Source organism: Setaria viridis, chromosome 3 (genome assembly GCF_005286985.2).
Source record: "Setaria viridis chromosome 3, Setaria_viridis_v4.0, whole genome shotgun sequence".
NCBI classification, from domain to species: domain Eukaryota; kingdom Viridiplantae; phylum Streptophyta; class Magnoliopsida; order Poales; family Poaceae; genus Setaria; species Setaria viridis.
In genome coordinates this window covers 19,208,097-19,279,797 of record NC_048265.2, presented here as the reverse complement: position 1 = coordinate 19,279,797, position 71,701 = coordinate 19,208,097, and the positions used below count along the sequence as shown (strand labels likewise).

At 47.4% G+C, this 71,701-nt stretch overlaps 2 protein-coding genes across 6 annotated transcripts; both read right to left on the bottom strand.

The window, feature by feature from the left end:
* Positions 1–10,802: 10,802 nt before the first annotated feature.
* On the bottom strand, positions 10,803–15,456 carry LOC117850599 (MLO-like protein 1). Of its 2 annotated transcripts, none has more exons than XM_034732459.2 (14): positions 15,089–15,455; positions 14,912–14,969; positions 14,261–14,496; positions 13,424–13,540; positions 13,282–13,336; positions 12,865–12,956; positions 12,633–12,707; positions 12,465–12,553; positions 12,313–12,362; positions 12,098–12,138; positions 11,574–11,783; positions 11,414–11,481; positions 11,219–11,279; positions 10,803–11,125 (listed from the first exon to the last, which is right to left on the bottom strand). In XM_034732459.2, the coding sequence occupies exons 1-14, from the start codon at positions 15,209–15,211 to the stop codon at positions 10,916–10,918; spliced, it is 1,485 nt and encodes a 494-aa protein (XP_034588350.1). In that variant the 5' UTR covers positions 15,212–15,455; the 3' UTR covers positions 10,803–10,915. The 2 variants fall into 2 exon arrangements, with proteins under 2 accessions (XP_034588350.1, XP_072148876.1); XM_072292775.1 differs by having other exon boundaries at positions 10,962–11,125; positions 11,386–11,481; positions 15,089–15,456.
* Positions 15,457–41,501: 26,045 nt separating this feature from the next.
* Positions 41,502–69,686, bottom strand: LOC117850450 (pentatricopeptide repeat-containing protein At4g14050, mitochondrial). 4 transcript variants are annotated; one of them, XR_011897798.1, is made up of 5 exons: positions 67,751–69,686; positions 66,981–67,058; positions 66,440–66,528; positions 61,307–61,656; positions 41,502–41,750 (listed from the first exon to the last, which is right to left on the bottom strand). XR_011897798.1 is itself a non-coding variant. In XM_034732275.2 (2 exons), exon 1 carries the CDS (start codon positions 69,613–69,615, stop codon positions 67,789–67,791), a length of 1,827 nt encoding a protein of 608 aa, XP_034588166.1. In that variant the 5' UTR covers positions 69,616–69,686; the 3' UTR covers positions 66,233–67,072; positions 67,751–67,788. The 4 variants fall into 4 exon arrangements, 1 of the variants encoding a protein (XP_034588166.1); XR_004639269.2 differs by lacking the exons at positions 41,502–41,750; positions 61,307–61,656 and having other exon boundaries at positions 66,233–66,528; positions 66,981–67,072; XR_004639268.2 differs by lacking the exons at positions 41,502–41,750; positions 61,307–61,656 and having other exon boundaries at positions 66,233–66,528.
* Positions 69,687–71,701: the final 2,015 nt, after the last annotated feature.

The following is a 71,701-nucleotide window of genomic DNA, read 5'->3' as shown; positions in this document are numbered from 1 at the left end:
GAAATAACATTCCTATGCTTGAGTCCGTAAAGACTTCACTGAAAAATAGTTTTTCGATGAAGGACTTAGGGGAAGCGGCATATATTCTGGGCATTAAGATCTATAGAGATAGATCGAGAAGGCTTATAGGTTTAAGCCAAGATACTTACATTGACAAAGTGTTGAAGCAGTTCAGCATGGAAGAGGCAAAGAAAGGGTTCTTGCCTATGACACATGGCATACATCTCAGCAAGACTCAGTGTCCTTCGACTGCTGATGAGTGGGATCGCATGAGTAGAGTGCCATATGCCTCGGCTATTGGATCTATCATGTATGCAATGATAAGTACTCGCCCAGATGTTTCATATGCGCTAAGTATGACAAGCAGATACCAGTCTGATCTAGGTGAGAGTCACTGGACAGCGGTGAAAAACATTCTTAAGTACTTGAGAAGGACTAAAGATATGTTCCTCGTCTATGGAGGTGAGGAGGAGCTCGTTGTAATAGGTTACACCGATGCTAGTTTCCAAACCGACAGAGATGATTCAAAATCACAATTAGGATTTGTGTTCACACTAAATGGTGGTGCTGTTAGTTGGAAGAGTTCCAAGCAAGAGACGGTGGTCGATTCTACGATAGAAGCCGAGTACATCGCGGCTTCGGAAGCCGCGAAGGAGGGTGTTTGGATAAGGAATTTCCTCATTGAGCTTGGTATGTTCCCGAATGCGTCTAGCCCATTGAATCTCTACTGTGATAACAATGGGGCAATTGCGCAAGCAAAGGAGCCAAGGAACCACCAGAAGAACAAACACGTAATGCGGCGATTTCATCTCATTCGAGACTTCGTTAACCGGGGTGAGATCAAGATATGCAAAATACACACGGATCTGAACATTTCTGATCCGTTGACAAAACCACTCCCGCAGGCTAAGCATGATGCGCATGTAAGAGCTATGGGTATTAGGTACCTTCTAGATTGACTCTAGTGCATGTGGGAGACTGTTGGAGGTATGCCCTAGAGGCAATCATAGAGATGAGGATATTCCATTTGTATCCATGATTTATATTGTGTTCCTTGAATATCCATTAAAGGCTACTTGAATTGATTTGCAATTATGTGAATTGTGTGTGAAACTCTTTACTTGTATGGTTATTCTAAAGTTGTCCCTAGTCGGAGTTCATGTGAGGACACACATGAATATTAGACTAGCACATGTATTAGTTGATGACTATGTTTCACAAGTCATGGACATGGAGATGTTGAACTAATAATGTGGGCACATGTGGAGACATGTGCTAGGACTGACCTAACACGAGAAGTAGTTCTCTCTTTAAACAACATATACGCTTTGTCCTTAGACCTGAGATTGTCGCATGTATTCAAGATGTGGATCGACCTACTTAGGGGCTATCAAACGCTACGCCGTAACAGGGTAGTTATAAAGGTAGCTTTCGGGTTTGTCAAGAAGCATGCTATGAGACATGGTCAATCAAGATGGGATTTGCCCCTCTCTAATTGAGAGTGATATCTTTGGGCCCCTCGAGTGATCGGATCCGAAAATGCATGGCCATGCTATGTACGGTTAAGAGTTAACCTACAAAGGGATTCCGAATCATAGGATCGAGAAAGAGCGGTCGGCTTGAAGCTAGACCAAATATCGTGAGGCAAAGGGAATAGCATGTATATAATGTTGTGATGGTTCGTCTGATGTGATCTTCGTGTGCGTATAGGAGTTGGCACGTCTTGCTAGAGGCCGCTACCGACTATTGGGCCGAGTAGGAGTACTCGGGCCATGCCTATACGTATCCGAACCCATAGGGTCGCACACTTAAGGGGCTAGAAGCCCAATTCGGATGTGATCCGAGTTGGATTAGGTTTAGAAGTACTAATGGGCCTTGAACCCAGAGGCCCGTTAGGAACCTCTATAAATAGAGGGGTGGGGGCGCCCTAGGGTTTAGACCTTTTTGGCGAAACACATCTGCCGCACCTCCCACGCCCTCACCTGTTGCAACTCACGGATCTAGCAGTCCGACTTGCGACGCTTCCTCCCTGCACGTGTGGATACCTTGGAGGTGTTGCGCCTGCAGCACTTGGATGAGCCGCCGACGAGCCACGACGAGCCGACGACGAGCCACGACGAGCCGCTGCACGAGGGTGATCTTGCTGCACGTGGACGAGCTGCTGAGGAGCTGCTGGAACGTCGACGTGATCGACTACGTACGACTACATTGATCGACTTCGCTGCATCGACGCGAATCTACATCTTCTGCACCAGTAGTGCGTCGAGTGGTAATCCCGTGATCCTTATATGGCAGTTTTTCTGGTTTACGTGGTAGAAAATTTTGTTTTGTGCTAGTGTAGCCTACCTCGTATCCCAACACATTGGCAATCAAGCATCATTTTCCCCAATTGGATTTTCTAACTACTCAATCATGTGCACATTGGAGATCAAACATCCCTCCCTCCGATTAAATGGCTCCCTTGGATTAAGTAGCTTTGGACATAGTTTTGGGTTACATTGAAGATTACAAACAAAAACACTATAGAGGTAGTTTCGGGTTCCTTGTATCGATAGCATCACTCATTACATGATGGCGAGGTCGGAGAAGTCTCCTTTTTGAGTGGCGGAAGACTAGACCCTGCCACGCTTGTATTCCCGCATGTATCCATAATCTTAATCCATTCCATCAACTCAAACACCTGGCAATCCGAGTCTTCAACACCCCTAGAGCAGTTAGATGATCTAGCTTCATCCGCAACTTGAAGACGACATGCCAGCATATCCGCTTGGTCATTCTGCACCCCATTGGTACCAGACCATTTATAAGACTCATCCGACTCCGGTACAAACTCCACCAGATCACATGAGCACAAAGCCTAGACAAAAATTATTACAAGGCTTAATGAAATAGTTGGTTCACACATGACAATGAAACATTCATTGTTCAAATCGAATACAACAATCAATGGCAACAAAAGAATTGTTTAGCATTCTACCTTTTTGTCATCAGGGTTCGAAGAAGCTGCCGATGTAGCAGGATTAGTTGACAGAAGAGGGTCATCAAGAGCTAGAGATACTTGATTACTTAGAGGAGGAGCAACAGCAGAGCCTTCCGATGTAGTTGGAGTAGGAGATGGTGCAGTAAAGCCTTCCGACGTAGTTCGAGCAGGACCAGGTGCAATAGAGCCTTCTGACGTAGTTCGACTAGGAGCAAGTGCAGAAGAACCTTCCGACGTAGAGAGACCAGGAGCAAGTGCAGGAGAGCCTTCCGACGTAGTGAGACAAGGAGCAGGAGCCACCGCAGCATCTTGAGCTTGCAAAGTAGTGAGATCAGGATCATCCTTAGCTTTCAAAGTTGTGAGACCAGGATCATCTGGAGTAGCAGTGGTAGACACTTCACGATCATCTGGATCTATAGCTGTTCCCACCACAGGATCTTCCTTTTGCTATTGCGGGGTAGCAATATCAGATAGAACCATGAGTATTGATGCATTTGCTTCCTCACCTTCACCACCCTTCTTTGTGGGAACAAGTGTGGAATCCTTTTCTGCTAGGGTCGTTGTTGATGTCAACAATTGTGGATTTCCAGCTGAACTATGATGCGGCACAGAGACTTCAGAGGATTTACCTAGTTGAGTTGGAGGCATGATTAGCAAGGGGGTCTAACCAGCATGTGGGAGTTGAATTTGTGGTGCTGGTAACCCGACCTGCTAGTACACTTGTTTGGGTGCAGCAAAGAAGTTGGTGATCACATTGTTGATGTTCTGCTCTACCCTCTGTGCCACCTACTCTAGCTACGCGAATTGTCTCTCCTCATGACGAGCCAGTCTCTCGTCCAACCATTTCTGTAGATCGGCCAAGCGGAGATTACTTTTTGCTTGTTTTGCATGATCATCAACTAGTCCCTGAAGAATTAAGGCAAGCTCGGTCAGCTGACTGGCTATTGCTGGAGTGACCGGTACTGTTTCTATAGCAAATTATGATGCACCTGCCTCCTGGTCATGAGTGACTTGGAGACAATGTACGTACGTATTTTCCTCCTCATAGCCTTCGCTGTCTAAGCAATAGTTCTCATTTCTGTGCTCATCAGGAGATGGCTCATTCCTAGCCCTTAGGCCATGACTTTTGTCACCTGGTCTCGCTAGCTTGTATACCTTGAATTGTGTTTTGGCATTGCTGTACACATGTCGCCAATTTTTGGGTCCGGTTTGCACCTCTCTAACGTTCTCATCTTTTTTTAGTAAGATGACTCAGGATGACGGAGATCCAATGAGCATACGGCATTTGTCGGACCACGGTCAACCAATCATGGATAACATATTGAATCTCACAAAGAATAAAGTCCACGATGTCGAACTCCCGGCCAGTCATGACGTGAAGAAGAAGCCACTGCTGAGGACTAGTGATGAACTCTTCATTGCCGATCCGTGCTAACAATGTCTTCCTTAGTGCCCTGTGAACCACATTGGCCTCAGGGGTAAGCATGCCAGGCGTGCGATATGCTCGGCTAGAAGGGAACGGCTCCACAAAAAGTTCGGCCATATCCTTGTCTGAACAGAATGATCCACCAAGCAAACTACAGCGAGGTGGTCTACTATCCCCGTAGACAATGTGGTGTAGGGAAATGTTACACGTATTGACTCCAAGACTATCAGCAATTTGGTGTCACCAAATTCTATGTTGAGCTCCCTGAAACATGACCTGAATGTATGCTTTGCTCTCAGAAATGTACACCGTAGGATAGAAAATTCGAACCCAATCCTCAATATACTGATGATGCCTTGAGACCAAATCAGTCAATCCGGGTAGTTGATCGAAGTATCCCTTAATATTTTCTCCTCCTACTGCCATGTTCATATGATTCCATTTTATAATCTTGTGCTCAAATAGTTTGGTGGACAGCTTTTTGTAGTTATAGTAGAAAGTTTGTTGAATGACATTCCTAAATTTTGGTTCGACCCATCTGTCATGGGATTTTTCAAACCTCACATCCTCAGACACAAATCTAAGCCTTTAAATCATTTGGTAGCTATACATGCTCAGGTCAATCATTCTTAGCGGCTCTTCTGGTGGAGGGTAAAGAGGTACCTCGTTCTACTCCCTAGGGTCGAGCGCTAGAACCTCAACAGGGCGGGGCGGCCGACGCCGCGTAGATTGCTGTCGCTCGGAAGGTGCCAAGGTTGACCCACCTCGTGTGCGGTAGGAAGGCACCGAGGTTGACCCACCCCATGTATGGCAGGAATGGGTAGGGAAAGACTCCCGTGTAATGGACCTGCTCATTTGCCATGTCTGAGCACCAGACATGCCTGCATAATTCGCTTGGGACTTCCTCTGTCGCTTTGCCGGAGGCGGGTCAAGCACCTTTCCATTTCTCTTACCACCAACTCAGCCCATCTTCAAGATCTTTCTCGAATCAGCTAACGCAATGATCTTAAAAATTTAACGAATCCCCCCTTTCAACAACAAATACCTGTGGAATTGGGGCAAGCGGCGGCAGATTGCGGTAGCGACAAAGCGCGGCCGTGGTGGCAGGCGGATGTAGTAGGTGGCGATAGCGGCGGCAATGACTATACCCTACCAAGGGCTAGCACCGCAAGTGACCTTGCAGTAAATGGTGAACGGTGGGTCAACAGGAGTGACACGACATTGGATAAAGTCATAAAGGTATAGCGCGCACGCAGATAAGAAGATGGGTACGATTTTCCTACCCAGCCTTGTTCTAGCATAAGGATGTTCCGTTGTTTGAGAATACACCGAACCGGATAAACAGCCAGCCAAATAGGCATTTGAAGATTTTGAAAGTAGGATGTTCCGGTGTTTGAGAATACAACGAACCGGATATATAGCCAGCCAAATGGGCGTTTGAAGATTTTGAAAGTAGGATGTTCTGGTGTTTAACAATACACTGAACTGGATAAACAGCCAGGCAAATGAGCGTTCGAAGATTTTGGAAGGCGTCACAGGATGTTTTGGTGTATTATAATACACTGAACCGGATCAATAGCCAGCTAAGTGTGCTTTCGAACATATTGAGATGTGTAAAAAGGATTTTCCCACAACTACTATGATAAAAGGTCTACATGCACATATCTTATACAACAAATGAGTTCAGATTGAATCGACTAAAACATCAATTGATTTCACATCCTAGTCCTCATCACTATCAGGTGCAGGATTTTCATCTTCATCATGGTATTTCTAGATAGTCTCGTCCTCCTCCTCATCGTCAGAATTGAATCTGTCCACATCAGATAGAACATGTTAATGAATGGAAGTAACCTGAGCCGCTGGAACGATAGTCCACTCCTCCTCATCATCAGTAATAGGCACTGGAGCCTCCGAACCATCACCAATACCATCATTCAAGGTTCCTTCAATTAGATCATCTTGATATGCAAGTATTATGCCACTAGGCGTTGTGTCCTGCTCATTTTCATTAAAGTTCCACAAATACCTATGCTCAAATTTTTGCACCACTCTCCATGGGTCTTGTAGCAGGGTGTCTAACAAGTAAAACACCTTCGTTGCTAGGGATCACTTTTGTACCAATACCTTCTAGTATTGATGCTTGTGAAGTACCCATCCTTTCTAATCCTTGGTTCCCTCTTGGTCCCTCCTAGATCATACCAATCACAGTGGAATAATACAACAGTTCAATTTATGTCATGCCCTGATGAGTTATACCGCAGCTCAATAATTTTTTCTAGACAACCATAAAACTCAAATGTCTCACTGTTATGAAAGCCTGCAGCCATAATCCTACTGTTTTGTGTCTTCCGATTTTCCTCTCGGGCATATGTGTGGTACAGGACACTGCCAACAAGACTTGCTGAATATTTTCTTCCTCGCTTGTCTGGTAAAGGTGATAATGCATATAGGTCCTTGGAGACCTCTCCTTCAGGCATCTTTTCAACCTGTACAACAAAACCATAGTTTTATATATATTTTTATATATAGGTCCTCGCTAGCTAATATAAGTTTGTTCTGAAAAAGCAGAAAACTTACATGCGATTTAAACTGTCGGGCAAACTCTTTCTGAATTATACGGTCAATAACGTGGTCCGACACACCTTACACTTCTAACTGATCCCTGTATATCCTGCAAAAACACATCGATCTGAAAATTAGACCAAAATAATTACAGTACAATCATTGCATGACGGATTACGTACCCGATATATGGTTCAACCTCTTCGCAATTGTTTAGCACATACCAAACCAGCTTGTCATAATCCGAATCATGGAATGAAGTTTTCGCTGCTCCAATATCAACATTTTGCTGGAAACAAGATAAATCTCCTTCTCGTAACAAATTAGCATTCTCTCTGTTCCTGCCCTCCTGATTGAAACATCATCATCCGCAAAGTACCTTGAGCAAACTGTCAAGGCCTCATTAGCAACATATGCTTTTGTAATGGATCCTTCAAGCCTAGCCATGTTTCTCACAGAACGCTTCAATGTGCATAGCCTTCTTTCAATGGGATACATCCATTCATATTGTATTGGGCCTCTTAGGATTGTTTCCTCAAGCAAATGGACAACCCAGTGCACCATAACATCAAAGAAGGCACGAGGAAAAATTTTCTCAAGCTTGCACAAAATTATTGGGATATCTATTTTCAATTTATTCAAAACATCCAACTTCAGAGTTTTGCAACATAGTTGATGAAAGAAGTTTCCTAATTCCGAAACAGCTAAGTATGTCTCTTTATCCATTAAACCTCAAAGGGAAGTAGGCAAAATCCTTTGGAGTAGGATATGACAATCATGAGTTTCTAGTCTTTGGAGTTTGCATCCATCAGCGGCAATACATCTTGATAAGTTAGAAGCATATCCATCTAGGAACTTCACATGACATATAAAATCACAGAACACCTTTTGTTTCTTTTTACCTATTGTATATGGAGCTTCTGGCATTTTGCATGACTCTTCATCCGTGGTATTCAGCATGTGTAGATGTGGTCTAATGTCCATCTCTTCCAAATCAACAGCATTGATTGTGTCCTTTATATTCCCAGCAATTTTAAGCAATGTTCCAATAAGGTTTTCGCATATATTTTTCTCAATGTGCATGACATCAAGATTATGTGATAGCTTCAGAGTTGTCCAATATGACAAGTCAAACAAACAAACCCTTCGGCTCCAACACTGTTTGGGTTCCCGCTTCCTTTCTGACCTTGAGGAGGCTTTCCTGGTTTAACGTCTTTAACCTTCTCCAGTTGCTGCTGAAGCTCCTCAGTAGTAAATTACTCTGGACTCTCTCGATTTTCAGTATTACCATCAAATTCTATTTTCTTTCTTCTCCATGGATGGTCAGTTGGAAGGAAATGACGATGGCCAATATAACATATCTTGTTCTTCAATCTCCTTGAGCAAGGATCCTTGTCACAACGCACATAGGCATAATAACCTTTCATGACCCGCCCCGCCAATGTGCTCAGTGCTGGATAATCATGTATGCACCAAATAACCACAGCATGCAGTTTAAAGGATTGTTGACTACAAGGTATGAATCAACACCCTTCCAAAAGTACAACAACTCATCTACGAAAGATTGCAAGAAGACATCAAAATCCTTTGATGGAGAACAACCCAGGGATCAATAATGCCATCATGAAGTTTGATTCTTTCATGCATACTCATGGTGGCATCTTATACTGCACAACAAATATTGGGCATATACTATATGAGTTGATCATGTTGCCAAATGGATTGAAACCATCGGTTGCAAGGTCAAGTCTAATGTTCCTTACATCTTTTGCAAATTCCAGCCAATTTTTATCGAAGTTTTTCCATGTCTCACCATCAGCTGGATGGCTAAGCTCATTGTCAACCGGTTGTCACTTCAACTTGTACCATTGTGCATCCCTTGCGGTTTTTGATGAAAGAAAACATCCTCTTCAGCCTTGAAACCAGCGGAAAATGCTTCAATACCTTCTGAGAAACGCGCTTCTTGTTGTCTGCATCTTTCCATCTTGAATCCGCTTCACAACACACTAGGCACACATCATGTTCGACTAGCGGCTTCCGAAACGATACACAATTATTCTTGCAAACATGAATAGATTCATAGCAAGCAAGGGATACCACCTTCAGAATCGCATTGAATGCGACATTGCTGATCCGATAGAAAAAATTGATATGAAGTAACTTCACAACAAATGTAAATTGTGTATATTTAGATCCCGACGACACCTTACGATTTATATGTTCCTTTATAAATTCAAACATTTTCCCTCCAAGCTCTTTAGCGTGGCACGTGTCGGCTATCATTTCAGGAAGTTCATCTTCAGTGCCTTCATCCTCCTCCATACTCGATGTGTTCGTTTCCCAGAACCATTTCCTAATCATCATCATCCTGTAGAATTGCATTATCCACAACCCCATTATCTGGCAGAATTGCAATTTCCTCAACCCCATCATTCTGCAGAATTGCATTTTTCTGAACCCCATTATCCTGCAGATTTGCATTTTCCTAAACCCTATCCTCAAATGTTTCTCCATGATGGATCCACCTAGTGTAGGCGCTTGTCATCCCATTCAAAAGTAAGTGCAGGTTCACCTCACCTATAGTACATCTAGACTGATTTGGGCATCCATGATACGGGCATAGTATTTGTTCATCATTAGAGTATCTACTCTTAACAAATTCCATGAAATCATTGACCTCTTTCTCATGCTCGGGGGTAAATAGTCGACAACCGTGTATCCAACGTCTATCCATATGGGAAATTTTGGTGAATTCAACTCAAAATTACTGACCAGATTGACGCGCCGCAGCAGGAAGCATCAGATTTATGCTGTCGTAGGACTGAGCTGCCGCGGGGAGGCGCAGATCTCTGCCGGAGTGCTCCGCCCTGGCCGCCTTCTCTATGTTCTTCTTTTTTCCCTATCGCGGAAGCGCGACAGCGAGTAAACTATTTTTTGGCTGCAGCATGGGCTTTTCTGCCGCCAAATACCACACTCACCTGAAACTTACCTTACATGTGGGACCCGTTCGCGGTAAAAACTTTCCATTCGATCAATAACAGGCTTGACCCACGCACGTTTTTCATTTTATTTTACCGCCCTATTTATCAGCTTAAACTTACACGTGGGACCCTCGTTGGTTTATGACGTTTTCGCGGAACTTATATCTTCACAAAACCACCATGTAACAGCGAATGACGATTTCTTTTTAGCTACAGTAGCAACGTTTATGATGTTCCGTAACTTTATCACTAAATTTGTTCGGATGTGAAACTTTATGATGTTTTCAGTTAGAAACGTCATAGATCTATGATAAGAAACAAATGTGTCATAAAATTTTCATCATAGATCAACACATTTCTTGTAATGCTAGTCATTTGTTGTTAGCTTTTTAATCCACGTCAGTTACTAGTCACTGAACACAACGTCGGTTACTAGTTATCAACTCGTGATTAAAAACTGCAAAACCAAGCCTAGGCCAGCCCACACATCACGTCCGGCCGGTTGCGGCACGGCTCGGCGAGCGAACGTCAGCCCACACATCACGTCCGGCCGGTCGCGATACGGCTCAGCGAGCGAACACGTGTGGCATCCTGCTATTCCTCTTTCAATTTTCAAGGTGATTTTATTCCAAATGTAACTGCCATGTGCATGAACCTTGGAATTTAATTGATTAAATGATTAATAGGCCACCGAGTTCCATTTAACCTAACAGCATCCAACTTTACCAGAGGCCTCTGACACTGCAAGCCGCCTTGTCGCCATTGCCGATGGCATCAGCGCCTACCTCTTCTCGCCTTGTCACCTGTGAGGCTCCACTCGAACAACTGCGCAGACCACAAAGCCAAGATATTACGGCAAAATAAATGCACTACTTCACGGCCTGCTGTGACAAACAACTCTCTGCAAAAATTGTGGCATATGAGCATGCTACATCATTACAACACGGACACCCTACTGCTCGATCACTCTGTGTTTCCAACGGCCTCCACGTCCGCCCCAGCTTTCGCCATTTCAATCGTAGCAGAAGGCCCTGCTGAATCGGCGTTGCTAGTCGATTCGGCCTTGTTTGCAGCCCCCTTCAATCCCTTCCTCATCTTGACCTTCTGCGCCCAGCCCAAGACGCCCTGCTGCACATGCTCGTTGAAGATCTCCTTCTTATAGCAGCTCCCCATCTTTGGCGCACAAGGAAGCAAAACGTTGAATCATTGGAATGAGATTTGAGGATAACAATTATATCAACAAACCATATCGGAACGCTGACCCACCTGTGTTACAATTGCGTACAGAGGCAGGGTGCTGTAACTGCAGAGAAGCTGAATAAGAACCCTGCAAGTACAAGGACGGATGGAGGAGTCAGAACAGATTGAAGTTTGCCTATTCCCTATGGGACAAATGGACAATAAACTGGAGGCATTTGAAATATCTGAAATACCAGCCTCAAAATTAAATATCTGAAATACCCGATAACAAGCCTCGGCACAATAAAACGAACTTGCCCCATGATGCATGAGTCGAATCCATAAGTGCTCTAGAGAAGGAAAAGGGAGGGTACACAACGTTGTTTTAGGGTTAGTTATCACATCTCAGTGCAGTTTAGGAATGATGTACCACAATACTTACCAGTATCCAGAAGAAGAACGCAATCTCAAATGCATTCTGAAACAGGATGAAGTGGATTAGAAAAAGGATAACCCTTGGCTTGCCGAACCAGAAGTGGTCATCTGATGGTTTTACAACCACTTCACCCTCAATCGCCGTGTGCTTCTCAGCTACATCATGGGCTAGCTGAGCTATGACGTGCTCCAGCTTAGTGCCAATAGCTAACAGAAGCTGCAAGAAGTAAAGAGTTATCCAGTAAGCACCTAATCCAGTTGATCACTTTGTTCAGAGTAAGTACAAGGCCCAGCCTATAATTCTAGTAGATGTTTCATTTCATCATGACTGAGAAAGTTGGTACCCGAAAAAAAGGTACCAGGTTTAGTTCCCATTGTAAAATGGAAGCTAAAAAGATCAAAAGTAAACATCAAACAACTATGTGACTTGTAACATCTCCAATGCAAGAGTTGATGGGTCCTTTTCAGTGATCTTCATAATTTAGAGAAAACTAGATTGGCACTTTAAAACAACACAATTTAAGCACTTACAAAAAGGGGAAGGAAGGCAATCCAAAAGTATGTATGCCAACCTGCACATTAATGAAATACGTTATGAGTTGTTTTGAGAAGCTTAAATACTGAAATATTACTTCAGTACCTAGCTGTGCTTGTTGAACAGGACTAAGTAATTCGTCCCTCAAAAAGATAGTACAGGAAAATATAAATAATGAAAGTGTTTTTTACAAAGGATAGCTAAGCTTTACCATTAACATTCAGCAACAGAAATATCACCACGAAGACCCACAAGTACCAGCTAAAAGGGGATAGAAACAGCAACGTTAATTTTATTCAGGAAGTATATTTGCATCAAACTTAAAAAGGAATATATAAACATGTGTGCCACTCTTAGGATTACCTTATGCCTACTACTTTCTTAAAATCAGCCTCTAAAACCCTCACCATGTATCTATGGAAATCAAATTTTGGGTTTCCAGGGCAGTGAGTCTGCAATGGGAAAAGCTCATGTTTACAGACAAGGAAGGAAAGAACACATCATCATCTTATCATTTGGTCCAGTGCTTACCATGATAAAACCAAGACGCATTGTAGTGTAGTCTGATTTAGACACTGATCTATAAAACTGCTTACCAAAAGAATGCTGAAAAAGAAAGGAAAGAGAAGTCTAGTAAGTCTAATAGTAAAGCAATTGCCACAAGAGTAGAAAAAGGATCGCATATACAAACTTAACTAACAAATGAAGTTTGCACCACAGAAAAAGATATATGGTAAAACAGCGCACAGAATGCATTACTTACCAGCCAACTCAATATTATAGATTCTTTGCCAATACCCTTAAAACGTTTCTTAATGAATTCGTGACGATGCACATCGGTTACCTTCTTAGGACCTGCAATTTCATAGGATTTTATAATTCTATAAAAAAAGGTATATCTTCTTTTGCAAGCAAGAATAAACAGATCATAAACAAGACCCCTTTTTATCACCCTTGTAGAATTACCAAGAGGTACCACTGATTATAACTAAAGAGGGATCCAAATTTCATAACTAGTACCACATGTACCAAATTTTTGTACCTCCCATGTTATAGTTTTGTACTTTCCAAGTACTGTAAAAAACCTAAAAATAAAGGAGGTCTTTGTATCGATTCCAGTTCACAGCAGAAAAAAGGACTACTTTAAATGCAAATGTGGAATTGAAATAAGTCCTGATACCGTTTCCAGGATCATCTTTCTGAATTCCATTCTCCCACTGTTTCCATTGGTGTATCTGAGTAGTTAATAAATACAGTAAGAAAGAGCTAGCAGAAGTAGTAATTCTGCTGCTAAACTGCAAGGCATGTCAAAAGTTACACACCTGCGCACCTCCCAAAAGCATAGTTGTAACGCTGAAAATAACATGCGTGATAGCCAGAACAAATATGAAAATGTGCAGCTGATGTATGGCTTCTACGGACAGAAGTGGAACTTTTCGCTGTAAAAACAAAACGTAGACTTCAGATTGACCATTAAAACATTAGTAAAACAAAGAAACATAAAAATTGACGAACCATCCTAGCATTGTTTACTGCTTAAGTGATAGAAAAGTAAGGTATGAAGTACAATTGTAGAAACAATCATTGGTAGGAAGGTTGTTTTCAATCTAGGACTATACCGAAAAGGGGTAACAACCTAACAAGCACAAGGTGATAAGGAAAAATCATGTTTTAACCAATCATGTGAACATCTGATCTTAGAAAGTGTCATCAAACTCTAAAATCACAGTACTGTAGTCATCAGTTTGACTTGTGTAAATAAATTCCCCATCTAACAGAATTGGCAGAGTTTACTAAATAAAGGCATCAGGCCAACTATCCTTTTCTGTCAGTGGTCCCAACCTCTACCAAGTTGTATGCACCTATCTGTCCACATGAATTCTACATTCCAACTTGGTAGTCAGCCCGAATGTAGAAAACAGACATAAGATCATGTTCTAGGATTGATAGAAAGTTCATCATGTATATTTGGTCTAACCAACATGTGTCATCGTAGCTATGGAAGTTGAACAAATTATTTACTTATTTAGTGCCTGCAAGTCAAGATCATATCTAACTAACTGTCACCTAAAACAGACCACCATGGCTCAAACAGAACTTAAAGAATTGTTATGGACAATAAGCATTATTCCAAATCTCCAATTGCATGGTCTGATCACCTTCTTCAGGCAGATGTCAGCCCCAGCGCCGCTTTCACTGAGCAGCCGCCTCCTGATCTTTCCAATGATCCCGGCAGCAACAAAATGCTCCTTGGTGGCGTTAATCTCACCAGCCTTCACATCCAGCCTCTGGCATGGCAGCATGTGGTCCGTCCAGCCGGCAGGGATGCATGTCCTCTGTATCATCCCCTGGAACACCGTCAGCAGCAGGGAGATGAACCCCAGAAGCATCAACTCTGCACCGCACAAGGTCAAAGAGCAAAAGTTCCTGCGGTAAACACCTTATCTTATCCGGAATCCCAGAGAAAAGAAAAGGAAGACGAAGATTTTGCAGCACGGTTGGTTGGGTCATCTCACACCTGGAAAAAGTTCCTCCTTTTTCCGTTAAACCAAACAAGTTTTCTTCAAGATGCGTTTTTGCAATAGAGAACCTAGCTAGCCAACCACACCAGTTCAAAGGTTATCCATGAAAGAGGAAGAACACAACTTTTTGAACCAAAAGTTTCTCTCCTTTTTATTTAAAAAAAACTGAGATTTTTCTGTCCTCCTCTTTCAATTCCCATTATGCTGGCCGGCCATTTGTAGAGTATCTTCGATAAGGAAGGATCGAAGCGAAGAGGAAGAGGAGAAGAAACTGGGGACACGCCGTACCTTCTTTGACCTTGAGCAGCGCCTCGTAGAGCGGCTTCTGGTTCTTCTTCTTGAGCTTCTGCAGCAGGACAGGACAGGCCGCGGCCTCCCAGATCAGCGCCGTGGACAGGCAGCAGAGGCTAGGAGATCGAGGGCGATTCCATACCGAACGGGACACGGCTGCACATGCTTACGTACCTTGCCGATGTAGTGGAGGAACCGCTCGGCGACGAGCGATAGCAGCACGATGATCGAGCAGACCGCCGCCACGATCCACGTCGGCGTGTACTCCAGCGCCGCCGCCTCCCCCTCCGCCGCCATCCCGTGAGGAAGGCTTCCTCTTTACTCACGTGAACCGCCTCGCCGCTCACGGGAGCAGAAACGCTCGGGCGCGCGGGGCCGCGGCGGCGGAAAACGAAATGGGAGGGCCAGCCAGCAGCGCTCGGAATTCCTCCTGCTGCCTGCAGTCGATTCGAAACTGCTCGAAGAGGGAAGAGTGTCGGTACGGCTGTCGCGGTGAGGTGGAGTTGTGCGGTCGCGTCGGGTGCCCATCCAACCGGTCGTCTACGGCGATTTTGAGTCTATTGCGGTTTTAAATTAAATGGTACTCGTGTTAATGTCTCAAAACTGAATGAATATAGACTGTTTTTTTCTTTTCTTTTTCATTTTTTCTTATAGTAGGTTATTTTTTTCTTTTCTTTTTCATTTTTTGCTTATAGTCTTCCATGATGGTAGTTTTATATTTTTCTACTATATTAATAGAAATCTTGTGCGGTTAGTAAAACAAGAAGAGGAAAGAGTGGGAGGGGAGGTGAGAGGCCTCCAGTGCTCAGAGCCTTGCTGGGGCGTGGTGCTCGCACTATCCTGTCCAGCGGCAGGTCAGGAACGCAGTCCGGAATAAGCGTTCCTGTGTGGCTGGAGGGACGCGTTTTTTTCTTCATTTTCTTTCCTTTTCTTTTTCGTTTTGTTTTCGTGCTTCGCCTGTTCAAATGCGTGCGAAATCCCATCCGATGGCGCACGTAAATTTTGGTTGAAACCGCCCGCCGGTGTGCCTTGGCCGCAAGGCAACACCGCAACAATGACGTGGTTGGTCGCCGCCGGCCGGGAACCGGGCTGTGTGCCCTGGGCCGGCCTATGGGGTCCCCGCCGACCTCCCCGGGGCACGAGGGCGAAGGCTCACCGCTCACGCAGGTCACGGCGCCGCTGTCTCGGGCATGTGGATGGGGTCGGATGACTTGGCAGGCGTGAAAGCGTCCACCCGTATCTCAGGACGGTGCGAGACGAGCACGCAAGGCGAGTGGCTGACCTTCGGGGCGCACCTGAGGACGATGTCATTTAATACTTCCTAAAAAATCAACCAATTTTTAATTTGATCAAATTTAAATAAAATATTAATATTCACGTTTTTATAGATATTAATATTTATTTTGAACTAAAAATATTAGTACTATTTTGTATAAATTTGATCAAATTTAAAACTGTTTGACTTAAAAAGAGAGAGTCACGGGTTCTAGACTTTTGGTGCATTCGGCACGTCGGCTTTCCTCCGGACGCGTGCTCTGCTCTGCTCAGCTCACCTGCCCCTCTGGCCTCTGCTCGCCGTACTTCGGATCCCGACGATCCCTCCACCTGCTTGTGGGGCCTGCCGGGCGCAAACAAGTTGGTGTGGGCCCGTTTTGTGGGAGTGGAACCGGTGACAGGTGGACGGTAACGGATTTCGGACAGGACACAGGAGGCGCGCGCCTCTCTTGTCTTCTTCTCACTTTGGGTCAGGGGTCTTGTAACTTTTAACTTTATTTCAGGTACATTTGCTGATTCTGATTTGATTCTGATTATTTATAGGAGTTAATTAAAGTATTAATTTTGTGGCTAAAAATAATTCTCTTTAATTCTCTAGCATGAACTCTTAAAATCAGGATGGAGAATCATTCCAGAGAAGTTACTTCTTTGCATGAACTCTTAAAATCAGGATGGAGAATCATTCCAGAGAAGTTACTTCTTTGATTCTCTAGCATGAACTATTAAAATCAGGATGGAGAATCAGTCCAGAGAAGCTCCTTTTTTCAGCTCCCAATCTTTTAGTTCATTTTTAGAGAATCACTTTACATAACCAGTAGAGAATCATTTTTTTTAAAAAAAACTGTTTGGCAGAGCTCCGAAATCAGCTTTAGAACTCTACCAAACACACCTTCCTCAATCTTACTATATGAAAAAGATTTTTCAAAACCCGTGGACGGCGATGGAGCTGCTCATGTCAATCGTCATTCTCATCTGTCATCATCTCTTCCTGGCCGGTGGCTATATGAAAAAGATTTTTCAAAACCCGTGGACGGCGATGGAGCTGCTCATGTCAATCGTCATTCTCATCTATCATCATCTCTTCCGGGGCGGTGGCCAAATGTGCAGTAATCACTAGTAGGAGTATTCAGATAATTCCGGACCATGAACAGAAGGATGGCCACAAAGTCAAACCTTCTCGTGGCTATTATTGTGTGGCCAGGAGAAAAACAGCTCGTCAATACCCCGCTAAAGTTTAACATTATCACATCGAATGTTTGGATGCTAATTAGGAGTATTAAATATAGACTAATTATAAAACTAATTGCACAGATGGAGTCTAATTCGCGAGACGAATCTACTAAGCCTAATTAATCTATGATTTGACAATGTGATACTACAATAACCATTTGCTAATGATGGAGTAATTAGGCTTAATAGATTCGTCTAGCAAATTAGCACAGGGGTTCTGCAATTAGTTTTATAATTAGCTCATGTTTAGTCCTCCTAATTAGCATCCAAACATCCAATATGATACCGCTAAATTTTAGCACGTAGTATCAAACATCCCTTATGCCAAGGATCCACACATCCGGCTAAAGTTTACTTAAATTTAGCTACTAAACTTTTAGGGAGTGTTTGGATCTCGGATTTATCCGTACTACCCCTCCCTCTCACCTCCCACCTGACCTCCCCCGCCCCCCTCCCCCCTTCCTCGGCAGATCCGCCGCCGCTGGCTCCCTGCCCGGATGTACTCGCTTTGGATCAGGTGATGAAGCCCAGTCCTCATAGTCGATTTCGATCTCATCCCTGGCCTCTCACCCAGTTGCTGTTGCTACATGATCTCCAATTCTTGACGATTACTGCTTTACGGGGCGCCGCGACGCTGACGACGGAGGAAGAGGACGATTTGGCGAGCACGCGGCTGAGCCTTGAGCTGGGCAAGGTCGGCATCCAGTCCACGTCCCCATGCTTCACTAGCTCCAATGCCGCCCACCCGCACCCCCAGCCGCCGCCGTCCTCCGCAGCACCCAGCGTGGATCTTGGCATGGGCGCCGTCAGGCAGCAGCTCTGCCGAGACCCCGCAGGACGCCCCCTCCGCTGCTGCGGCGGGCCCGTCGAGGCTGACGCCGCCGTGCCTAAGCACGGCCACCGCGGGCTCGGCCGCCTCCTTACCGACCGCATCGCCCGCGCCGTCGCAGTACCATCGCAGCACAAGGCGGAGGTGAGGAGGGTGGCGGTGATGGCGGTGGCACCTCTTGGGTGCGCGCCATGGACGGCAGCGGCCGCGGGCGCAGGTGCCCCCCGCGGCGAGGTGGGATTTGGGAGGCGAAGGCATGACGGGACGGATGGGGAGGGGAGTACGGCACGGGCACGGACAGCGCCCGCGCTGTGGGGACGGGACAGATGGGGAGGAGAGGATGGCGCGGGCGCGCGGAGCGAGGGAGGGGTATTTCGGTCTTTTATCACTTTAGCAGCTAAAGATCTTTAGGTGTGCTTTAGCTGGATTCTGTTTAGATTCAAAATAGCTAAATTTAATTAACTAACAAATAAAGCATCAATCCCAATCAATGGATATAAATTCTAAGCAATGACGTACGTTTGCCGTCGTCGTCGATGAATGTAACCTGCGGGTTCCACTTCACCTCTTCACTGGTCAAGCTTCAGCTTTTCTACGCAAGTGACATATCAGTCACACAAAGGTCTTGTTTGGGATTTTGGACCGTAGCTAGTTAAATTTAGCTAATTCAAATCGGATCCAGTTTAGTTGGCAGCTAAACTGAACATTTCTTAGGTAAAGTTTCTAAAATGGAAGGAAGGGGTAGGATAGACAAATACATCTTCAACTATCATTTAGCTACTGGATCCAAACATCCTCACTTAAATTTTAGCTAGCTAAAAAGAAGTTTCTAAAGTGGGTGGATCCAAACAGGAGAAAAGTGTGTTGAATTGGTATTAGTATGGCCTATCTGGAAGAGCTCCTAGAACTGATTCTTTGCAGAATCCAGTAGGAGTCTTGGCAAACAGTTTTTCAGAGAGAAGTAATTCACTGCTGATTTAGTGAAGTGATTCTGTGAAATGAATTAAGAGGCTGCGAGGTGAAAAAAGTAGCTTCTCCTAATTCTGGGAAGTGATTATCTATCCTAATTTTAAGAGTTTACGCTAGAGAATCAATTTCAGACAAAGAATTAATTCTCTCAAAAAATCAACTCTCATAGTGAATCAGAATTAGATGGACCACTACTTTATATTCCATGCAGAAGGATTGACAAAGGTTAACAAGTCAGAGGTCGTAAGATAACCATCGCTGCCATGCTTAAGCACTAAGGAAAGGCTAGTAGTACGTAACAGATTATGACTAGTAAAGGTCACGATATAATTTATACATGCAGGAGTAGATCATAAGACCAAACAACGCCAGATTATGACTAGTAAAGGTCACGATATAATTTATACATGCAGGAGTAGATCATAAGACCAAACAACGCTATTGAATTCACATCCATTGCATGGATGGCTCGTATATTGTCAAAACAGCAGAGAAAATTGTGACACGCCGCACGCTTTGTGTAAGGACTGTTTGAGAAAAGTATCGAGAAGAAAGAGATGGAAGGAGATCTATCAATGCTCCGTATAGAACCAAGGAATAGGAAGCTACGATCGAGCAGGGACCGTACCTGGTTCTGATTCAGTTCCCGCACTCCAAGTTGCTGATTTAACGCACCACATTAGGAGAGAACTGACCTTCCATCCATCCCCTTTTATCCCGGTTAACATTAGACCCGTGACTAACATGACGTGCCACCGAAGGCCACCACAGGGGGGGGGGGTTGAGCTTTAGTCCCGGTTGTAAGTACCAACCGGAACAAAAGGGGTTGTATTTTGTCCCGATTGGAATTTTCAACCGGGACAAAATCTCCTCCTCTATAAAATCACCAGACCGAGAGCTCTTCTTCCTCCTCCAGCCTGAGCCACTCCACTCCACTAGCCTCCTCTCCATGGCGACCAAGCAACTCTAGGGGAGCTGTCGGTGTTTTAGACCGGCAACCCACCTAGGGGGTACCCTAGGTGGTCTTTTGTGCGGTAAGGATCGTCGAGAATCAAGGAATCAATGGTGACGCAAGGAACACGATTTAGACAGGTTCGGACCGCTAGATCGCGTAATACCGTACATCCTGTGTGTTTGTTTGTATTGATCTTGGATGAACTGGAGTTGTTCTTCTTTGAGGGGGGATCCCTGCCCGCCCTTATATACACGGGAGGCAGGGTTACAAGTCCGAGTCCTAGTCGAGTACTATTACAGAGTTCTACTCGGTATGGCCCGAGCAGTTTTCCATACTCATACTTGACTAGTCCGAGCGGGATACACCTATCCCTTGTCCTGATCACCTCCGAGTACGTCACTTAGTGGGCCGTCCAAGGTCTACTCGTGGGCCTGGGGTGCATGCCCGACAAGCCCCCAAGTACTTTGTAGTCGTGCGCCACAGTCTCGAGTACTGTGGGCACTATCCGAGTAGTTCGTCATAGAGGTTGCAGTGACCGAAGTGCTCGAGTACTATCGCGTGGCTGGAAGGTACTCTTCTTGTTCCCTCGAGTTACTTCTGTTCCAAGAATTTTTATATGGTAGTGCGATGTCAATCGCACTCCATATGGAGTAGCCCCCGAGCCTTAGGTTGAGTCGTAGAGTCAGGCTTAGGGTCCATCCTGCTTTTTGACTGTTTTACCCTCGGAAATCTGAAAAAGAAAAATCAGACCATCGGGTACGGTACCCGCAGCCCCCGAGCACTTAGGTGATTTTTGTCGTTGAAGTGGTCAACAATCCGTTGAAAAAGAGTAGCCGTTGGGTGTTTTAAGGCAATTAGTCTGCTTGAAATCCGTTCGTTGCGTAACTGATGCTTGGAATCTGGAGGTGGCGGAGATATAACTGGAGGGGCCCCTTTCGGTTAGGTTTACATGCCATTGTAACAGATCTTTTTTTCTTCCTCCCCCGCACATCTGTTCTGCATTTGCGCCGACGCAATTGCCAAGTGCCGCTGCCACCATTGTTGCTCCTTGAGAGAGATCCGAGGGTGAGTGCATTTTGCTGGGTTGAAATCGGCAGATGCGCACCAAGAAGATGGGCAAGAAACCCGAGAAGATCCAAGGCAAGGCTCCAGTGGCGGGCAAGATGAAGTCCAAGAAGGGGAAAGAACTGGTGCTGCCGGCGCCAAAGGTGGGGCCGATAAATCAGACTGCGCCGCCGCCGCCTGGAGTGACGTGGCAGCATTCGATGATGAAGGAGGAGGCCGTGCAGGCGCTAGTCGATGCCAAGCTTCTGCAGACGAAGGAGGTACTCGAGTGGCACCCTGCTTTTGCGAATGCGTGGCAGTTCGAGCAACACCCTGGCGAGATGGTGATGCTTGCACACTTCGTAGAGAGAGGGTTAGCCGTGCCCACCTCTGACTTCTTCAGAGGTATCCTTGAGTACTATAAGCTGCAACTTGTTCACTTGAACCCCAATGGATTACTGCATATGTCGATTTTCGTACACCTCTGCAAGGTTTACTTGGGAGTTCCTCCGAGCCTTTAGTTGTTTAGGAAGTTATTCCGCTATAAACCTCAGCCTAGTGCACTTAGGACAGAAGTCTTTGGAGGCGCCGGGTTCTAGCTCAGGAACTCGGGCGCATATATTGAGTACAATTTGACTGACTCCCATGGGGAGTGGAAGAAAAGGTGGTTCTACATTAGGAACCATGATCCTCGTTTGTCGGTGGTTACTGGCCACACGCCGAAGCATGCAGAGAACTGGGTGAGCGAACCTGAAGACACCCCGGAGCTTGACCACTTGTTGCAGCAGATTACCGAGTTGAAGGCACTCGGTCTCACTGGGATTCATGTAGCGGCTAGTTTTCTCAAGAGAAGGGTCCAGCCGCTTTAGAAACGTGCTCACTCGGGCAGTGAGTACACAGGATTTAAGGATCCATCGTGTATGTCCGATGAAGATATATCCGATGATGATGTGGAAGCGCTGCTGGCCAAGTTCTTCAGGAATTACCAAGGAGTACCAGTGATCCCTGCAGCTCTTCGTCAATATGATGCCTGGTATGAGCCAGAAGTGGTATGTCCTTGCACTTGACTTGTACTTTTTTTTGTGACCTTTGCAATATTTGTTTTAAATATCGACTTGTTTTTTGTAGTCCCGAGTTCTTGCCGGCTACTTGGCGCAGTCGGAAGAAGAAGAAACTGGTGTTGAGGAGTCAGAGGACGAGCCCTCTCCTCCTGTGAAGAAACGCAGAGTAGTCCATAAGATGTCTGCGGCTAAGTCTGCTTCAATCCCTGAGATGTCGGGGTACCAAGGTATGTAGCCGTGTACTCACTTGTAGCCGATGGATTTGAACTTGCAATCTTTGTGACTACTTTGTCTTGTCCAAAAAGGCTGTTGATATGGCACTTGGTGATGATGAGGCTACTTCCCAAGAAGTAGTCATGACCGACCCGAGCGTCGGTATAGCATCTGTTGAGAAGGTACCAGAGGAGGTGTCATCAATGGATGCTGGAGTAGCCCCCAAGCAGACCGCACAGGCTCCGTCGGCTGCTGCGCTGCCGGTTACTGACCAGGCAGTCCTGGGGTTGCCCGCCGGAGTAGCAGGTGTTGCAAAGGAAGTGTCACCAGTAGTCGCTACTGGTTCCTTGTTGTCCAGTGTGATTGCTAGTGGTAAGCTTTCTTTCCTGACTAGTTTTGCTAGTCTGAGGTGTATTATAGTCTGGACTCTGTGTTTCCTAGGTCTCGAAGAGAAGACAGTGCCGGCAGTTGTTCCTGCGGCGCCGAGTACTCGGCCAACTGTTGCCGAGAAGAAACGTGTGCGATTCCCACCACGCTCAACTCGGTGAGTTTGTTTATCCCTGGTGTATATCTTTTTGTTTTGAAGTTGTATAATGACTTTGTACTCTGATGTAGGGATGCGGAGGAGACTATCCCTGTGGAGGTAGGAGTAGAGTCATCTCCCCCGACTACTTTATCCGCTCCCTTGGAAGATTTTATTATCGAGGAAGTACCCGAAGTTGACGCTGGTCGCCTTGGAGCTACCATATCTATGCTTCAAGAAGTGATTCGTTCGGTGGAGGTTCCCGCCGCCGCTTCGGGTTCGGGAAATGTTTCTTTGTCGGCGTCCACTAGCGGAGCTCTGGCTGTTGTGGGTGTAGAAAAATCCAAAGAATCAACTGCTCCAGGATGTATCAATAGACCTGGTATTGTAGTCATGGCAATCAGGTGACTGATTGAAAATCTTCAGGTACTGTTGTTGGTGCGGCTCCGCATCTTGCAGAGAGTACTCAAAGGCCAGTGCTCAGCCTTCCATCTGACTTAGAGTTCCAGAGAGCTGTCGATGTGTTTCGGAGCTTCTAGGTGCGTTTACGTGGCGTTGTCGAACAGATTGAGTAACTTTAAGGTCTTTGACTGACTGCATTGCTTTGCACATTTGGACTATGCAGGAACGAAGTCATCAATTGGAGCAGGAGTGTGCCCGACTTACTGAAGCCTTGAGGGTTCATGAAGCTGGGGTGAAATCTTTTGCTGTGGAGCGGTCGGATCATGAAGTCTTGCAGCAGAAGCTGGAGAGCTGCTACAAGTCATTGAATAAAAAGTATCAAGGTGAGTACTTTGTATCTTCCGAGTATGTCCGACTGTAGTCGGTTGTGTTTGAACTTGGCCATTTTTGCAAAGCTCAAGAGGCGAGAGGCAGCTGCTAGTAGTCAACTCCTTGACTGGAGAAACACACACGACCGAGTGGCGGATGAAGCTGAACCTCTTCGGGCCGCGCTGACAGAAGCACAGGCTACTTGCGAGCATCAGTGAGACAGGAAAATGCAGAATGGAGTAATGCTTGCTATGGCCATGGTGGCATGCAGAGATCATGCTCAGACCATGGGAAGACTTCAGGGCGAACTTCAAGAGTTGAGTGAGGCAGCTCAAGATTTGGTGAACGCCATTGCCCCCGTGGAGGAGGACGCGGGACCTCAATCGCTAGTCGAGCGATTGAAGGCTGCCCCGGGTAAAGTGGCGAGCCTCTGCAAGGCTGTTTGCAAACAAGTCCTGGCAGTGATAAAGTCGTACTACCCGAGGGTAGATTTGTCGGCGGCTGGTGACGGCGTGGCTCGCAACTGCACAGAAGAAGCTTATGCGCAGTACCTCGAGGAGGCGGACCCAATCGCGTCAAAAATGTCTGAATTGGTATCTCTAGAGGAGCCTTGAATTTTTATGTACTCTTGTAGTTGTTCGAGTACTTTGGATGATACTTTGATGAATGAATGTTGGTTCTTTTAGTTGCTTGAAGTAGTGTTCTTGATGTGGTTGAGGAGTTGTTCACTCCGTCTCGCCCAACCCAAGGTCCCAGGGTCGGCTAAGCCTGACCCTTTGAGGTAGGAAAACTCTGCCTCGCCCGACCCTTGCTCCCGGGGTCAGCTGAGTCCGACCCTTTGAGGTAGGAAAACTCCGCCTCGCCCGACCCTTGGTCCCGGGGTTGGATGCGCCCGACCCCTTCTCGCAAGGCTTCGTATCGCCCAACCCTTAAGGTAGAGGGTCGGCCTTCTCCAAGCCCCATGGGTCATGCTTGGCTGGAATACTTCTGAGTGTCGAGTAGGCGTGATGCTGTCGAGTACTCTGCTTTTGTGAGGATGCATGAGTGTACTGTACTCTTGTCCTTTGCGGATGCATGGGTGTACTGTACTCTTTTGTCCTTTGTAGCATAAGTGCCTTCACGTGGGCAGTCAGAGGTCGTCAGACTTATTGATCACGGGCACATGGTAACTCCTGGGTGGATGGTAGTTGTAGCACTTGGCTATAAATAGATCCCCCTGGAAGTCGACCCGAATCAAGTTTCTGAGTAGCAATGGATTGCCTTCGGTTGCTATTGTTCGAGTGTAGAGAGTCTTCAAAGAATGCACCGGTGCTAGAAGATTCCTCGTAGATTGAGGCCACCTTCCCTCCACAGACTCTAGCGCTCGTAGGGATAGCCGTGATGCTAGAAGAATCCTCGTAGGAGGTTTCATCGTGCGCCTCATCTTGCAGCTCGTGATCCAGTGGAGTACACGCTGGAACTCGCGAGTGATAGGTGACGAGTGCCGCGGTATTTATCCCGCTCTCGTAGAGGTGGAGGTGTGCCTGTAGAGTGGGTTGCCTCGGCGAGGCTAGGAAAAGAGCAGCCTTGGTTCCTTCTTGGCGCGGCGCGCGGGATTCATCGTTACCGCTGTCATGGCAGCGGTGGTGCAGGAGTTGTTGGCATTGCCTTGGGTAGAGGACCTGGATATGGCTGCGTTTTGTGCAGCTTCCTAGCGTGTAGGCCCTCCCCATTGTAGTCGGCAGACCTGAGTGGCCTTGTGATATTGTTAAAGCCTGAGGCTCAAATGCAGCCCGCCAGTAGGAAGTTGCTTGTAGTCCTTTTGTATTTCGAGTACGTTTGACTCGTATGTAACTTGTTGATGTATCTTTGGTCCTAAGTAAAGTAAATAATCCACCACTGAAACTTTGTATCAGGGCAGTAATGCTTGTTGAGTTGGTAGTCTTGAGTCAAGAGTACTATGTATTGTAGTTGGTAGTTGACTTCTTGGCTCAAGTAGTTGACATGAGTTTTTGCTGTGATGCATTTACTCGGGTGCTGCTATTGGTAGTAGCGATAAAGGTGTTCTATATTCCAAGAGTTATGTACTTGTTCTCCTGAAAGTTCTTGCAGTCTATAAGATCTCGGTCCCGTAACCTTTGATACGATGTAAGGACCTTCCCATGGTGAATTGAGTTTATGCAACCATGTTGTGTCCTGAATGCGCTTGAGGACCATATCGCCCAAGTTGAAAGATCGCTCCTTGACATTGCGGTCATGGTAACGCCTTAACCCGTCAAGGTACCTGGCAGATTGCACTAGCGCTGCGCATCTTGCTTCTTCTAGACTGTCTAGATCTGTTCGCCTTGTTTCTTCTGCCAGTTCGTCGTCGTATTGTTCAACTGAAGGTGATTTCCACATGATGTCGGCGGGTAATGTGGCCTCTGAGCCATACACGAGGAAATAGGGCGAGAGCCAAGTAGTCTTGCATGGTTGGGTTCGTAGTCCCCATAGAACATTGGGTAACTCCTTGAGCCATTTGCCACCTTTGGTATTGCCGACATCATGTAGTCTTTTCTTTAGGGCGTTGAGTATCATGCCATTGGCACGCTCGACTTGACCATTGGCTCGCGGGTGAGCAACCGAGACATAACGAACATCGATTTTGCTATTCTCGCAGTATTCCCAAAAGTCGTGATTGTTGAAATTTGACCCTAGGTCTGTGATGATCTTGTTGGGGAAACCATAACGGTGTACGATTTCATCCAATAAGTCGAGGACTCGGTCTGCCTTGGGGCAGGTTACTGGTTTGACCTCGATCCACTTGGTGAATTTGTCAATTGCCACGAGTACTCGGTTGAATCCTCTTGGCGCGATTGGTAATGACCCTATCATGTCGAGCCCCCAGCAGGCGAACGGCCATGTTGGAGGTATTGTGACTAGCTTGTAGGCCGGTACGTGCTGTTGTTTGGTAAAGAATTGACAACCTTTGCACTTCTGAACTAGTCGTTTAGCGTCGGCCAGAGCCATTGGCCAGTAGAAGCCTGCTCTGAAAGCCTTGCCAACTATTGTCCGCGAAGAGGCGTGGTTGCCACAGATTCCTTTGTGAATTTCTTCTAAGATTTCCTGGTCATCTTCACGGGTAACACACTTCATGAGTATCCCTGATGATGCACTTTTCCTATAGAGTTTGTCTCCGACTAGAACGTAATTTTTGACTCACCGGGAGATTTGCTGAGCCTGATTTTTGTCAGATGGTAGCTTGTGATCTTTGATGTAGTCGACGAAGGGTGTCCTCCAGTCGACTTCTATCATCATGATTTCTCGAGTGGCGTCAGTAGTCTGGACCACTGGCGGTGTAACTTGTTTAGGTATGGACGACTTGTGCAGTTCGTGTATGAAAATTCCTGCTGGAACCTCTGCACGAGTTGAGCCCAGTTTTGATAAGACGTCGGCGGCTACGTTGTTGTCGCAGACGATGTGATGGAACTCCAAGCCTGAGAACTTGTTTTCCAGTTTGCGGACTTCTTTGTAGTAAGCGTCCATATTATCCTTGTTTCGGTCCCATTCGTCATTGACTTGGTTTATAATGACTAGTGAGTCAACGTACACCAGTAGTCCTTTGATGCCGAGGGAGATTGCAAGGCGAAGGCCGTGTAGCAGTGCTTCGTACTCGGCTTCGTTGTTAGATGCCTCCCAGAAAATTTGTAGTACGTATTTAAGCTGGTCTCCCTTTAGGGAGATGAGTAGTACACCTGCACCAGCCCCTTCAAGTTTGAGGGACCCGTCGAAGTACATCACCCAGTGCTCCAGCCGCTCGACTGATGTTGGTACTTGATTTTCAGTCCACTCAGCCACGAAAGGACCAAAGCTTGGGATTTGATAGCTGTCTTTGGCTTGAAGTCCAAGGTGAGAGCTCCGAGTTCAATTGCCCATTTGGAGATTCTACCCGTAGCGTCTCTGTTGTGGAGAATTTCGCCGAGCGGTAAGTCATAAATGACTGTGATGTTGTGCTCTTGGAAGTAGTGGCGCAGTTTCCGGGAGGTGAGCAGGATTTTGTATAAGAGCTTTTGTATCGGTGAATACCGAGTTTTGGAGTCCGAGTGTACTTCGCTGACGAAGTAGACAGGTCGTTGGACCTTGTAAGTATGGCCCGGTTCAGACCGTTCGACTACTATTGCCGTGCTGACGACATGAGTAGTAGCTGATATGTATAGGAGCAAGTCCTCGTTCGGAGATGGAGCAGTGAGTACAGGAGGCTTTGACAGAAAGTCTTTGAGTTGTGTTAGTGCCTTGTCTGCCTCTTCCGTCCATTTGAACTTGTCCTGTCGTTTGAGAAGCTTAAAGAAGGGTAGTCCCCGTTCTCCAAGTCTTGAGATGAACCGATTGAGGGCGGCCATGCAGCCTGTGAGTTTCTGCACATCCTTGATGCTAGCTGGTGCTTGCATGTTTGTGATGGCAGATATCTTTTCCGAGTTGGCCTCAATGCCGCGATGGCTAATGATGAACCCAAGTAACTTGCTAGAAGGTACTCCGAAGATGCACTTAGTAGGATTGAGTTTCCATCGGAATGCTCGTAGACTAGAGAAGGTTTCCTCCAGATCAGCGATGAGTTCCTCCTGGTTTCTTGTTTTGATGACGACGTCGTCGACATAAGCTTCGACATTACGGTGAAACTGCTTTTCGAAGCACATCTGTATAGCTCGTTGATAGGTTGCCCCTGCATTCTTTAATTCGAAGGACATTGTTTTGTAGCAAAAAGCTCCGAAAGGTGTGATGAAAGTTGTTTTGGCTTGATCTTCTTCTTTGAGGCCTATCTGATGATAGCCAGAGTAGCAGTCGAGAAAGCATAGTAAAGCGCACCCAGCGGTGGAGTCGACCACTTGATCGATCCTGGGTAGTCCGAAAGGATCTTTTGGACAGTGCGTTGAGGTCGGTGTAGTGTGGCGGATCCACTTCGGATTAACTGGGTTAATCATGGTTAAGTCGCCTAACACGCGACACTCATGTCTTAACCAAGCTAACACGAAGTGCCGTCGGATTTCATCCGATTTAACCACTTAAACAGGACCGAAATAGCAAACTCACACGAAGGTGAGCGGTTCCAGAGAATACAACGACTCCACTGATTTTTAACCAACTTAACCATTTAGTTTGGCCATAAAACAACATCAAAGTTTACAAGGTTTAGAAGAAAAACCACAGAAGGTAAAACAGCACGCGGAAGCTACTTCGTCGGGGTCGGACATCCCTGGTGAGGCCAACCGGGACGTCAGTGATCCCTCTCCTCGCCGTCCGAGGAGGGATCCCACTCAACCATCCAACCCGGAGGGAGTTGGGGTGGCCAAGTGCCAACAGAGGAGGGCTCAGGAGCGGCAACTTCACCTGAAAAAGAAGAGCCACAACAAGGCTGAGCTACTAAGCTCAACAAGACTTAACCGACAGGAGGAAAACTACTCCGCCACTTCTAGACATGCAAGGCTCTTTGGCTGAGGGGTTTGTTTGCCAAAAGCATTTTGTAGAACCCTATCTTCAAAGTTTTAGCTTAGGTTCTAAGTTCATTATTCAGTCTAAGTTAGCAACTTATTCTAAGCAAACATAGAACCAACCAAAAAGGTATATATATCTTCATCAAGACCATGTCATCATCAGATTCCTCTGTTACTCAGGGTGACATAGCGATCAAGCAGTCTCAAACTGTGAGAGGCAGACGAACCGATTCGAGTTTCTTAACCATGCATGGAAAACCTAATCTCACGACATCCACGCACCACAATGGTCGCTTCCTATGTCGGCCGTCCCCATCAATTCCCAGGCACGTGTCAGGTCCAAACTTCCCTTGGCATGCAATGCTCCACAGTCCCGGCCTCTCCCGTACTGTGACCGCACTTGCACCCACATGATGCACCATGAGAACCTTGTTCCAGGGATAGCAGGGGTATAAGCCACGCCCTAGTTCGATCAGGTACTAGGCTTCCCCATCCCATACTAGGTATGAGATTAGTACTTTCAAAAACTTGATCACGAACACCACCACTGTCGGGCCTTAGCAAGTTTCATAGACAGACGGGGCGATCAGCCGACCACCAAAGAGTTACCCAACACCTTGCCCCGTCCATCGTCCTTATAGTTGTAACAGAAGAGGAAACAACCAACTCCTACAACTCGCGAGTGACAGGAGATCACTCGGCTTTTACCGTTTCCTATTTAAGCAAGCATCTACTCGGTCCAACAGCTAGTGTTCAGATCAAGGGAAAACTAAGTCATGCACCTATGGTTCCAAACAACTCCTATACGTAAATGCACAAACAAGATAAAGAAGGCATGCACAAGTTTTGTAAAACATAGGGGGTTTTCATGCATCCGGGGCTTGCCTTCGAACAAGGAGGAGGAAAGTTGCTCTTCTGCTTGGACGGCGTCGGCTTCTGGAGGTGGGAGCTCTGCTGCAGCTTTGTCTTCTGGCGCCGGGCACAGCTCGTAGAAGCCGTCGGCGAGACGCAGCTCTACACGAATGCAATGCATGGGTTAGCATTTAGACGATTATTTCAACAACAACACTTGTAAGTTTGAGCCCAGAAACTTGCGGCAAGTTACGGGAGGGTGGGGAGGTTCGCTTGAGTTGGTGGAGATCAAGATATGAGGGTCGGATGGGAAGGAACTTATGATCAGACCCTTCATCTAGAGGAATAGATGTGCTAGGGGTCCTCAGACTTAACGCTGAGAAGTCCCCAAGTCTTTACACCTATACCCTCGGGTCTAAGAAAAGGATACAGCCGAGCCCTCGGGCGAGGCGGAGAAAGGGTCGGCGAAACAAACAGGGTCGGGCGAGACTGAACAGGGGTCGGGCGGATAGGAGGGGTCGGACGAGACGGACAAGGGGTCTGCAGCTTACCTTCGTCTTACAGATGAAGCTTGGGGTCGGGAAAGAGCAGACTTGGGCGGAAAGACTAAGGCTTGGGATAGCGGCGAGGTCCGGCGGGTTCCGGCGGCGGCGGTGCTTCTGGTGAACCACAAGCATGCGTTTGCGCAGCGCTAGGTGGATTGGGGAAGGGGGTGTTGAGCGGAGAGAAGAGTTCCTTAGGAGCTGAAGCGGTGGTGCTTGGAGCACGAATAGAGAGCAAGGCGGGAGGGCAGCGATGGCAAAGGGGAACTCCGGCGGAGCTCTGGCATTCCCTTTTATAGTCGTGCGGACGAGAGAGAGGGTTGGGACGGCGCAAAGACCGGGAAGAACGATGGAGTGTGCTATCGGGGCGGCGATTGAGCGACGAGGGCGGTGGAGCAGGACTTCGGGGATGACACCGGCGGTCATTGGGTACCCGAGGCGGGGTGGCGCAGGCGTGGTTTTGCCGGTGGTTGAGATTTGGCGAAGGCGGGCGTCGTCGTGCGGTGGATTTGATGGAAGTGACCGGGGAAACGGCGCTAGAAATGAGGGCGCACAGGTGAGAAGACAAGCGGCTGCGGTCGTGCGGGCGAGCGCGGAGCAACAGATTGTCGGGGGCGGAGCTCTTCCAGGGCGGAAAAGGAGCTGTCGCGGCCGTGGTCTAGGTTGGCGGAGGAGGAATCGTCGCGTAGCGCGGACCGGGGCGGCGCGACTGTGGAGGGGTGACGGAAAAGACGGGCGGCATTGGGTTCTGCAGCCGGGGTCTGGCGAGGTGATGATGGGCGCGGGCAGCGAGGTGCTGCAGAAAGGGTAGAAGAGGAGCTTCCGCTGTGATTGGGGAAGGGGGCGCGAGAATCCATCCGGTCGCGGCCGGCGACGGGGCGGAGCGGCGGGCGTCGGAGAAGTCGAGCCACGCGGCAAGGGAACTCTGAAGTGGGCATGCAACTGGAGTGCGTCTGCCGCGGGAGATCGGGAAGAAGGATCTCGTGGGTCCACCAGTCAGTCTCGGTGGTCCACTGCGCAGATTGAAGGGAGGCGTGGTGGGAGGACTTAGAAAGATCCGGCGGGTGAGTTGGGGTCGGCGGGGTCGGAACTGGGGAAACGGCGGGGAGGGGTCGGATCTCCAGGGTCGGAACCGGGGCTGTAGGTTGAGTACTTAAACTCGGGAAAGCTGAGATGGGGATCAGGGACTCAGATTATGATTAAAGTGAAGGATTTTAACCGAGGTTGTTACATGTAGTCGACGCACATTCTACACTCGTTGTTTTTCTTACGAACAAGCATGGGGTTGGCGAGCCAGTCAGGGTGAAAGACTTCTTTGATGAACCCTGCGACGAGTAGCTTAGCCAGCTCTTTTTTGATTGGTTCTCGTCGGTCTTGAGCGAATCTGCGAAGTCGCTGCCGTTTTGGGGTAGCTTTGGGATCAACATTTAGAGAGTGCTCGATTACTTCCTTGGGCACACCTGGCATGGCAGCTGGTTTTCAAGCGAAGATGTCGTGGTTAGCCCGAAGGAAACTGATGAGCGCGGATTCCTATTTGGGATCTAGCCTTGTTCCGATCAGGGCTGTCTTGGAAGAGTCACCCATCTGGAGATCGACTGGTTTGAAGTCTTGCTCGCTTGCGGGTTTCACCTTGGTAGACCCCGACTTGTTTTCTGGGATCTCGAGTTCAGTTGGATGGAACTTCTTTGAAGCTGTGAAGACTTGTTGCATAGGGCTAGGTGCTTGAGAAGTCGCGGTGATTTCCACAGCTTCGGTGTCGCATTCGTAGGATCGCCGTAGATCTTCTCGTAGCGTTAGTTCTCCCTTGGGGCCTGGCATTTTAAGTACCAAGTAAACGTAGTGTGGTATGGCCATGAACTTGGCGAGGGCTGGCCTTCCGAGTATAGCATGGTAAGATGTCTCGAAGTCGGCGACTTCAAATCTGATGTACTCGGTACGGTAGTGTTCCTTAGTTCCAAAGGTAATTGGGAGGACGACTTGTCCTAGTGGTATAGCTGCGTTTCCAGGTACGATGCCGTAGAAGGGTGAATCTGCTGGAGTAAGCATTTCAGTGATGTCGAGGCACATCTTTCTCAATGTTTTGGCGAAAATGACGTTAAGTCCACTTCTGCTGTCGATGAGTACTTTGGTTAGCTTTGAGCCTGCCACAACAGGATTGAGTACTAGGGGGAACCGGCCTGGTTCTGAGAACTTGGTCCATTGGTCCTTTCTGATGAAGGAAATGGGTACTTATGACCACTTTAGCGGTGTTGGATCCGTTGGTTCAATGGTCATGATCTCCCTGAGTACGAGTTTGTTAGCTCGCTTGGATGCGGTGCCTAGGATTCTGCCAAAAATGACATTGACAGTTTTTGAGGCTGTCTGGAAGTCGCCTTCTTCTTCTTCGTCATTGTGGACTTTATTCTTGCCCTTATCCTTTTTTTTGGTGTACTCTTCAGGGGGTGGTGGCGTGGGTAAGTCTTGCATTACTCGGCGCATGCTGTAGCAGTCTATTGCCGAGTGTTTGCTAGTCGGGTGCCATGGGCACTGCTTTTTGAGTAGTTCGGTGAAGGTCGGCCCTTCATCGTTTTTGCGGGATCCCTTTTTCCCAGAGTTGGTCATGGCAACAACAGTGTTGTCAGGCTTCCTTTTGCGATTATGATTACTCGAGAAGTTGTTTCGAGTATCGTTATGTCGAGTTCTATCCTGGTCATTGTTGTTGTTCTTGTCGCGTCCACGATTGTGGTGGGAGCGGAACCGTTCTCGCTCTTTGTCTTCTTCATCTGCCCACTGTTGCACCATAACTTTGAGATCTTTGACATTAGCTGGCCGTCGACGACCGAAGTCTTGGTATGTTCGTCGATCGTAGAGTCCGTTCTAGAAGCACTCGATGACATCGGTTTCTGAAATATCAACTATGGTTGCCTTCTTTTCGAAGAACCGTTGCAAATAGTCGCGTAAGGTCTCGCCTTCTTTTTTCTTAACTTGGCTTAGGTCGATCTTGTTACCTGGTCTAGCCATGGAGCCGGCAAAGTTGTTGGTGAAAGCCTTTGTTAAGTCTGCCCAAGAGTCAATTGACTTGGGTTTGGGTAACTCAAGCCAGGTCAGTGGTGCGGGTTCCATGCATATGGGGAATTGGATGACTTTGGTGCCGTTATTCCCTCCGGCTGCCTGGACTGCCAAACAGTAGCATCGTAGCCATTGAATAGGGTCTTGCTTGCCGTCGTACTTGGTGATTCCTGATGGCTTGAACTTCTTAAGTAGTCTTGTCTTCATTACCCGATTAGTGAAAGCAGGAAAGTAGTTGTAGTTGTCGACTTCTCGTTCGCGCCGACTGTTGAGGATTTCTCGTAGATCACTAAAGTTTGACACTTCGTGGTTCTCCCGAGTAGGGCGAATACTTTTTACCGAGTTGGTGCAACTGGCCTCTCCAATGTCCTTATGGCGTGCTGGGGCCTTCTGTTTGCTTGGGCCTTGGCTGTGTTGTCGAGGCTGGTTGACAACTTCATTGCCGTTTCTTGGGGCATCGTCATTGGCTACAGCACCTCTGCTGCCTTCTTGGTGAGCTGTGATGCGAGGAACAGATGGTATTGGTGATTCTTTGTCGAGTAGCTTGTAGGCTTGCTCCGCGAGTTGTGTGATTAGTCCGTTGCCGCACTGCATGAGCTGAGCTGTGGCTTCATTATCCCTGTCTTGGGGCATCAACGTTGTTAAAAGATTGATTGAGGCAATTGTCGCAAGTGGAGTATTGTGCTCTTGAGCCTAAACTGCGTCGAAATCTCTTTCAAGGTTTGTGATGGGAATATTTGTAGCCATCGACTGTCGTCGCTCGGCCCGAGTAGCGTTGCGCATCCTTCTTTGGTTCCTTTGATCGGAGGTCTCATTTTGTGGGTGTCAGCTATAGACTCGTCTTCGGAGATGTTGTCGAGTTGTTCTAATCGCCTGGGCATTCTGTTCTGGCTAGTACCCGGGTTGTTATTTTGAGTAATAACAAGGACTTCCCTGTCCAGGTAGTAGCTTCCGGAGCTTGATGTTGCAATCGCTGTGGAACTTTCCTCGCGGTTGGATGGGAGTGGGATACCCTCTTGATATGGGAGGTTGTCCATATGAGTGACAAGGCGCGAGTCATAGTCGCGGTCAAGAAGAGATGGTCTCAAACCTGGCCAACGTACGAATTTGCCCTGTGATGTTGAAGTTATTACCAATCCTTGGGCTTGACCAGATAATGGTATCTCTGGCGGATTAAACCGAGTCAGAGTCGCCGTCTTCGTCGTGCCCGAGTTCGAGTTGAATTCGAGTAAGAAAACCCTGGTGGACTTCGGCTGCATTGCGGAGTCCGTGAGGAAACCGTCTTGGAGTCGAAGCCAGCTTGGGAAGTGATTGGGACCGACTAGTCCGAAGCGAACTCGAGTCCGACGCGTAGTCGAACTCGAAGTCGTTGACTTCAAAATCTTGGTTTTTCCTGACCAGACCCTCCAATTTCTTCTCCTGAGCGTTGATGATCTGGCGTCGGAACGAACCAGCGCCATCGGCGATGCAGAGCCAGGATCTGAAAACGAAGGTGGCACCCGCTTCGATGATGAAGACGGGCTTGATGATGACCATTGCCATTGAGTTCACGCTGAGAAACTCGGCGAGTTCCCCTACCTGGAGCGCCAGCTATCGGTGTTTTAGACAGGCAACCCGCCTAGGGGGTACCCTAGGTGGTCTTTTGTGCGGTAAGGATCATCGAGAATCAAGGAATCAATGGTGACGCAAGGAACACGATTTAGACAGGTTCGGGCCGCTAGATCGCGTAATACCCTACGTCCTGTGTGTTTGTTTGTATTAATCTTGGATGAACTGGAGTTGTTCTTCTTTGAGGGAGGGGGGTCCCTGCCCACCCTTATATACATGGGAGGCAGGGTTGCAAGTCCGAGTCCTAGTCGAGTACTATTACAAAGTTCTACTCGGTATGGCCTTAGTAGTTTTCCATACTCATACTTGACTAGTCCGAGCGGGATACACCTATCCCTTGTCCTGATCACATCCGAGTACGTCCCTTAGTGGGATTTCCAAGGTCTACTCATGGGCCTGGGGTGCATGCCCGATAGGAGGTGCTGCTCGAATTTTTTTCCTCATTTTCATGGAGATTGCACTCATCCAAAGTATTGTGAAGGTTAGCTATTTCATCCTCCCTTCATTTATAGTTATTATGCTTTTTTATGCTTTAGAGAGGGAGAAAAATGAGTTTTTTAGAATGAGGGAGAATGGAGAGTATTTTTATTTATACATGTTTTTGAGCTAAAATTTGATGGATAGCTTGCTTGTTATATATGATTCATATTAGTTAAAAGAACTTGATCAATATTAGGTATGAGAAAAAAATAGAGTAAATGTATTTTTAATATTTAGTCATTGCAATAAAATTAAGATAAATATTGATTGGTATAAATTATGAATGTTGATCAAGTTCTTTATCTAATACGAAGACCTATGTCCATTTCTCACGTAATAATTTATTTATCTAATTTGTTTTGCAAGGCCTAAATATTATAATCACATTAACTTTATATGTCCATTTCTCACGTAATACGATGCAGATGGACTGGAATGGATGTATAATGTGGACAGACGGACCAAGGAGTTTGTTGATAGCTTGCATTATTTTCTTGAAGTGGCCAAATAGATTGTTTGCCCTCTGAAATTGGAGGTTCAGAAGATACACGCATGCCCTGATGACTGTATCCTCTATCGTGGTGATGAATACAAGAAATTGGATGCTTGTCCTCTGTGCGGAGCACTGCGGTATAAGATCAGGTGAGATGATCTTGGTGATGTCGATGGGCAGCCTCCCAAGAAGAGAGTTCCCGCGAACGTGATGTGGTATTTCCCTATAATACCATGTTTGAAGCATTTTTTCAGAAACAAGACGAATGCTAAGTTGATGCGATGGCACAAAGAAGAATATAAACAAGATGAGATGCTGAGACACCCCGCGGATGGGGTCCAGTGGAGATCAATTGATAGAGCATTCCTGGACTTTGAAGGTGATGCAAGGAACATAAGGTTTGGTTTAAGTACTGATGGATTCAATCCATTCGATGAGTTGAGTAGTGGTCATAGTACTTGGCCTATGACCCTATGTATGCTCAACCTTCCTCCTTGGCTATGCACAAAGCGTAAGTTCATTATGATGTCAGTGCTTATCCAAGGCTCAAAACAACCCGGCAACGATATTGACGTGTACATAAGACCGTTGGTTGATGAACTTTTACTACTTTGGAAGGAAGAATGTGTACGTGTGTGGGATGAGGATAAGCAAAAGTGCTTTGACCTACGAGCATTGTTATTTATAACCATCAATGATTGGCTGCGTTGAGTAACCTTTTAGGACAGACAAACAAGGAATATCGGGCCTGCACCCACTATTTAGACGACACAGACAGCATGTATTTGAAATATTGTAGGAAGGTCGTGTATATGGGCCATCATCGATTTCTTCCTGCTAACCACCCGTTAAGAAAGAAAGGGATGCATTTCAAAGGGGCGCTAGACTATCGTAAAAAACATGCACACCATAATGGAAAGCGTGTATTTGAGATGATAAAGGATGTAAGGGTAGTGACGGGTCCAAACACCCGGGGTCCCCAATGAGCCCACTTTCTCACAACGCCTGGCCCAACAAGAGGCGCAATGATACTGCAAGTCTGGGCTAGCCCAGCAACGCAATGCAGGCCAAGGCCAAGATCCCACCACCGACTGGCTCCTCTGACCAGGAGGCCTGGTCGGTGCCCCGACCAGAAGGGTCTAGTCGGGGGTGGGACCACAGTCCAACCCCGACCGTTCCACCGACCAGGGATGCGCCGTACCTACCACAACACCCCCCCCCCGACCGGCATGGCCGGGGCCGACTGGGACAATCGACCGAGGACGCCTGCTCGATGTGGGCCCAGGGAAAAGGTGGAACGGATAAGAGGAAGCACCTAGGTCAACTATCGTACAAGGAACCGTACTGCATCACACCCTGCGCCCACCCCGCACAGTGCCGCCGCAACCTACCCATTACAATGGAGTGGCCTGACGAGATGAACAGGGACCGAGGATGGCAGCCATATCTTACTCGACAACATGGGTCTTGACAAGACTAGACAACACCCTCTCTCTCTTGCTTGTAAGGCCGTCCCCTTGGACTATAAAAGGGGGCGCAATCTTTCTCTCCGGATAGAGGACTCTGATTCTCTCCAACACATAGTGCACATCTAAGCCCCTTGTCACTCTCTCCCACTCAGACCAGAGCATGACCGGGTCTCGGACACCACCTTCTCATCCCTCACTCATTTGTACCCCCACTGCAAACTTCGAGCACCTGGGCTCAGGAATACAGTCGACCGACCAACCTCAAACTGGACGTAGCGCACGTTGCCCGAACCAATATAAATCCTGTGTCATTGTGTGCTAGGCCCTATCCGATCTAATGCATGGCAAAACTACTAACATTTACTTGTCGGCTAGATTCCGCACTGATAGTTGGCACCATCCGTGGGGAGCACGCCGTGCGTTTGCGTCTTCGGTCATTGGATGGCCCTCCTTTCCGCCACTTTCGGCATGGCGAGCTCGAGCAATACGATTCGCTTCAGTTCGTTGGAGTTTCCCGCACCCCCGCTCGGGGGGATGTGGGTTCCACCCATCTTTGCGCCATCCTAGACCTTCCGCTTTGGGAGTCTGGACTTCGTTGCCGACCAGCTCGGCGTACTTCGCCTCCGCAAGGAGGCGCCCGCCCCAGCGTCCCCAGAAGGAGGAGCGCCCTCGATGGACCCCAAGCCACTCGACGACCTCTGATGAGGATATCACCTGCCCAGATACAACCACATTAGTAACTTTTGATTCATAGGTGAAACAATTCTTTACCATGATTGTATTTGATACATTTGATAAATTGATGTTGCACCATGATGTGTGTTCGTTTTCAATTTCAGAAATACATACGTGAATCAAAAATAGTGTTAAACACACATGAAAGGCATGGAGGACCAAAGAAGTAGATTGGGGGCCAATTCCAAGTATTCCCAACATCCTCCATCAAGCCACCACGTCACTTTTGGCCCAAGGAAAGAAAGAGATCCAATCCAACACGTTTTGGGGCTGGATTCGGACTCCAACTCTATGCCAAATTGCAACGGTCGCCACGATCACATTCGGACTCCATTGTGGGCATTCAAGTACTGTTTGGAATCCTTATGAAGTCTATTTTCATATGGATCTACAACCATATCCATATCATTTTTTATGCTGCCGCAATGACCGAATTACTACCGAGAGGTTTTCTATCAAAAGGTGTTGCGTCGCCTTATTTTGGCCCGATGGGTTGTGTATCAAGTTGGGTCCATTAGGGATATGTCCTAGGGTTCGAGCATGACCTAACAGCCCCCTAGTCATTCTCCTAGGTATTAATAAGGATTAGAGCCATCACAAATAGATTGGGTTTTGTTTTGATGTAAGTTTAGCCATTGCTACTTCCTTGTAGACGCGTGTGTCGACTAGACCATCCGTTCTACTCGATTCAGAATCCCAACTTTGTGATTTCAGATCATCTTTTCTCTCCATATTTGCAATTGAGTTGCTTGTTCTCCTTGTTCTTACTTGTTCCTCGATTGCTTGCAGGAATTACCCTAGTGGTTTGGTTGATCGTGCTCCACAAGATCGCGCCGACCATTGGAGGTGGTGTATCAATTACTAAGGCTCATCATCCTTGGATGGTTGTAGTTGTGTCATGAACATTGTCTCCATCCCCAAATCGAGTTATTCACCTTCTCTCATCGAAAGATTGGGAATAAACCCTAGCGGGTCCTTATCAGTTGGTAATCAGAGCAAGGTTTATCGGTGAGAGACTTCTAATTCTTTGTTGTTTTCAGATTCCTATAGTCCAGAAAAAGCCTACAAAAATTAGTAGATTAGATTTCCTTAATGCTCAAGACCCTTTTAGCCTTTTACTAGTGCTACTTAGTTAGGGCTTGTTGAGTTTTCGGTTGCATCGGTTGTATCGAGTTGCTGGTCTTAGTGTCTATTCCTTTAGAGTTTTGAGTTCTATCACGTTTTGGTCACCACGACATCTACCATCACCATATACATCGTTTCTACGTTTCTGCTACCACGGATCCATATGATGTTCGATTTGGGAGTTTAAATATAATCTAGAAAGCTGAAGTTGTCTTCTTTCCAACGGATCTAACCTTGCAGCAAAATTCATTCCGAGCGCTCCGCAATCTTCCTAGAGAGTTTCGTATCTGTTGTATTAACAAGAGTTGTTAAATATGAATTCAAAGGGGCTATGTGTGATAGCCTTATTATTTGGGTTGTCATTGTACCACACAAAATATTTAGGCTCCTGCAACAAAATAAAGGAAAAAGGAAGAAGAAGAGGAAGAAAGGAAAAAAAAGACAAGAAAAGGAGAAGAAAGAAGGGCCTAAATCTGTGGATCTGTTGTTTTTCTTCGTGCTGTGCTAGTTGCTCTTTTTCAGTGACTACCTTTGTGCCTAGGCTCACGTCTCTAGCATGGTTTAGCCTAGGACTAGCTCAGTACCGCCGTTGAACGATTACTCAACTTGCTTCTATAACTAACGTAGTGCTAGTATATTTCCTTGCTTAAGCCCACCTACAGCTCCACATATTCGACTACAGCTTGACAGGTTTTTGTTGCTGCGGCACCGATACACTTCGCTCCACGGTTGTAGACTTGTTGTTTGTCGTCACCTCCTGTTTGGCTTGGTATGAACTTATAAGGGCTTGTTTGAAACAATTTGAGTTTGAGAAAATTACAACCGACACATCCTAGTAGTTGATAGGAGGATACATATTATTTTTATGTTTCTTGTTTTCTACTAATCATGGTAGGTTATACGGAAATTTTTGACCTGTTAAAACTAGACCCTCATATTCAGGATGTGATTCAACACTTGCCGTTATATGATGGTAAGTTTGATCCTAAAGCTTACATTGATTGGGAGCTAAAAGTAAATAATGAATTTGATGAGCATGACCTGTCCGAGAAACAAAAGATTTATATTGCCTCTAATGTTTTGACTAAATATGCTTTGCTAGAATGGAACACATTTGTAGGCACAACAAAGTTCTAGAATCTTAGAAAGACTTCAAATTTCTTTTTAGAGATGCATTCATTCCTGAATATTATGTTGATTATTTGCTTGCAAAATTAGACAACATGAGGCAAGGTAGTAAAGGTAGTAGGACTGTGAAAGAATACTTCCATGATTTTAAAATTTGTATCATGTATGGTGGATTAGATAAATGCATGAAAGATGTTGTGAGTAGATTCATGAGAGGGCTCAATTCTGAAATTCAAACCTTGTTAATTAGCAATTCTTATAGCCATAGTGGTTAATTGTTTTGTCTTGCTTTCAATGCTAAAAAGGAGATTCTAGTATCTGTGAATACTTGCAACAATGATGTGACCCATTATGTTCAAAATTTGTCCGCTCTGCATGCTAACAAACAGCAACTAATAGTGGAACCCACTGCTGATTTTCCTTTGTTACAAAATAATTTACTTGTTGTTCCTTATGATAAAGAGGACTTGTGTGCTGATGATGCTCTTAATCATATGCCACAAGTAGTGAATAAGTGTGATACTTTTAGTTTGTAACCATACAAATGTGCTGATGATAAGCCTTTTCATCCAATTACTTGTACACAAGATAAACTAAATTTACTATCCTCTTTAAATACTTTGGGTTATATTGAATTTTATAGTCTGTATAATCTAAATTGTCTAAAAGAGAAACTTAAATTTGATTATGGTTTGCCAAGTTTTCATCATTGTTCATTTCATCCAATTGGCAAATACGACAGCAAAGGAGAATATTTGGTGCATAAAGTTTATATTTGCTCTAATCTGAAATATCCTTTTAGGCAACAATGCCATGATCAAATAGAGGGCTACACTAACACTAATAATGTCTTGCAAAGTTTTTCTAGTTTTTCCCATATGCAACAGGGTAAGGCCAAAGAAGGGGAGCATTAGTGGTTGTGGCCATGCAGCATGGCTGTCGCTCCGTGCTCCAACATCAAAGCAAGCACCTTAGAATGCCATTGGAGCAAGTCGAGGACGACTAGCAGCCAAGAAAGGGAGAATGATGAGGACATCACCTGCTCAGATACAACCATATTAGTAACTTGTGATTCACTGGTGAAATAATTCTTTACCATGATTATATTTGATACATTTGATGAATTGATGTTGCACAATGATGTGTGTTCATTGTCAATTTCAGAAATACATACGTGGATCAAAAATAGTGTTAAACACACATGGAAGGCATGGAGGACCAAAGAAGTAGATTGGGGGGCAAGTCCAAGTATTCCCAACATACTCCATCAAGCCACCACGTCACTTTTGGCCCAAGGAAAGAAAGAGATCCAATCCAACACGTTTTGGGGCTGAATTCGGACTCCAGCTCTATGCCAACTTTCAACGGTCACCACGACCACAACCGGACTCCGTTGTGGGCATTCAAGTACTCTTTGGAACCCTTATGAAGTCTATTTTCATATGGATGTGGAATCAGATCCATATCGTTTCTGATGCGGCCGCAATGACTGAATTACTATCGAGAGGTTTTCTGTCAAAAGGTGTGGCGTCGCCTTGTTTTGGCTCGATGGGCTGTGTATCAAGTTGGGTCCATTAGGGATATATCCTAGGGTTGGATCATGACCCCAACACCCCTTGGTCGTTCTCCTAGGTATTAATAAGGATTAGAGCTGCCACAAACAGATTGGGTTTTATTTTGATGTAAGTTTAGCTATTGCTACTTCCTTGTAGACGTGTGTGTTAACTAGACCATCCGTTCTACTCGATTCAGAACCCCAACTTGGTGATTTTAGATCAACTTTTATCTCCATATTTGCAATTGAGTTGCGTGTTCTCCTTGTTCTTGCTTGTTCCTCGATTGCTTGCAGAAATTACCCTAGTGGTTTGGTTGATCGTGCTCCACAAGATCGCAGCGACCATTGGAGGTGGTGTATCGGTTGCTAAGGTGCAGCATCTTTGGATGGTTGTAGTCGGGCCGTGAATGTCATCTGCATCCCCAAATCGAGTTAAGCACCTTCTCTCATCGAAAGATCAGGAATAAACCCTAGCGGGTCCTTATCAATCTTGAAGTCGAGGTGCTCGCGCTCTGCCTCGAGTCCGCGTTGGGCTCAAACCCCACGGTGAGTGACATAGACATCGTCCTGTACTCACTGTTTAACACTTTCCGCCAGCTCTTCGGAGGGACCCCGCTGTCTCCGCCGTGCTCACCACGCGACCGGTTCCCCTAACGGCCTCACGTCCCCTGCAGACGCGTACGCGCGGTGGCTTCGGAGGGCCATAACGCCACCCCCTCTCACGTCCGAGTTCGTGGGGATGGCGGGGTACGCCCCCGCCTCCTTCCACGACCTCTGCGATGAAGAGGTCGAGAGCGACGGCTCCAACATCGGTGACTTTATGGCACCTAGCCACCCCCTATCCCAAGAGTGCGCCATGGCGGACGCCTCGGTATAGCCACCAGAGGTGGTGGGGGTCCAGCTGACTCACACGTCCTCAGACCATCACGCGGAGGCCCTGGCGCACGCACAGGAGCGCGGCGATGAGTAGTGGCAGAGCTGGCAGCCACCTGCGCCGGCGCGCCCAGCACAACGCTCTGAGCTGCACGTGCGCAACCCTGCAAGCAGTGCTCAAGGCTGCGCCCACCAGGTCCAGCGCGACATCCTAGCCGGGGTAGACGATCCCCCTCAGTTTGCTCGGGCCGACCAGAACATCGCTGCCACGGCGATGTTACTGCGCAGCCTCCCCGAGCCCTCCAATCCCCAGGAGCAGGCGATCCACCGGAACCTCCAGGCACTGGTGGAGACCGCCGCTGTCCAGCAACGGCACGCAGCCTCTCGCCCGACCGGGTATTAGGAAGTATATGTGTATTCCTTGTACTCTAGGACATATTGGCTATATATATAGAGATCCCCCCCTCATGAGGGTGTGTGGTGCTTTCCCATCTACTTCTCTACATGGTATCACGAGATTAGATCGTGGGCCTCCTCTCCCTATGCTTTCCCCCTGATCCCCGCAACCCTAGGCCGCGCCTCCCTGCTACGCTGCCGCCACCCACCCTCTGCTGCACCTGCCCGACCGCCCCCTGGTCATGCGCCATGTCTTCCGCCGACTCCTCTATGTCCTGCAACACCACCACTCCTACTCCTAATCCTGTGCCGCCTCCTGGACTACCCCCTGCTGCCAAGAGTGGTGCATCTGTGCCGCCACCTGGCACCAGCGGCTCCTTTGGTGGTGCTCCCCAAGCTCCTCCTGCCGGCGACATGCCTGGCAACGGCAGCGGTGGCTTCATCATGTACCCGCCGCAACCACTCGCTATCCACCCCTACGCCACCGTCTCCATCAAGTCTCACGTCCCCGTGATGCTGATGATGAAGTCCAACGCCTACTCTAGATGCGCTTCCTTCTTGAAGTCCATGTACAGCAAGTTTAGCCTCAAGTCTCACATCGATGGCACGGTGGCACCCTGTCCCCAAGACCCCGACTGGGATCAAGCGGATTGCTACGTCCGCTCCTGGTTCTTCGGCTCCGTCGATGACTCCGTCCTTGACTGCACCATGACCGACGACGATCAGACCGCCCAGGATCTTTGGCTTGCCATTGAGGGCCTCTTTCACCCCAACAAGCAGTCCCGGACGATCTTCCTTAGCCACAACTTCCACTCCATGACACAGGGAGACTCCTCTATCGCCGAGTACTACAGCCGCATGAAGACCCTCGTCGACGTCCTCTGTGATGTTGGTCATCCCGTTCAGGACTCCCAGCTTCTCCAACACCGCAGACAACATCGCCATGGGCACTGCTTTTTGAGTAGTTCAGTGAAGGTCAGCCCTTCATCATTTTTGCCGGATCCCTTTTTCCCGGAGTTGGTCATAACAACAACAGTGTTGTCGGGCTTCCTTTTGCGGTTGTGATTACTCAAAAAGTTGTTTCGAGTATCATTATGTCGAGTTCTATCCTGGTCATTGTTGTTGTTGTTGTCGCATCCATGGATGCAACGGGAGCCGAACCGTTCTCGCTCTTTGTCTTCTTCGTCTGCCCACTGTTGTACCATAACTTTAAGGTCTTTGACGTTAGTTGGTCATCATCGACCGAAGTCTTGGTATGTTCGTCGATTGTAGAGTCCTTTCTGGAAGCACTCGATGACATCTATTTCTGAAATGTCAACTATGGTTGCCTTCTTTTCGAAGAACCGTCGCAAGTAGTCGCGCAAGGTTTCACCTTCCTTTTGCTTAATTTGGCTCAAGTCGATCTTGTTGCCTGGTCTAGCCATGGAGCCGGCATAGTTGCTGGTAAAAGCTTTTGTCAAATCTGCCCAAGAGTTGATTTACTTGGGTTTGAGGGACTCAAGCCATGTCAGCGGTGCGGGTTCCATGCAGATGGGAAAGTGGATGACTTTGGTGTCTTTATTCCCCCCGACTGCCTGGACTGCTAAGGAGTAGCATCGTAGCCATTGAATAGGGTCTTGCTTGCCATCATACTTGGTGATTCCTATTGGCTTGAACTTCTCAGGTAGTCTTGTCTTCATTACCCGATTTCTGAAAGCAGGAAAGTGGGTGTAGTTGTCGACTTCTCGCTCGCGCCGACTGTTGAGTATTTCTCATAGATCACTGAAGTTTGACACTTCGTGGTTCTTCCGAGTAGGGCGAATACTTTTTACCGAGTTGGTGCAGCTGACTTCTCCGACATCCTTCTGGCGTATTGGGCCATTTTGTTTACTCGGTCCTTGGCTGTGTTACCGAGGTTGGTTGACGACTTCGTTGTCGTTTCTTGGAGCATCGTTGTTGTTGGTTGCAGCACCTCTGCTACATTCTTGATAAGCTGTGATGCGAGGAACAGACGGGATTGTTGATTCTTTGTCGAGTATCTTGTAATCTTGCTCCATGAGTTGTGCAATTAGTCCGTTGCCGCGCTGCACGAGCTGAGCCGTGGCTTCATTGTCCCTGTCTTGAGGCATTAACGTTGTTAAAAGATTGATAGAAGCGATTGCTGCAAGTGGAGTGGTATGTTCCTGAGCCTGAACTGCGTCGAAAGCCCTTTCAAGGTTTGTGATGGGAATATTTGTAGCCATCGACTGCCGTTGCTCGGCTCGAGTAGCATTGTGCATCCTTCTTTGGTTCTTTTGATCGGATGTTTCATTTTGTGGGGCATCAGCTGTAGACTCATCTTCTGAGATGTTGTCAAGTTGTGCTAATCGCCTGGGTTTCTGTTTTGGCTAGTACCCAGGTTGTTATTTTGAGTAATAACAAAGACTTCCCTGTCTGGGTAGTAGCTTCCGGAGCTTGATGTTGCAATCTTTGTGGAACTTTCCTCATGGTTGGAAGTGAGTGGGACACCCTCTTAAGGGAGGTTGTCTATATGAGCGACAAGGTGTGACTCGTAGTCGCGGGCAAGAAGAGATGGTCTTAAACCTGGCCAATGTACGAATCTACATTGTGACGTTGAAGTTATTACCAGTCCTTGGGCTGGACCAGATAATGGTATCTCTAGGGGATAGACCGAGTCAGAGTCATCATCTTCATCGTTCCCGAGTTCGACTTGAACCATTTGGAAACCGTTGTGGAGTCGAAGTTGGTTTGAGGAACGACTGGGACCGACTAGTCCGAACCGAAGTCGAGTTCGACTTTGAAATCTTGGTTTTTTCAAACCAAATCCTCCGATTCCTTCTCCTGACGTTGATGATCTGGCGCCGGAACGAACCAGCACCATCGGCGATGCAGAGCCAGGATCCAAAAACGAAAGTTGCGCCCGCTTCGATGGTGAAGACGGGCTTGATGATGACCATTGCCATTGAGTTCGCGCTGAGAAACTTGACGAGTCCCCCTACCTGGCGCGCCAGCTATCAGTGTTTTAGATCGGCAACCCGCCTAGGGGGTACCCTACGTGGTCTTTTATGCGGTAAGGATCGTCGAGAATCAAGGAATCAATGGTGATGCAAGGAACACGATTTAGACAGGTTCAGGCCGCTAGATCGCGTAATACCCTACGTCCTGTGTGTTTGTTTGTATTGATCTTGGATGAACTGGAGTTATTCTATTTGCGGGGGGTCCATGCCCGCCCTTATATGCACGGGAGGATAGGGTTACAAGTCTGAGTACTAGTTGAGTACTATTACAGAGTTCTACTCGGTATGGCCCGAGTAGTTTTCCATACACATACTTGACTACTCCGAGTGGGATACGCCTATCCCCTTGTCTTGATCATATCCGAGTACGTCCCTTAGTGGGCCGTCCAGGGTTTACTCGTGGGCCTGGGATGCATGCCCGACAACTCCACCGCCGGCTTCCCGTCCTTCACCCAGACGCAGGACATGCTCGCTCTGAAGGAACTTCCCCTTGCCAACGAGGAGAAGATCTCCAACTCCACTGCCCTCCTCACCAGGAACTCTTCGTCGTCTCCATCCTCCGACTGTGCGAGTGGGTGTCACCCACCGTCTGGTTCTATCTAGACTGGCGGCGGCGGTAGCAATAATAGCGGTGGCGGCAGCAGCAGCGGTGCCAGCGGCAGCCGCACTGACAGCGGCAGCGGCAAGAAGAAGTGGCAGCAGAAGAAGGGCGGCGACGGCTTCTAGGCGCACCCTGGCGGCGGCGGACTCCCACGACCAATTGGCCCGTGGTTCCACTTCAGTCTGGGGGCTGGCTCCTACGACGCCCCGAGTTTCCAGCAGGCCGGCGGTCGGGGCGATCGGGCCGGCGCCCCTGGCCTCCTCGGTCCCCCTTCGTAGGCTCATGCCGCCTACGCCCCCGTTCCGGCGCCCCCTCAGGCGCCAACCTAGGACTAGCCAGGCCTGGTAGCCGCCTTGAACCAGATGGCGCTACAGAACGGCGGCTGGGTCGTTGACTCGAGTGCATCCGGTCACATGTCGTCCTCGGATGGTATTCTTCTTTCCCGCCTTCCTCCCTCTCACTCCTCCATTACTGTCGGTAATGGTCACACCCTTCCCATCACGTGCCGTGGCAACTCCACCCTAACCACCCCCACCTCCCACTTTTGCCTTAAAAATGTCCATGTTGTCCCTTCTTTAATTCGTAATCTGAGTTATGTTCATCAGTTTACTAAGGACAATAACTGCACCATAGAGTTTGACGCCTTTGGTTTTTCAGTCAAGGATTTTCCGACCAGACGCGTGATTCTTCACTACAATAGCGTCGGCGATCTTTACACCATGCCTCCAGCATCCAGCTTTGCAGCACCCCACGCCGGCCTCACCACCTCCACCAGTTTGTAGCATCTTCGTCTTGGTCATCCTGGTCCTGCCGCCATCGCTACACTTAGATAGACTTCATCTATTGCCTGTCATAAAGACAGTCACACTCTATGTCACTCATGTCAATTAGGGAAACATGTACGGTTACCTTTCTCCCATTCTAGCTCTCGTAGCTCTGCTTCTTTTGAGTTAGTTCACTGTAATGTTTGGACTTCTCCCATAGCTAGCGTTTCTGATTATCGCTACTACCTAGTCATTTTGGACGACTTCTCGCATTTTTGTTGGACGTTTCCTCTAGTTCACAAATCTAAAGTCGCTTCGCACATCACCGACTTCTGCGTCTATGCTCATACGCAGTTTAGTCTTCCCGTTTGCAGCATCCAGGCTGACAACGGGATCGAGTATGTCAATAAGACTCTCACATATTTCTCAACTTCTTGGGGTATCCACCTGCGCCTCTTGTGTCCCTATACTTCTCCCCAAAATGGGAAAGCCAAGCATGTCCTCCGCACCCTCAATAACATGACTTGCACCTTGCTCATTCACGCCTCCATGGCCACCACATACTGGGCTGAGGCGCTCGCCACCGCCACCTATCTTCTAAACCGGCGCCCCTGCTCTGCCATTCAGAATGACATCCCCTACCACCTTCTCTACTCCTAGCCTCCCGAGTACTCTCACTTACGTGTCTTCGGTTGTCTTTGCTACCCCAACCTCTCAGCCACGGCACGCATTAAGCTTGCTCCTCGCTCCGCAGCTTGTGTCTTCCTCGGTTATCCCTCGTCTCACAAGGGGTACCACTACCTTGACTTGTCCACCCGTCGAGTCATCATCTATCGCCATGTTGTCTTTGACGAGTTCATCTTTCCCTTTTCCTCCCACCCTACTCCCCCATCGCACCTCGACTTCCTTTTGTCCAGCCCCTCTGATGTTCCTCCTTCCACCTCTGTAACTCCGTCATCAGACATTGAGCAGCCGCGGCCCTCACTAGTTGTTTTGCAAGAACTCACTGACGACGACCCTGCCATCCTATTCCACGGGCTGACCGTGTACCCCGCTCTGTCTGCGGGCGGGTCACCACTCTCCACCGCACTCCCGACTGCTCCGACCGTGACAGCAGCGCTCCCGCGACCACGGTGCGTGTAGGAGCGCTCTTGACTGCCCTGACCGTGACCACACCACTCGCGGGTGCGGTCTCGACCGCGACCACAGTGCCCCTGACTACTCCGACTACGACTGTGGCCTGTGCGCGCGCTCCTGACTATGTACCCCATGCCGACCGTGTACCCCGCTCTGACCATGTACCCCGCTCCGTCTGCGGGCGAGCCGCCTTCACCGGCGAACGCTCCGAACGGTTGGGCGACCACCCTGATCGCATCGGCGAGCACCCCGACCGCACCGGCGTGCGCTCCGACCGGTCGGGCCAGTGCCCAGACAGAACTAGCGAGCGCCACGACCATCCAGGCGAGCTTCCCGACCGGACCGACACGTGCTCCCTCGCCGGTGAACACTCCGACCGGTCGGGCGAGCGCTCCGTCCGATCGGGCAAGCGCCCCGACCACACCGGCGCGTGCTCCGCCCTATTGGACTAGCACCATGACCGCACCGGCGAGCGCCTTTCCCGACTGGACCAGCACACGCTCCGATGAGTCGGGCGAGCGCCCCGACTGCACCGTCGCGTGACCCGACCGGTCGGGCGAGCACCCCAATGGCACCGGCGAGCGCCTCGACGGCACCGGCAAGCGCTCCGACCGATTGGGTGTCATCACCACCCGCCCCTCCACATCCCGTCACTCGGTCTATGAATGGGGCAATCCAGCGGGTCCACTGCCAGGGCATAACAGCCTCGACTTCTTCTTCGCCCACTCTGATTCCTGCGAACTATCGCAGTTCTCTAGCTGATGCCAACTGGCGTGCTGCCAAGGTTGACGAGTTTCAGGCCCTCATCGACAGCGACACCTGGCTTCGTCGATCCCGCTACCCCCGACCATGTCTATCTCCTGCAGAAGTCCTTGTATGGACTGAAGCAGGCCCCGAGGGCGTGGTACCAGTGGTTCACCTCTTTCCTTCGATAGCTCAACTTTGTCACCTCCACCTCCGACACCTCCAACTTGTATACAAAGAGGGGCCGAGTATCGCCTACCTGCTGCTCTACGTCGATGACATCATCCTCACCGCCTCCTTAAATCTTCTTCAACACATCATGGGGCGTCTTCACTCCGAATTTGCCATGACGGATCATGGCGACCTACACCACTTCCTCGGCATCTCCGTCATGCGTTCCTCCCAGGGTTTGTTCCTGTCTCAGCGATAGTACGCCCGAGATCTTCTTCCGTGTGCTGGCATGGCTGAGTGTCACTCTACAGCGACTCCCGTTGACACTCATGCCAAGCTTTCGGCACACGATGGCGCCAAGCTCCAGGACGACTCTGAGTATTGGAGTCTTGCTGGGGCCCTTCAATACCTCACTCTAACTCGACCTGACCTAGCGTATGCGGTTCAGCAGGTGTGTCTCTTCATGCTTGACCCACGCGAGCCCCACATGGCCCTGATCAAACGCATCCTGCGCTATGTGAAGGGCACGCTCTCCTCCGGGGTTCACATCGGCATTAGCCCTGTTCAATCTCTGACTTCCTACTCCGACGTCGACTGGGCTGGCTGCCCAGACTCTAAATGCTCCACCTCCGGCTTCTGCGTGTACCTCAGCGACAATCTAGTGTCTTGGTCCTCCAAGTGCCAGACCACGGTGTCTTATTCCAGTGCTGAGGCGGAGTTCCAGGCTGTGGCTCATGCTGTGGTAGCGTGTTTTTGGCTGTGTCAACTTCTTCAGGAGCTTCATGTCTCGCTTGCTTCGGCCACTGTTGTCTACTGCGAGAACGTGAGTGCTGTCTACATGACAGCCAACCCGATGCATCATCGGCACACAAAACACATCGAGATCGATATTCACTTTGTCCGTGAGAAAGTGACCTTGGGTGAGGTCCGGGTCCTCCATGTGTCGTCCTCTCATCAGTTCGCGGACATCATGATGAAGGGCTTGCCAACTCCTTTGTTTACTGCATTTAGGTCCAGTTTGTGCATCCATGATCCTCCCGCTTCGACTTCGGGTGGGTATTAGGAAGTATATGTGTATTTTAGAATGTATTTATCCTTTCCTTGTACACTTGATGTATTCCTTGTACTCCAAGCCATATTGGCTATATGTATAGAGGTCACCCCCCCATTCATTAGGGTGTGTGGTGTTTTTCCATCTACTTCTCTACATCGGGGCATTGGGGCCGCATCTGTCGAATCGCTCCATCTGCCCACTACAGCAACCGCCTCAAGTGGGGCAAGGCACCACGGTCGTGCCACAGCCCAAACCAGCACCTACTCCATGGTGTCCACACGTCCGCGAGCGATTCGGACCAAACCGTGACACTCGCAGCGTCATCAACACTGGACGCCAGGCTCGGTGCGACGCCGCCGACCACCGAATGGCGATGAGAGCAGGCAGTGCGAGCCCCAGCCGGCCCGTCAAGGAGTACGAGGAGACGCACCCCAGGTGTGGCTACCGACTGAGCGACCGATACGCAACCGAAGCCCCAGCCCGGATGGCCCGGGACCGTGGGCCTTTGGTCGCTGCATCTAGAAAGCGTCGTTCCCACAGCGTTTCCGACCTCCCACAAACATCACCAAGTACACTAGGGAGATGAACCTCGGTGTATGGCTTAAAGACTTGCAACTAGCTTGCCGAGTCGGTGGAGCGGATGATGATTACTTCATCATCCAATACCTCTCCATCTGCGTAGGGGAGTTCGTTCGAGCATGGCTCAAATTCCTTCCGCCCAACGGCATCCATGACTAGGAGGACCTCAAGAAGGTCTTCATCAGGAACTTCCAGGGGACGTATGTCCGTCCCGGGAATTCTTGGGACCTCAAGAGCCGCAAGTAGGAGCCCAAAGAGTCCCTGCGGGATTACATCCGCAGGTTCTCAAGGCAGTGCAACTCCCTTCTGATGTCGTCAACACAAATGTCATCAGCGCGTTCCTCTTCAAAACAACCTGCAAGACCCTGGTCCACAAGCTCAGCTGCCTGAAGCCCCATACCCGTGACCTACTTGACATCGCCACACACCATGCCTCCGGTGAGAAGGCGGTCAGGGTGGTCTTCAGCAGCAGTTGGGACACGGGCAAGGCCAAGAGTGAGGTCCAGGACGAGGGCCCCTCCGAGCGGCAGGACAAGAAGAACAAGAAGGACCGCACACGGTGGCCGAGGTGATCTGACCAGGCGCCTACTGACTGAAGGACAACGATGGAACCATCCTCACTCATGGAACATTGAACAACTACGTCGTTTCTTTCCCTAGCTCGGTTTTACTAATCATTTCCATTCAGCGCTCGCACCTACATCACCCTAGCCTGAGCACTCTCGGCCTGGGTCACTCGGGGGCTCCGCGGGGGTGCGGTACCACTCCCTTCTTACTTTTGTGCAATCACGCATCGCGCCAGAATGAAAGGGTGTCCCATTCCTCTGACTACCCTTAGTAACTGACGCTTCAGCCTCCCGACCAATCGAACCCTGCCACGACCTACGATTACGAGCAGCTGAGCCTCGCGGGCCATGACCATGTTCTAAAGGTTGCAGCATACGATCAACGGGCAGGTTGAAAAGGAAAAGGGCAAAAAGCAGAATTACTTAAGCTCAAAAATGAGGACGGGCAGGGCAAGCTCCCCTTCACGATTAATACGAGCACAAAGAACTTAAATTGTTCATTCGGGGGCTCTCAGTCCCCCACCAAATTCATTGTAATACAAAGAACTAACTACTTCTATGGAATTCTACTACTGCCCCTCGGTCACATCAGCTGGCGGTGCGATTGGCGTGGATAAAGGTGCCTCAGTTGTGGTCGAGACAACGTGCTGCTCCGACCCAGTTTCCACCGCTTCATTAGGATTGGTGACGCCTCCCTGACCCATGCCTACGGCCTTTGCTGAGCGGCGAGCCTCCATCACCCACTGTGCGATGGTATGCTCAGCGACTACCTGCGCGTGTGACACCAAGCTCTCCCCTAGCACCTAGATCTCATCCACGCTCCACCCGTCGGTGTACTCTCCGCAGCTAGCCTTGAACTCGAGGGTGGGGTGGTGGGTCACCACCAACGTCAGCACCCCCGACGCACCGCAGAACACACCTTCGGAAATGACCGCCCAAACCTCCTCCAGGATCCCCGCAAGATGGATGGCGAGGCGCGCTGGTGTTCGGGCCCAACCAAAGTACCTCAGCAACCACCACCTGCACCATGTTGCGGAGTTGGTCAAGCTCTCCCTCAATGATGAGGACATCGCATGCTCGGATACAACCATATTGGCATCTTTTGACTCCGAGGTGAAACAATTCTTTATCATAATTATATGTGATACATTTGATGAATTGATGCTGCACCATGATGTGTATTCATTGTCAATTTCAGAAATACATACATGGATCAAAAATAGTGTTAAACACACATGGAAGGCATGGAGGACCAAAGAAGTGGATTGCGGGCCAAGTCCAAGTATTCCTAACGTCCTCCACCAGGCCACCACGTCACTTTTGGCCTAAGGAAAGAAAGAGATCCAATCCAACACGTTTTGGTGCTGGATTCGGACTACAGCTCTAGACCAACTTGCAACGGCCGCCACGACCTCATCCGGACTCTGTTTTAGGCGTTCAAGTACTCCTTGGAATCCTTATAACGTCTATTTTCATATGGATCTAGACTCATATCCATATATATTCTGAGTCCGCAGCAATCACGGAAATACTACCGAGAGGTTTTCCGTCCAGAGGTGTTGCGTTGCCTTATTTTAGCCCAATGGGCCGTGTATCAAGTTGGGTCCATTAGGGACATATCCTAGGGTTGGAGCACGATCCCAAAACCCCCCTGGTCGTCCTCCTAGGTATTAATAAGGATTAGAGCCACCACAAACAGATTGGGTTTTGTTTTGATGTAAGTTTAGCCATTGCTACTTCCTTGTAGACGCGTATGTCAACTAGACCATCTGTTCTACTCGATTCAGAACCCCAATTTTATGATTTCAGATTGGTTTTTATCTCCATATTTGCAATTGAGTTACTTATTCTACTTGTTCTTCGATTGCTTGTAGGACGAGTGCCCTAGTGGCCGGGTGACGCGCTCCACAAGATCGCGGCAGCCATTGGAGGTGGTGTATTGGTTGCTAAGGCGCAGCTTGGAAGGTTGTAGTCGGGCTGTGAACGTTGTCTCCACCCACCAATTGAGTTATCCACGCCTCTCTCATCGAAAGATCGAGAATCAACCCTAGCGGTTTCATATCACTCAAGGGCAGCTCGCTCATCCACGGACCGGGCTAGCGCCTCCGCACTCCGACCGGCTGTCGCTCAGGTCGTGTCCAAGTCCGACTCCAAGGCTGCACGAGAAGCCAAGTCAATAAAAGGCAAAAATGGGCACAACCGCACGCAAACGACCCTCCACCTTCCCAAGCAGGGTTTGGAGGGGCCCACCATCAGAATCTCCATCGAGGAGAGACCAACGGGCCACCCGAGTTGGTCAGACGGTTCGGGCATTTGCTGAGAGATGGAAAAGGAGCAGTGGAATGCCACACGAAGGCTATGCCGACCCCGTCACGAACGACGGATCCGGACTCCACTCAGACACACCTGTTAAGGGTCCCCCGAGCCTGTCACTCAAACCATCAAGATAAGTGACGTCAGCTTAATCCCTCCGGTTGCAGAAACCGCGGATGGGGTGATGCCTAGAAATCCGACCAAGGTAACTTTACCGACCCCCATTTTACTTTTTCAGCGCATGAGCACTCATCCATTCATCCATCTCATGCATGCATGCACTCATTCATGCATTCATACATTCATCTCATGCATACAATCATTGCATTACAAATTGCTTTGTGTCGCGTCACAAAGTAATAGCGGTTCATTCGAAATGACATTCGACCGACCGGGGTCCGAAGGCTGGCTCGTAAAGGGCTAGAGGCCGCCTCGCGTCAAACGGAGCCAGGAGAGAAAACACAGATGAGCCCCAGCAGCCTTTGCCTGACCCACTCAGAAGCAGACAGGGTCATCTCGACCTTCTCGTTCAATCTTGACCTCGAGCCATGCCCACAAAACCTCCATTGAGGGGAGGCCAGCGGGCCACCCGAGTCAGTCTACAAAACGGCTTGGGCATCTGCCGGGAGGCGGGTTAAGGAGCAGTGGAATGTCACATGAGGGCTATGCCGACCCCGTTACGAACAACGGACCCGAATTCCACTCGGACATGCTCGTTAGCGAGCTCGCCGAGTGCGTCACTCGAGCCATCGAGGCAAGTGACGTTAGCTCAACCCCTCCGGTTGTGGAGACCACGGACGGGGTGACGCATGCAAAATACGACCGACCGATCAAGCTCAACAGAGCTTAGGGGCTCGGGTCGCCAGATCCCGACTCGGGAATATGACCGACGACACAAGTCACAATTGGAACACACATGGACAAGCACCCCGACTCGCAACAGGGACCATCTCATACTGACCGATGGGGACACAAGAGTCTGCAGCACCAGAAAAGAGTACCAAACTGCTCAGCCTCCGACCGACTCCCCAATCGGCCGCAGGCTTGGGGGCTAGACCCACCGGGTCCGCTCGCGCGAACCCGGTGAAAGACGGACTGCCAACAATTCCCCTCCTAGGGAGCTGGGAACCTATGCCCACTCGGCGCGCCTCCGCTATCTATGCCAGTCCTCTCCTCGGGGGCTGGGTGCCAGTATCCATCAGGTGCGCCTCTGCGGCCTCTGCCAGTCATACCCTCCGAGGCTAGGCGCTTGTACCCGCTCCAGGGCTAGATGCTTGATCCTACTAGGCTACCCCACGCAATGCGATAGACGAAGGGGAAAAACGCCAAGGTCCCAACGGCAACCCGCCTCCATGACACGATGGGCACAGGAAACATATAACAATGAAAGCCTTCATTGAGCTAAAAAGTGCAGCAACCTGCCGACTGAAATCCAACAGCCCTTTCACGGCTTCAAAAAACCCCAAAGGGGCTCCGGGGCTGCTGACGGGTCCATAGACCCGGGGTCCCCAATGGGCCCGCTTTCTCACAACGTCAGGCCTAACAAGAGGCGCAACAATATTGCACGCCTGGGCCGGTCCAGCAATGCAACGCAGGTTGAGACCAAGATCTGGCCACCGACCGGCTCCTCCGACTAGGAGGCCGGGTTGGCACCCCGACCAGAAGGGTTCAATCGGGGTGGGACCAATGTCTGACCCCGACCAAGTTCCCCCGATCAAGGATGCGCTGTACCAACCACACCACTCCCCCCGATCGGCACAGCCGGGGACGACTGGGACAATCGATCGGGGATGCCCGCTCGGTGTGGGCCTAGGGAGCAGGTGGAATGGATAAGAGGAAGCGCCCAAGTCAACTATCATACAAGGAATCGTACTGCACCACGCCCTGCACATGCCCCGCATAGTGCCACCGCAACCTACCCGCTACAACAGAGTGGCCTGACGAGATGAACAGGGACCAAGGAAGGTGGCCTTACCATACTCGACAACGTGGGTCTCGACAACACTAGACGATGCCCTCTCTCTCTCTCTCTCTAGCTTGTAAGCCGTCCCCTTGGACTATAAAATGGGGTGCGCTCTTTCTCTCCGAATAGAGGACTCTGATTCTCTCCAACACATAGCGCACGTCTGAGCCCCTGGTCACTCTCTCCCACTCGGACCAGAGCACGACCGAGTCTCGGACACGCCCTTCTTATCCCTCACTCGTTTGTACACCTACTACAAACTTTGAGCGCCTGGGCTCAGGAATACAATTGACCGATTGACTTTGAATTGGATGTAGGGCATATTGCCCGAACCAGTATAAATCCTATGTCATTATCTGCTAGGCCATATCCGATCTAACGCATAGCAAAACTACTAGCATTTACTTGTCGGCCAGATTCCGCACCGACAGGTAGTCTTTGGAAAGGATCTTGGTAGCGAACCTCTTCCGAACGATGATAATGGACGTGCACCTATGTGGAAGAAGAAGTCAATATTTTGGGAGATACCTTATTGGGAAATCCTAGAGGTCCGCCACACAATAGACGTGGTGCACCTGACGAAGAATCTTTGTGTGAACGTGCTAGGCTTCTTGGGTGTTTATGGGAACTCAAAAGATACATTTGAAGCACAACATGACCTGTATGTATGAAGGAACGAGATGATCTACATCCAAAAAAGAGAGATAACGGACATCACTAATTACATCCTGCAGTTACACTCTCAGCAAGGAAGAGAAGGATAGCATGTTTGAATGCATGAATAGTATTAAGGTTCCTCCTGGGTACTCCTTGAATATAAAGGGAATAATAAATATGAAAGAAAATCTCAAGGCCCATAACTACCACATGTTGATGACCTAGTTGCTTCCGATTGCACTGAGGGGTATTCTACCAGAGAATGTCCGATTGGTGCTTGTAAACCTATACACGTTTCTCAATGCGATTTCGCAGAAGGCAATTGATCCAACCAAGCTAGTAAAGCTACAGAACAATGTGGTACAATGTCTTGTCAGCTTTGAGTTGGTATTTCCACCATCCTTTTTTAATATTATGACGCATCTCCTGGTTCACCTAGTCAAAGAGATTACTATTCTCGGTCCAGTATTCCTGCACAACATGTGGCCTTTCGAGAGGTTCATGTCAGTCTAAAAAACTATGTTCTTAATCGTGCTCGTCTAAAAGGAAGCATCACCAAGGGATATGGAACAGAGGAAGTCATTGAGTTTTGTGTTGATTTTATTGACTCAATTAATTCAATTGGAGTTCCAACTTCACACCACGAGGGGAGGCTACAGGGAACAGGAACCCTTGGAAGAAAATCAAGTTTGAACAATGATACTGATTTGTTCCACAAAGCACACTTCACTATTCTCCAACAATCATCCTTTGCAGCTCCGTATATCGAGGAACACAAGCAGAATCTATTGTCTCAATACCTGACGAAATCCGATGCCTGGATTATACGTCATCACATGGATACTTTTCCCTCTTGGTTGCGTCAACACCTTATGGTTAACTCCGCGATTCACGAACAACTCGCTTGGTTAGCTAGGGGAACTTCTAGCACAATCGTGAAGTTCCAAGGTTATAAGATAAATGGTTATACATTTTATACAAGAGCAAAAGATCAAAAAAAGCACCAACCAAAATAGGAGTGTCCGCATAGATGCCATAGATAGCAATAGGAGCAAAGACTCATATTATGGTTTCATAGATGAGATCTGGGAACTCGAATACGGACCGCTGAATATCCCTCTGTTTTGTTGCCAATGGGTGAAACTAACTGGAGGTGGCGTAACGAAAGATCAGTATGGAATGACAATAGTGGACCTGACCAAGACTGGATACAATGATAAACCATCCGTCCTTACCAATGATGTGTATCAGGTTTTCTATGTGAAGGACATGTCTAGCAAACCTAAGAAAAATTCAGAAGAGCCATGGGAACCAAAGAGCCATATAGTTCTTCCAGGTAAAAAAAAATTATGGGAGTCGAGGACAACACAGACCAATCAGATGATTATGATCGGTTTGACGGCATGCCTCCATTCGCTATTGAACTTGACTCAAACATCATGCTAGCCAAAGAAGAGGCTCCATACTTACGCCGCGATCATGACCAAGAAACTTTCATCAAGAACTTTTTTAACATTACATTGTAATGCACTAAATATGGTTCACCTTTATATAATGTTATATGACCATCAGAACCTTTGAATTTTATTGTAATGCTTTATGGTGAATTATATTGTAAAGTTCTATAATTTCATAAAGGTAATTGTACTACTTGATACAATTTTTAATTTAACGTATCTATGATTTCATGTGTGTTTAAATTAGTTGAGGTGGAGATTTATTAGATCAATATAAATAATGTTAACCACATACATCAATCGCATTTTTTGCGCGTTGAAAGTATTTTTTTGAATAGTTTGTTGATGATAGTGATGCATTCAAATAATTACTTTAGAAACTTAAACAACTAGTATATAATTAATGACTGATTCAAACTTATTTTAAATATATTTGCTAGTTAAATATATTTTTGCGTGCTCAAAATATGTAATGTTTTAACTTTTTCTTTAACAAAATCAGTGAAAAACATATATAAATTTGTGTGTTTAAATTATTTGAGAAGAAGATTTATTCAATCAATATAAACAATGTTAACCACATACATCGATTGAATTTTTTGCGCATTGAAATTATTTAATTGAATAGTTTGTTGATGATAGTGATGCATTAAAATGATTATTTAGAAACTTAAACAACTAATTTAAACTTATTTTAAATATACTTGCTAATTTAATATATTTTTGCACGTTTGAAATATGTAAAGTTCTTATTTTTTCCTTCATAAAAACCAGTGGAAAACATATATAAAACTATTCGCAAAACATGTGGGAAATCAAAAATCCCAAAAAGGACCTTTAGTCTCAATTGCAAAGTCCACCCGGGACTAAAGGCCCCCTCTTTAGTCCCGGTTGCAAATTGCAATCGGGATTAAAGTGGGTGTGTTAAAATCACCCTCTTCTCCCCTACCCCCGATTCCAATACTTAGTGAAAATCAAGATCCGGCCTCATCGTCTCCCCCGTCCGCCGTCGCCCCGTCTCCCACACTGTCACCGTCCTGCTGTCACCCCACCGTCTCCTGCGCCCACCCCGGCCATCGTCCTCCATCACCCCGGCTGCCGTCCTGAGTCGCCCGCCATCCTCTATCGCCCGCTGCCTCCCCGACGCCATCCCCCGTGTCGCCTGCCGTTCTTCGTTGCCCGCCCCGGTCGCCGTCCGCACTGCCTCCAGCGGACTCCACCGCCCCGCCCCGCCCGAACACCCGCCACATGGTACGGCCCGCCGTGGCACCCCCCCTCCCCCTACCCCTACCCTTTTTTACTATTTTAGTTAGAAAATCAGTAGAAATGCTTAGAAAGTTTGTAGAAATGATTCGAAAACTAGTAGAAATTTGTAGGAATGCTTAGAAAATTAGTATAATTTAGTATAAATGCTTTGAAAATCAGTAGAAATTTGTAGAAATTCTTAGAAAATTAGTAGTAGAAATTTGGTAGAGGTGTTGTATATATATTTTAAGAATATTTTTTGTGATATTATACAAGTAGATGTGTTGTATATAATTGCATGAATTTTTTTAATGTTAAATTTCTTATAGGTTTTCATGTAACTTTCATTCAATACATTCATGCAAATTTCATATAATAAATTTGTTAGAGGTGTTGTATATATAATTTAATGTATTGTTTCATATGTATATTTCAATCAGTTTTATTTCATGTGTGTTTAAAGTAGTTGAGATGGCAGACAAAGAGAATGCAAGGTATTTAATGGAGTACATTATTGCTGGTGGTAGTGGCTCCAACGTGCCCGTAACGTACACCAACGAAAAGGGTAGCTAGGCAAACATGTTCATCAACATGTCCAGTGATGGCAATGAAGAGCCCGAGCCCAAGCAAAACCTTGCCGTGACAGAAGGTTCCGGCGAGGTATATATCATTTCCATTGTTTTACCCCATCTATACTTTCATATTCATTATTACTATGTACTAATTAATGAATCTTGAACTAATAGCTCTCTGTATCGATGAAGTGAAATAAGCCCTGAGGTCATACAAAGATAATGGAGGGAAGGCTTCACATCACAGAAGTGACAGAAGAGGGAAAGCCGATTGCTCCCGAACATGTGGCAAGAAAGTACGTGAGTCAGATTAGGGCAATCGTAAGGGATAACATGCCCATCAGCATCAGGGAAATGGAAGGGTAAAGCAACTGATCCATACACGCTTCCGCCGACACAAAGGATATGTTGTGGGCAGATGTCAAGAAATACTTCACACTTCCCGAAGGTGTCATAGAAAAAGATGTGAAAGAGTAGACGCTGAAGAAGATGGAAACCCAATTCCAGACATTCAAGAAGATGCTGGATGCCAACTTTATCAAGAAGGGCCGAACTCCAGATTTCAATGAGTGACCAAAATTAAGGGACCACTGGGACTCATTTGTCTAATACAAAATGAGCGAAGCCAGTGCGAGTAAGGTTCGCATCAACATTGCCAATGCTAGCAAGAAGGAGTACCATCATCGTCTAGGGAGAGGTGGTTACAGCATTGCATTCCCAAATGGCGCAAGATGGAACAAGACCTAATCAATCGGGGTATCGTACCAGCAACTATTGACTAGCCCGATTGATCAAAAAATTGGTATTACGCTCATAGAGGCAACCTGAGCTAAGAGGATGGGACACTTATCTTCAATGAAACAATACGTCAAAAGGCCGAAAGGCTTATCAAGAACATTGAAGATGCTAAAGCTGGGAAGTTGAAGGTGGATAGAGAGAATGATGAGCTCACATTGGCGCTTGGGAATCCTGAGCACCCAGGACGTTGCCGAGGCTACGGGGTCGTTCCGTGGAAGTACGCTTTCCGAAGGGACATCAACTAGTACAGAAGCTGCAAGCGAAGAAAGGAACAGTAAGAAGAGAGCTGGCGGCGCATGTTAGAAGCCAAAGTGCATTCACAAGAAGTAAGAATGGTGGAGGAAATAAATCATCGAGTGGCCCTGGCAGTTACTGAGATGGCCCAATCTGGATCACTATCGGATCCAAACATCATCAGTCCTTCTCAACACTGAAGCAGTTGTGCTTCCATAGGGGTCCCCAATGAGCAGATGCCAAGATTACCCGTGGACGACCAACGATACCCTGTGAATGACATCACGCAACGCACCTTATGTGAGCTGTATAGACCATTAGGCAACATCACTATTAAGGTATACATTTACATAATTTATGCAATCTTCTCAATCAATCCACACCTCGGGAGTTTAATAACTTCTTTATTTCTACTATATGTACAGGTGGCGTACGGGAGTGCCTTACCAATCCTGCCAGGGCAGACAAGCCATGGCATGGAGATTCCACCTAGCTACGCCAGCGTCGGCCTAGAGCAGATTGTTGATAGTCAATATGAAGGTCTAGAGCTCGACCTCCCGGGAGGTGATGGGGAAAGGACACTAGGAGATGTGCTTCACGGGATCATTCTATGGATCAAACGCTACATCATCATCCCCGACATGGAGGCATCACTGCTCCCCATAGATCCCCCGCAGCGACCATCTCCTTAAAGCTCAAGACCGTCATCACCAACACATCCTGCTCCAGGACCGTCCTCACCACCGGGACCGTCGCATCCAGCTCAATCACCATCTCCATCTCCATTGAATCCTGGTGGTGCGAGCAATGACGACAACAACACCCCTCCCCGATCACCATTGCCGGGACTAAGACCCGCATCGAGCAAGGAACCTGCAGCACCTCTAAAGAAGTCGCGACCACCGCCTTCTAAGCCAAGGCAGCAAAAGAAGAAAACAAAGAAGCCTGAACCCATTGAGAAGCTATTGGCCGATATGACTAATGAGGAATTGCGGGAGGCATCTAAAGCAACTTGCAGGGAGTTCTTCAGAAAATGCGCTGAAGAAAGAAAACTAAAAGAGATGGAGCCAGAGCCAGTAGATCCAGCAAGATTAAAAAAGTTTATTGCCATGTCAAAAGAAAACAAGAAGACTCTACTACCGAACTACGAGCAGGCATTAGTTAAGGCTGATTAGAAGAAAAAATGGAAAGGAAAGTCGTCTTCAAGTCATGATATCCCCCAGCTTGGGGATCCACCAGATAAAGACGCTCAAACTATAGCAGCAATGCCCTTAGAACAACAATTACATGTCGTTGGATTTATGCAATAAATAGGGATGTCTCTTGATGAAGTTCTAGGGCAAGTTGATCTGCCAGCTCCAGAGCCAATTGTACCTAAATGGACCTTTGAGCTAGGCAAGCCTCTAGTAAGGCCTGAGTTGGTACGAAAGCTATCTACGAAGATGTACGAATTCCATGAATGGTACATGAAACGGTCTGCCGATGAGAGGCTCGTGTTTGGTCTTCGGGTTAAACCGATAGATTTTTTCGGTGAAGGTGAGAAAGTCCTATGGATGGAACTCAAGGATATATATGAAGTGTACCATCAGGATGCCCTTGACATCTCTCTCATCAGCGCCTGGGTTCTGTAAGTGTTTGTTTATCAATATGAAATTTTTTGTATGTGCGTCGCCCTACTAAATTCGTCTTCCATTTTATGTAGGATTCTAATTCAGAGGTGCCGCAGAGAATTGTACTTCAATGTTGGATTCATGGATCCATCGCTCGTTAACCAAAGGCAGATATAGGATCAGCCAAAGAAAACATTGGAGGCGGTATACAATTTCTTGGACAAATAAAATTACAAGGAATACATACTACTACCACACAACTTTGAGTAAGTGCGGGTACCGTCTATTTTTATTTTCTTTTTCCTTACCTAATTAATGTTAATTTGCTCTAATATGAACATTTATGTACGCAGTTTCCACTGGATCCTCCTAATAATTATGATTGATAGAAGCCACATCATTGTGTTCGATTCATTGAAGAAACCACCGAAGGACTATCAAGACATTCAAGACATGCTAAACTCATAATAATTCTAACCCTTTATCTTTATGCAAAAGTTGGTTTCCTAAATTATCACTTAACACTGTATCATTCACTATTTTAATCCGCAATGCATGGAAACGATTCCTTAAGCATCACAAGGGTAAATTCAAAGAAGAACTTACATTCAGAACAGACTTCCCAGTATGTATAAAGTTTGCACATTTTCTACATTCTATAACACGAATATTTCATAACTTATTTTATTCCCACTAAAGTGTTTGAGATAGGAATAAGGCAATAATCTATGGGGATACTACGTCTGTGAGCACATGCACAGTTTTGTGGGACCCAAGGGGCCGTCGTCGCATGTTCTATATGTACGTAAAATAAAACTATCAATAATTAATTGTTTTCTACCTTCTTATATTTAATTTTTCATGTAACATTCACATATTTCCAAATTATAGATTTGGAATATTCAAGAAAGAGTCTTGGAGAAGGAGAGGATTTTAGCAATATGTGAAGGTCTCATGGGATTCCTGGTGGAGGAGCTGATACATCCAGCGGGAGAATTTCATTATGACGGATGTTCAGTACCCACACCGACCAACACCACGACAGGACGATCCTAGGAATGAAGTGGATAAATTATTGTATATATAGTAACTGTAGAAATACTAGTTTCATTTGTATAATATACTAAGAATTGTATATATATATATATACACACACACTACTGCCATGAAATATATATACGACTTGCATACAACACTAATATGACTTCCATACAATATTAATATGAAAAAAAAATTAAAAAATCTTAAGTACTAAAGGATACGTGCATGCGCCATGAGGCGTGTTGGCAGGCGCATGCACGCATGCACTTTAGTCCCGGTTGGTAAAACCAACCGGGACTAAAGGGGTCACCACGCGAGGCGCAACACAGTCCTGATTGGTTTTACCGGGATTAAAGACCCCCTCCCGTCTCGAAAATTTTATTCCGGATGAATTTTCAAGATCTTTGAGGCCTACCAATCAAGACTAATGCTTAGTTTTCTACCGGTGCAAGTTTCAAAAAATGCGAGGTGCAACCTGCTTAATTATCATTCTTGTTTCCTGGGAACTTTGGAAGAAAAGAAACAATAAAATTTTGACTCAAAGGAGTCGTCCACCAGATTTTACTTGCAAAAATCAAGGAGGAGGCCCACGCTTGATGCTTGACAGTGGTGGGTGCCAGATGTTTCAGAATTTTTTGGACGGGTGACTAGTTATTTTCTTCGACATGAGTTTAGGCTCCCTCTTTTATTTTGTTTGACATTACTCTTCTCATGAACAGGCAGAATTCCTGCCGGTTCTTTTTCAAAAAAAACAAGTGCAAGGGTGCTGATAACTTTTTTTTTCTGAGGGCGAGGGTGTAGACAACTGACAAATTCATGGATAACGTCAATAATTTTCGGATGCACACGCAGGGGGCAAAAAGGTACTTCTAGCACATGCAATCCTCATCGCTTGTCGCCTGAGTGCCTGACGTGCCCACGCAGTACAGCAGCTGACCTCTTCGTCACCTTGCATAGTTGAAAATTTTGCTCTAGGACACCGTAGAAATTATGCAGCATTTGCCAACAGACATCCTTCAATGTTGAATTTGCTGGTGGACATTGTTCTTTTGTGTCTATTTGCCATCGAACACTGAGAGAAATAAAATATTCATTACTTGCTTAGGAGGAGAGATAAAGAGGATGAAACGTCAGGTTTGCCCTTATTATAGTGGGGCCCCATTCAGTCAGCTTTTTGTATCTTGCGCTCCGCTGCCTCATCTGTTAGCTTCCGCATCCTGCCTTGGTTGGACATCAGCGACGGCAGTGGGCACCAGCAACGGGAGCAAATCATTTGCCGTTGGAGAGATCCAAAATCTCTGTTTCTAATCACAATTGATTGCATGGCCAATTGTGTAGCAAACAAGAAGGCAATCGTGTTTCTAATCCGCATGTCATTTGCCAATTGCCATGGCCGGACTATGGATGCTTTACAAAAGACAAATGCTCTGTACTCGATCTGCTAGCACCACGAGACCCACAGCCACGGTCCACGGGCAGGCGCCGGAGTTGCTGACACTGCGGCTGCTCCAGCTCGCCGGCAGCAACCAGGAGGAGGTCGGGAGCAGTGGCAACGGCCTCGCCCGCCGCGGCATGCATCTCAGCGTCAAGCTGCTTCACCTGTTTGGCAAGCTCTACATCCCCTGGTGCTGGTGCCGGCACCGTGGGCTCGCAGCTCGGCGTCTTCGCGGACCGCGCAGCAGGGTCGCCGCATCGTCTCCAGTTCTCCACGCGGACGCGAGGCTAATCGTCATGAACCGCGACGGCGGCTGCGGGACAACTACGGTGGCAGCTTGGGCGAGGCCGTGGCGGGCTCCACGCGCATGGACTGCGACACCGTGCCTTGCTTAACCGAATAGAGCGGCAAACATGATGGAAGAAATCTCCCAGACACATGGGCACGTGTAGTGCACTACAAAGCTGATGGGTATTTTAGTCCATTCACCACATTTCTCTCTCTTCCCACATAAAAATTAATATTTTATTGACTCCAGTGTCCATCAGCAAAGACCCATGTTTGTTTGAAGAGTGTCCATTAGCAAAGATGCATTTAGATAGTGTCTTCCAACTAAAACCAACATTGAAGAGTGTCTGGGAGCAAAATTTCAGAGAGAGAGAGCATTCACGAATTGGTGCCCCCATGGATGCCATACATTTTTGGAAAACTGGTTCTGGCTAGAGGTCAGTGTGATCCTTACCTTAGGGAACCAATTAACTGCGAGCAACTCACATTCTTTCAATAAAAACTGTTTCTGCTACTTGTGCATGTTACAGACTGTCAAATTCACCTTTCAGACGGTGAGTCACTAAATGGTAAATACTCAGGATCAAGATCAGCAGAAAACTTTGATATCGACAAGATATACCATATTGCCTAAATATCATGTAAAATGCATTGAAAAGAAAAGGTCATGTTCACTTACCCATCTCAACCGCTTTCAAAAAACCAGCCTCTCGAACTCCCATCAAGGTCTCAGGTTCTCTGGCCTGAGTTGATCACTGATCAATAAATCTGCTTGGCATTGTTAAGAAAAATACACTGATTGAGAAAAATGATATTTACTGCGTTAAAAACCATCAGTGGCTAAACAATTCTCTTATGTACTACTAATATAAGCCATTCTCTCTTTCTGCTACAATGTCTTAAACCATTGCAATATATATTGTACAAACAGAAGTGGAGTAGCAACGTCATAATGCATTTGCATACATGACAACGTATGTTGCATGACAGGAACTACTATAAACTAGTGGGTAGTTAATAACATCACTGTACAGATAGAGAAGCACATGGCAACCCTTGCTAGCCAATCAATAATATAATGGAATCTCAACTAGACTGCCAATATCCTTAAAATGTTTTGTGATAGATTCAAATCAATAAATGCCTTTCGTTTTAGGCCCAGCAATTCCATGTTATAAAATATGCAAATACCAAACAGATCAAAAAATCTGCAAACATACATCAGTGCACCAAAGGATGATAAAAACTGAGGCTCTGGTGCTATCTCCTGTATTCCTCACTTTGATCCCACCAAGTGCCTGCATTGACAGATCTGTGTAATAAAATGGTGTAAAGACTAGAGCAGCTAAGAAATTCTATACTGTAAAGAACAAAGCAAGCATATCGTCAGTTGTTTTCCTTATCACATCCAGAAAATATGATGAAAACATTGAAGGTCATTTGTTCAGGAGCCACAACATATGAAAATACTATAGGTCATTCATTTTGTTACTGGTGCTAGTCCTAAAATATTCCATCCTCCTCTCCACATAGGTTGCCCATAGCTCTATGATTCCTACTATCCTCGCTAGGTAGCGAATCTGAACAAGGAGAGGACAGAGGAGCATGGTTTCATTGTTTTTTTATCAACGAAATAGGCACAGTCTTGTGCCCGTTCGTTTAAAAAAAATGGTTTAATTGATTTTTGTGTACCAAGACGACTAAAGACATAAAAAAAGGAAAGGGCATTCATTTGTATGACCAACACTCTAATACAGTGCTGTTAAGTATTTGTAAAATAGAGCAATATTTTGGTGTATAAACAGACAAATTGAACACACTCCTCTAGTTATTTCAGCATTGCGGTAGTCAGTTCTTCATGAAGTCAACAAACAAGAAAAGCAGTATAAAGTCTGAAAGGCTGAAAATTCTTTAGTGCAGGTCTCTTTGCTTTTTCCTCAGACTACCAGAAAAGTATGCCCCCGAAGCAAGGTAAGAGCTTCCACCATACCTAGAGGACTTAAGCACAACTGAACATCAGCAGATGAGCTACCAGAATTCACTACAAGAACACTTCCCACCCTCAAAATGGTGGAAACGACTAGCATCTCTCACGATGATCTTCCTCTGTGAGATTTCACTGATGAACTTCATTACTGTATGGCAGTCCCCACAGACCCGAAGATTCTTTACAATCCGGATCACCGATCCTGGAGGAGACTTGAGTATTCCAAAAGCTACTGCCAGCCTCTCGCTGTGCAAGAACAGATGCTGCTCCTTTTCATGCTCATCCAAGTCATGCATCACAGAGCTAGTATCAGGGACATAACCCCTCTTGCGCATCTCTGAGACCAATTCCTCAAGAAAACCAGTAATTTCTTCTCTAACATCAAGTGGTACCTCCCCGGCATGGAACAGACGAAATTCCTTTCCAGCTTCAATCCAGCTATACCCAGGATTTTTTCTTATTTCCATCTCAGCCATGATCTTTCTTACCTTGGCCACAGAATCCCACTTGCGATTCACTGCATAGACATTAGATAACAAGATATACGTTGAAGGATCTTTTGGTCTCAGCTCTAGTAAATTATCAGCAATCTTGAGACACATCTGAGCATCATTGTGCTTCTTACAAGCACTCAATAAGGCCCCCCAACTAGCTTCATCAGGCTCGTATGGCATTGTAGTGATGAGTTCTTCAGCTTCTGATAAATGGCCTGAGCGACTAAGAAGGTCCAGATAGCAAGTATAGTGTTGCAGTCCAGGCTTGATGCCATATTCCAGCTTCATTGACTCAAAAATCTTCCGGCCTTTCTGAACAAGACCAGCGTGACTACAAGCATAGATCAAGCCAACAAATGTCACCTCGTTGGGCTTAATTCCTGCATGAACCATCCTGTCAAAAAGAGACAATACTTCCTCAGATCGACCGTGCTGTGCCTCTCCAACAAGAATTGTTGTCCACGAGATGATGTCACGGACTGTAATCCTCTCAAACACTTCCCTAGCAGAGTGTATGTCACTGCATTTGGAGTACATGTCAACCAGCGAGTTTCCAATGATCATGCTGGACAGGAATCCAAGCCTCAAGGCAAAACCATGCAGCTGCCTGCCCAGAAGAAGCGCAGCTAGGTCTGCCGCACCACCGATGACAGTGGCTAACACAAATGCATCATCAATCCTGACACCATCATGCCTCATCTCAACAAACAGCCCCAATGCGCTAGAATTGTTTCCAGCCTTGACAAACCCAGAGATGAGCGCAGTCCATGTGAAGAGGCCGCGTGCGGGCATGCTCCGGAAGAGTTCCAGCGCCTCATCAGTATAGCCGTTCGACGCATACCCAGAAACCAGCGCAGTCCACACGACGTTGTTCTTGACACAGATACTGTCGAACACCTTCCGGGCATCCCCGGGGACGCCGCACTTGCAGTACATGTCGATCAGAGACGACTTCACGACGTCGTCGCCGCTGTGCGGGGAGGCGACGAAGTGGGCGTGGAGCTGCCTGCCGAGGCGGAGGCTGCGCAGCCTGGCGGCGGCGCTGGCGAGGGAGGCGAGGACGAAGTGGTCGGGGCGGAGCGCGTCGTCCGAGAGCATGCGGCGGAGGAGAGGGAGCGCGAGCGCGGGGGTGGGGGAGTGGGAGACGGCGGCAAGGAGCGCGGAGTAGAGGTGGAGGTCCCGGCGCAGCGCATCGTCGAACACGCGGTGGGAGTCGGCGAGGAGGCCCGACCTGGCGTAGGCGGAGACAAGGAGAGCAGGCGCGGGGACCAGGTGAGAGAGCCCCTCCTTGAGGAGACGCGCGTGCGCGCAGCGGACCGGCCGCGGCGAGCCCGCCGCGGCGCGGACGGCGGCGGCGGCGGCGGGAGAGAGCATGCATAGGAGGGGAATTGAAACGACCTCCGCGCTACTAGCCTATTGCCCCAACCGCTGTGCCTACCCGTCCCGTCTACCCCACCATCTCGACAGCTTTTTTCTTTTAACGGGGTTGGATTTCATTATCACATTACTTTTACATCCAGCCGGGTGCCTACGATGAAAAGAATGATTACATAGAAATCCACGACAGAAGCACCCAACGATCCTCGCCGCTGCCGATTGCCATTGACACTAACCGAGCCTTCTCAATCTCCCGCAATGAAGAAGAACCCAAGATAAAACTCGCGGCCGGAATCCAATCGACAAAAAGATCTTCGAAGCCCATCAGTAGCATATGCTGTTTTTCCGTTGAACACGCCGGGCAGTCCTCACACACCGGCAACATCCAGTCGACAAGCGACAATCCCGCAAAGGTAACCGAAGAATACCAGCTTGGACACACGAGCAGATGTTGAGCAAACCTTACAAGGCAGTCATTGACGACAACGAGATCGTCTGAACCACTTCGAAGGGACAAAATTATGGTATAACCAGAACTACCCTGAAAGATCAAAGCACATCCAAAACTTCTCCACGTATCCATTACCGTATTCTGGTTTACAAGTCCACTCGCAATTGCCTATCACGGACGCCACCTTGAGACGACAGCCCAAAAGACTTCTTGACCCACAATAGTACCAGGTAAGGCATTCAGCCCATAAGACAGTTTGCGCTGCTGGGTGTATGCTGCGCTCAGCTCAAAACCAACAACGTCGGGCGGAAAGGCAAGCAACAATAGTAAATCTAAACTTAATCCTCTTCATCTCCTTCCTTCTGCTCAAGGCAGTGCCGCCGTGCTCACCGTTGTGCGCGACGCTGGCACCTCCTCTCCTCCGTCACGGGTTCATGACAGTCTGGTACTAGAGTCATGATTTCGAAGTGTTGTGACCCAAGTCCCACTGGAGCAGTGTGTGTGATTGGGAAGCAAATTGGAAGAAATTTTTCTTCCAATTCGCCTTTAAATCCTGTAAATCCAACACATGGTGACCTTGTCCTCACAAGGAATTGACGCTGGCGCTCCCTCAGACACCTATCCACCTAATTCACCACCAAATTCTGCCACCACCACCACCACCGCTACCTCCATAACTCCGAGATCCTTGACACCACCGCCACCAGAACCTCGACAACGAGGGAAGAAGACACGTATACCAACGCTGTCGATAAGAAATGACTACGGTCACCAACGCTGGCCATCATGTATAAAATATCATGTTTTGCCTTGTATTTGCTACAAAATATCCTCTACACACGTATGGAATGTATTGAATACTAGTAAAATGCACGTTCGGCACGCACGTGTTGTTAAAAAACATAATAAACAAGAATTATGTAATATTTTATTGAACCAATGTAGATAGCAAAACGACATTAGTCTGAACTATTCGATAACCTAAATGCACTTCTAGAATATGCTGTTCAAAAGGATGTTCTGTTCTTCCATCAATTATTCTACTTTTTCCTGGGTACTCAATCTTTTGCTTCAAACCATAGAACACCGCCGTATAATATGCCTCGTGCTATTTTTAGATATTTTCTTTCATCTTATCTTTTGCTCCTGTCAGCCCACCTGAAATAAAATTAAAATGTTGTAATATTACATGATCGAAAAACTACAACTTGGCTATGATACATTAAATGTCCTAAACTTGGCACACGATACTAAATTAAATATTGCAACATCAAGTATATGTAAATTTCAATCGGAATGGAGGATCAAAACATGATGTTTCTCTAGCTGTCTTTGTAATTAGATTTTTCACAAACGAATTCATATGTTGAGTAGATCGTTGCACATAAAAATGGACGTTAGTTCCACCAATGGACCTATCATGTTTCGCAGCTAATATGTTACTTGCTTAATATGTGAACAGCAGTTCCTAAATCTTATTTAGTAGAAAGGAAACATGCCCCCTTCTTCGAATATGAGGCTAACCAAAACAATATATAACCATGGACATATTAACACAATGGTATCCCCAATTCTTCAGTAGATCCAGATATTAGTGCTAGGAGTAGAATTCACCATTGACTGGGATAAGAT

What these genes read in the sequence shown, in the direction of transcription:
- LOC117850599 (XM_034732459.2), bottom strand. Translation starts at nt 15,211, where the DNA reads ATGGCGGCGGAGGGGGAGGCGGCGGCGCTGGAGTACACGCCGACGTGG. An exon ending in GCTGCTCAAGGTCAAAGAAG is followed by an intron (nt 14,497 to 14,911) that starts GTACGGCGTGTC and finishes TGTGCGGTGCAG; the next exon opens with AGTTGATGCTTCTGGGGTTC. An exon ending in TGTACGCAATTGTAACACAG is followed by an intron (nt 11,126 to 11,218) that starts GTGGGTCAGCGT and finishes TGTGCGCCAAAG; the next exon opens with ATGGGGAGCTGCTATAAGAA.
- LOC117850450 (XM_034732275.2), bottom strand. Translation starts at nt 69,615, where the DNA reads ATGCTCTCTCCCGCCGCCGCCGCCGCCGTCCGCGCCGCGGCGGGCTCG.